This window comes from Nicotiana sylvestris, chromosome 6, assembly GCF_000393655.2.
Source record: "Nicotiana sylvestris chromosome 6, ASM39365v2, whole genome shotgun sequence".
Lineage (NCBI taxonomy): Eukaryota > Viridiplantae > Streptophyta > Magnoliopsida > Solanales > Solanaceae > Nicotiana > Nicotiana sylvestris.
The window spans coordinates 198,125,898-198,197,986 of record NC_091062.1 but is presented as its reverse complement, the minus strand read 5'-3'; the positions used below and the strand labels follow the sequence as shown (position 1 = coordinate 198,197,986).

At 38.1% G+C, this 72,089-nt stretch overlaps 3 protein-coding genes across 3 annotated transcripts; 2 read left to right on the top strand and 1 right to left on the bottom strand.

Moving 5' to 3' along the window:
- The first annotated feature begins 30,495 nt into the window (after positions 1-30,495).
- LOC138871908 (uncharacterized) lies at positions 30,496-30,951 on the top strand. Its single transcript, XM_070149831.1, has 2 exons — positions 30,496-30,640; positions 30,695-30,951. The coding sequence occupies exons 1-2, from the start codon at positions 30,496-30,498 to the stop codon at positions 30,949-30,951; spliced, it is 402 nt and encodes a 133-aa protein (XP_070005932.1).
- A 7,511-nt stretch (positions 30,952-38,462) lies between these two features.
- Positions 38,463-45,784, top strand: LOC104214812 (protein NPG1). Its single transcript, XM_009764533.2, has 6 exons — positions 38,463-38,642; positions 39,026-39,226; positions 39,960-40,215; positions 40,313-41,523; positions 42,138-42,285; positions 45,225-45,784. The coding sequence occupies exons 2-6, from the start codon at positions 39,053-39,055 to the stop codon at positions 45,542-45,544; spliced, it is 2,109 nt and encodes a 702-aa protein (XP_009762835.1). The 5' UTR covers positions 38,463-38,642; positions 39,026-39,052; the 3' UTR covers positions 45,545-45,784.
- Positions 45,785-46,629: 845 nt separating this feature from the next.
- LOC104214816 (protein DOG1-like 3) lies at positions 46,630-47,397 on the bottom strand. The gene has a single exon (XM_009764537.1). The coding sequence runs from the start codon at positions 47,395-47,397 to the stop codon at positions 46,630-46,632; it is 768 nt and encodes a 255-aa protein (XP_009762839.1).
- Between the last annotated feature and the right edge of the window lie 24,692 nt (positions 47,398-72,089).

The following is a 72,089-nucleotide window of genomic DNA, read 5'->3' as shown; positions in this document are numbered from 1 at the left end:
ATACTAATGCACAAAATAAATCATAAATTTAACAGAACACTTAATGAAACCAAAATTGTAACTAGAACTTCAACCATGCGAGTAAAAGAAACAGGAAAAACTCATAGGAGCACGAGGAACTCTGGCCAGTCGCCAACATCTGAATCCTTTCAGATTTTTGACGCGTAACATCCCTAACCATGTGTTCTTACAAGAGAACACATGGTTAAGGATACTACGGTTCGAAATCACAAAGATTTTGGTTTAGGGTTTTGGCCAGAAATTCTTAGATCTAAGATTCGAGCCGTTTCACAGTGATTTGAAGGAAAATAAACATGGATTAGTGTTGAGGGAAGGCCAGGGATTGTATGGTGTGATTTTGGGCTGGTTTGGATAAACCATCGATTTGACCGGAAACTTCAAACAAAGATTCGACGAGCTCCGGCAACATTCGAGAAAAACTAATAACGGGAATGGAAAGAGGGATTCATGGGGGATCTGTGGTGTTAATCTGGGTTTGAACGGGGTAGGTGGCGTTCACCGCCGGTGAGGGGTTTGATGGCGGCGCGTATTAGGGTTTGTTGAGGATGGGTAGGGTGAGGACGATGAGGCAAATGGGGTAGGGGGAGATTTCGGACATTTATATACAAACAACCTAGTTAGATCCGGACCGTTGGATTGATGAGATCCAACGGTCGTGGCTGAATGCTGGGGAAACGACGCCATTTCAACACCTGGGAGGAGGACTGGGTTGGGGACTTGGGTTGGGCTGATTTGGAACGAATTTAAGGCATTTGGGCCTGAAAATTTCTTTTAATTTGGCCCAAAATTGGCCAGCCCTTTGCCTCTCACTCGATTTCCTTCCTTGTTTTTTTTATTATTTCATTTTATCTAATTATTTTCCACTTTGTAATTTTGTAATTATTTTTTCTGATTTTATAGAATTGCAACAATTAAAATAAAATCCTAATATACTTCAAAAACTAAAACTGACTAATGCCTAAAATTGTTTTAAAACTATTTCATGACAAATTCATAATAAAAATCATTAAAATGCGAAAGTGAACTAATTTTTGTGATTTTCATGTTTTGTTTTAAAACAAATTAACCCTTAATTGATACTAAAACCTAAACGCAACATTGCATATTTTTTGTACTTTATAGAATTAACATGCGCAAATAGAATGCAACAATTATCAGAAAATGACACCAAAATGCACAAAAATTGTAAAAAAATAAAAGAGAATTATTTTGTTTGGGATTTTGGGAATAATCATATTTAGAGCAAAAATCACGTGCTCACAGCTGCCCCTCTTTGCTCGGAAACACGAAAGGTTTTCGGGCAAAGATAAGTGAGCAAATACGAGCGATTTTTGCCCGTTTGAAAAATTCTGTGTGAAGCATTTTTGAAAAGTTTGACCGCCTCCTGCTTCAGAGGTTGCCTACATATCCTGGGCTAAATAGGAATCAGGTCAGTGTAGTTCGAGAATGTCTGGTAGCTGGGACTACCAGGAACTGTGATTGTACTGCGCTTGCTGTTGTTACTGTTGTTGTTACTGCTTGCTGACCTCCCTTATTACACTACGTCAAAGGTAAAAGAAACTAAACTAACTATGCTCTATGAGCTACAAAAATCCTATGTAAATTCTTCAAACTTGCTCTTGTACTTCCTTGCTGCCTTGTTGTCTTGTGTCTCCTTGTTGCCTCATTGTCTTGTTCTTTCGCGATAAAATTCCCTGTTGCTATTTCCCTAGGCGGACTCCCAACTTCTGAAGCTTGAACTGTATGTATTCCTCTGTTATCCAGGCGGGCTCCTGACTTCACAACACAAATACAACAACGAAAACTTTCTGCCCCAGTTTGAAAACTGAGCACATGTTACTGGCTGAGATTTTAAAAACTAAAACTTGAATTATAATACCTCTATTCTCCAGGCGGATTCCTGACCTCCGAAACTTGAATTGCATGCCTCTATTCTTCAGGCGGGCTCCTGACTTCAAAATAGACAAAGAGATTGATTGAAAACTAAAATTGAATTATATCACCTCTGTTCTCCAGGCGGGCTCCTGATTTCGACTGCTTAAAATATTTAACACCTTCATTTTCCAGGCGGGCTCCTGATTGTTGAACTTAAAATTGAAGCTACTTCTCTATTATCCAGGCGGGCTCCTGATTGCTAAAATTAAATTGTATGTCTCTATTCTCCAGGCGGACTCCTGATTGCTAAAATTAAATTGTATGTCTCTATTCTCCAGGCGGACTCCTGATTGCTAAAATTAAATTGTATGTCTCTATTCTCCAGGCGGACTCCTGATTGCTAAAATTAAATTGTATGTCTCTATTCTCCAGGCGGACTCCTGATTTCAAAATAAACAAAGAGATTGATGGGAAGCTAAAAACTTGAACTGTATCACCTCCGTTCTTCAGGCGGGCTCCTGATTGCTTAAAATCTGAATGGTATGTCTCTATTTTCCAAGTGGACTCCTGATTTCTGAATTTGAAATTGAATGTATTCCTCTGTTATCCAGGCGGGCTCCTGATTGCTCCAAACAATTATGAACCTAAGGTGTTACTTCTCACTGTACCAAGGTATCTTACCTGGGTATATGAACTACGTCCTATTATCCAGGAAGGTCCTGACAACTTGCACTTATTCTAATCATGCAAACTTTGCAACCAAATTCCATTCCCCTTATGTATTTCAAAATTATCTTTGTATTTAATCAAACTGCACTTTGCGATCGAACCTGATTACTGCTTGTTTTTCCTTCTTGGAGAATTCCTTCTCAACGGCTAACTTTCTGCCCCTGTTACAATCAAAGAAAATTTCATCAGTTTAAAATGGTGGTTAGTTGATGGCCTTCTTGCTGAAAAATCCTTCCACTGCCTTGCTTTGTGTTGACTACCTTCCACGTACTGTCCCTGAACCGCTTTGACTTTCTGACCAACTTTTAAATTTCCCAACATCCGGCGACCTAAATGTTTTACACCCTCGCTGTTATTTCATTTTTCTGACCCTTTTGTTTAAGCTTTTGCCTTTCCCACGCCATTCCCCAATCATTTCACTGATGAAACTTCCGTTAATTCCCTGTATTCCACTTGACATCAAGTTGTTTTTGACATGCTCTGACCACGTTGAGATTTACAATTCTAGAAGCCGGTAGTGAGCTTTGAAGTACTTTCTACTTGCATTGACCAAGACTAGTACTGAAACATCTCCACTCGATAAAACCCTCAAAAGAAAATGCGATGATTTTTGAGTCAAGGATAAGAAGAATCCAAAACCAGATGGCTATTTTGTAAAAGAGAAGGAAAAGAAACTTATCTGAGCGAAATAGCTGGTACCAATGGTTATGACATGCATTTTGGATTGATCGGCCCAATCTATCCAAATAACCGGCTTTCAATCGCCATACTTTGTTGCCCAGAACATCCATCAATGGTTTGAATTACCCAGACATTAACCTTGTTTTCCTGCAGTACCACGCAACGGTTTCCATCAACAGACCTTTCTCAGTTTTCCATCCCTCAACTCACTTTCGCCTTGAGGTGCCCGTGAAGGTTTTCACCACTAAGACTCTCTCATCTTATTTTCTCTCAGCTCTTGTCGCCTTACGGTGCCCGTGAAGGTTTTCACCAATAAGACTCACTCATTTTTACTATTGTTCTTTCTTGCGTGAACCAGAGTGTTGCCACTGATACGAATTACCGCTACCTGTTCGACCTGGCATTTCTTAGAAGTTGATCAAAAGGTCTTTCTTTGGACCGTAATGTAGGCTTTTGGATTGGGTTAGAAAGAAAGGTATATAAAAGCCTCAAAACAATTCGAATAGGTTTAAATTACAACTTTCGGAATCCAATTTTTCACAAAAATCACAACTTCTGCCCCAGTTTCTTGCTTGGGGATTTTTGGATTTCTATTTTGGTATGACTGAACCTCGGAGTAAGGCTGCCTACGTATTCTTTCGAGATCAAGTCAAACATAGTTCATTGTATCGTATTTAACTTTTGTTGTTGTGTTTTTCTTTCTTTCCTTTTCTTTCCCTTTCTTTTTATTTTCCTTTTCTTTCTTTTCCTTTTCCTTTGTTTTTCTCTTTTTTCTTTTCTTTTGCTTTCCTTTCTCTTTCTTTTCCTTTGTTTTTCTCTTATTTCTTTTCCTTTTTTTTCTTTCTTTCTCTTTTCTTTTGTTTTTCTCTTCTTTCTTTTATGTTCGGCACCTGTGTTCTCTGATAGTACCGTTGTTTCCGAAAGAGGGATATGAAAAATAAGTAAGGGGATAACAAGGGATAAGAGTGTTTGGATAGCAGGACAAAATGCCTTCATCATTTCAATCTTTAAGATATGCCAAATACAAACAGACACATTCAGAAATAAAGAAATCATACATAATATCTCTTGACCGCATCGGAATTGATGGCCATTTCTATACATTTTCCTACCACATCTGTCAAATACAATGCTCCGTTAGACAACACTCTGGTTATTACAAATGGTCCCTGCCAGTTTGGGGCAAACTTTCCTTTTGCTTCAGCCCAATGAGGCAAAATCCGCCTCAGTACTAATTGTCCGACTTCGAATTTCCTGGGACGCACTTTCTTGTTGTATGCTCTTGCCATTCTTCGTTGGCACAATTGGCCATGACACACTTATGCCAATCTCTTTTCGTCAATCAAACTCAACTGCTCAAGACGGCTTTTCACCCATTCATCATCATCGATCTCAGCCTCTGCAACGATTCGCAGAGACGGGATTTCCACCTCTGCGGGTATTACTGCCTCGGTGCCATATACCAATGAATAAGGAGTTGCCCCCACCGAGGTACGAACGGTGGTGCAATATCCTAACAATGCAAAAGGTAATTTCTCATGCCATTGTCTAGATCCTTCAACCATCTTCTGGAGTATTTTCTTTATATTCTTATTGGCTGCTTCAACCGCACCATTTGCCTTGGGACGGTATGGAGTAGAATGCCTATCAGTAATCTTAAACTGCTCACATGTCTCCTTCATCAAATGACTATTAAGATTAGCCCCATTATCTGTGATGATTACCTTTGGAATCCCAAACTGACAGATGACATTTGAGTGTACGAAGTTGACTACAGCTTTCTTAGTCACGGACTAGAACGTCTTAGCTTCCACCCATTTGGTAAAATAATCTATAGCTACCAAAATAAACCTGTGCCCATTTGATGCTGCTGGATCAATTGGCCCAATAACATCCATGCCCCACGCAACAAAAGGCCATGGTGCGGACATCGTATGTAATTTTGATGGTGGAGCATGAATCAAATCTCCATGCACTTCGCATTGATGGCACTTACGCACAAAACTGATACAATCCCGCTCCATCGTGAGCCAATAATAACCTGTTCGGAGAATCTTTTTTGCTAGAATGTACCCATTCATATGCGGTCTGCAAACTCCGGAATGTACCTCAGTCATGATAGTTGTGGCCTGTCTTGCATCTATACATCTCAACAACCCGAGATCTGGAGTTCCTTTGTACAGCACTCCTCCACTAAAGAAAAACCATCTTGCCAATCTCTGAATCATTCTTTTCTGATCACCGGTGGCCTGTATCGGATATACTCCCACTCTAATGTACTCTTTGATATCATGGAACCACGGTTCTCCATCAATTTCCTCTTCTATCACATTACAGTAAGCATGCTGATCACGGACCTGAATCTGCAATGGATCAACATAAACCTTATCTGGATGATGCAACATCGACGCCAAAGTAGCCAAAGCGTCAGCAACCTCATTATGAATCCTTGGAATGTGCCTGAATTCTATGGCCTGAAAATGCTGACAAAGCTCATGCAGACACTGCCGATACGGTATAAGCTTCAAATCCCGTGTTTCCCATTCTCCTTGAATCTGGTGTACCAGTAAGTCCGAGTCACCCATGACCAAGACTTCCCGTACACCCATATCCACAGCTAATCTCAATCCCAATATACATGCCTTATATTCTGCCATGTTGTTTGTACAGTAGAAACGAAGCCGAGCTGTAACAGGGTAATGCTGACCTATTTCCGAAATAAGTACCGCTCTTATTCCCACGCCTTTCATATTTGCAGCCCCATCAAAGAAAAGTTTCCATCCCGACTTCTCAGCTTGTTCCAATTCATCAATGTGCATCACCTCTTCATCAGGGAAATAGGTTTTCAAAGGCTCATAATCTTCATCGACGGGGTTCTCAGCCAAATGATCAGCTAGTGCCTGTGCTTTCATGGCAGTCCATGTCACATAGATGATGTCGAACTCTGTAAGCAAGATCTGCCACTTTGCAAGTCTCCCTGTGGGCATGGGTTTCTGAAAAATATACTTCAACAGGTCCAAGCGAGATATAAGGTAAGTAGTGTAAGATGACAAATAATGTTTCAACTTCTGTGCCACCCAAGTCAGGGCGCAACATGTCCTTTCCATATGAGTATACTTAACCTCATAAGATGTGAACTTCTTGCTGAGATAGTAGATAGCCTGCTCCTTTCTGCCCGTAACATCGTGCTGCCCCAGTACACAGCCGAATGAACTGTCCACAACTGTCAGATATAGAATCAAAGGCCTCCCTGGTTCTGGCGGGACCAACACGGGTGGGTTTGACAAATACCCCTTTATCTTATCAAAAGCCTCCTGACATTCATCAATCCATTTGACCGCGGCATCTTTCTTTAACAACTTGAAAATTGGTTCACAAGTTGCCGTGAGCTGAGCAATGAACCTGCTGATATAGTTCAATCTTCCCAACAAACTCATCACCTCGGTTTTGTTTCTTGGAGGTGGAAACTCCTGAATGGCTTTGATCTTTGACGGGTCTAATTCAATACCCCGTCGGCTGATTATAAACCCCAACAACTTCCCAGATGGCACCCCGAAAGCACATTTTGCAGGATTGAGCTTAAGATTGTACCTGCGAAGCCTTTGAAAGAATTTTCTTAAATCTTTGACATGGTCGAATTGCTGTCTAAACTTCACGACCACATCATCCACGTACACCTCGATTTCCCTATGTATCATATCATGGAATATGGTTGTCATGGCCCTCATATAAGTTGCCCTGGCATTTTTCAAACCAAACAGCATGACCCGATAACAATACGCTCCCCACGGCGTGATGAATGCCATCTTTTCTGCATCTTCCTTGTCCATTAGAATCTGATGATAACCCGCATAACAATCCACAAAAGGGCCAATATCATGTTTGGCACAATTATCAATCAGTATATGGATGTTGGGCAATGGAAAATTATCTTTTGGACTTGCCTTGTTAAGGTCTCGATAATCGACGCACACCCTGGTCTTGCAATCTTTCTTCAGCACAGGCACGACATTAGCTAACTAAGTGGGGTATCGTGTAACCTGAATGACCTTTGCCTCAAACTGCTTGGTAATCTCTTCTTTGATCTTCACACTTATGTTCGTTTTGAACTTTCTCAACTTTTGCTTGACAGAGAGGAGTGCCGGATCAGTGGGTAATTTATGAACCACCAAATCGGTGCTTAGACCTGGCATATCATCATATGACCATGAAAAAACATCTTTGTACTCCTGCAATACTTTAATTATCTCCTCCTTGAGTTGTGGTTCCAGATGAACACTTACTTTAGTTTCCCGCACATTGTCTTGGTTCCCTAGATTAACTGCTTCTGTGTCATTTAGGTTATGTTTGGGTTTTTCTTCAAAATGACTTAATTCTTTACTAATTTCCTCATAAGCTTCATCGTTGTTACAATCCACCCCATCATCACACTCGATTTCTTGTATTATTACTTCCGAGCTAGATTGGCTTTTAAAACTGGGCCGAAGATTCCTCATGCATGTCATATCATTGATATCAGCATAAAAAGAATTGTACAAAAGAAAGAAAAGAAAATGGAAAGAGAATTAGGGACGAAGAAAATTACATTTCATTAAATATAGAGATAACAAGGTTTTAACTCATCCAAACGGACGGAACATAGCAACTGGATTACAAACCCTGGAATAATCCAGGTGACAAAAGGAAAACAAAACCTACTACCACGACTCCCTCCGAATTGGAAGAGGAGTAGCTTCCCAATTGTTGATGTTAGCATGTGGTTCGATGTACTGTATGTCTGCTCCGCTTGACCCTTCCCCGACCTCAACCATGTTTACTTTAGCAAATACTCTCTCGAACACCTTATCCAAACTCCCCTCTGCCCCAATCAATGAACCTGATATCTTTGCCAATGACTGTTTCTTGATACCCGGCCTGACGAAGGACCTGGACAAACGTGGAATAGGTTTAGGAAGAACCCAAGCTTTCTTTTTCAATTTACGGGCCCTTCTAACATCTGCCGCTGTTGGTTTGAAACCTAATCCAAAGGTGTCCAGATTTTTGGGAAGGGACACAGGTTGAATAATGCCCTGCAGTTCAGCCCCCAGACCTTTCCCTGGCACGAACCCGTTACTCAGCATTTCTGATACTACCATGACGGTCGCAGCTGCCACCCTGGGACATGGCATGCTTTTACCTTCGGGCACTCTGCTTACCGGGACCGTGTCAAAGACCTGATAAACCCATGGTCCCTTATTATCTTCAGTTTCTATAAAGGGCACAATGGCATCATTCATGGCGCATGTGGGATCTTCCTCATGTAACATAATTTCTTGTCTGTCCCACTCGAATTTGACCATTTGGTGCAGCGTGGAAGGCACGACTTTGGCCGCGTGAATCCATGGTCGACCCAACAAAAGATTATAGGATACTGCAGCATCCAACACCTGAAATTCCATGGTGAACTCGACTGGGACAATAGTCAATTCGAGTACAATATCCCCTACTGTGTTTGTTCCCCCTCCGTCGAACCCTCAAACACAAATGCTATTTTTTCGGACTCTATCCTCATCGATCTTCAACTTGTTCAATGTGGACAACGTGCAAATATTAGCACTCAACCCGTTATCGATCAGTGCCCGAGTAACCATTGAACCTTCACACTTGACCGTCAAATAGAAAGCTTTGTTGTGTTCTATGCCTTCCACAGGCAATTCATCATCAGAAAATGCTACCCTGTTTACTTCAAAGATTTTGTTGGCAACTGTCTCCAAATGGTTCACTGAAATTTTGTCGGGCACATGAGCCTCATTCAATATCTTCATCAAATCTCGGCAATGCTCGTCAGAGTGAATCAATAATGACAACAACGAGATTTGAGCCGGTGTTTTTCTCAATTGTTCAATAATGGAATAATCTTGCACTTTCATCTTTTTCAGAAACTCTTCTGCCTCTTCTTTCGTCACAGCCTTTTTGACTGGCACTGGATTGTCTTTAGCACCCTTAGCCTTTCTCAACTCTTCGGGGGCAAAACAATGTCCCGACCGAGTTAGTCCTTGTGCTTCACAACTTTCTTCCTCAATTTCCTTTCCTTTGTATGTCACCACTAACTTGTCATATCTCCACGGTATGGCTTTGCTATCAACCATGGGTAACTGGACTACCGGTTTTATGACAACCGGTTCTACGTAAGCCCCTTTCACAACCACCACGGGTGCAGATGATGACCCTGGTACCACTAACTTGACTGGCTCCGGCTTTTTTGCAGCCACGAATGGTCCCTTTCCCATTACCAACATTGGCTTGTCTTTTATTGCTTTTAACTGAACCACTGGCCTTGCGCTCACTGTCTTTTCTTTGGCTTCCGTAGAACGAATCACCATAACCACCTGCGAAGGTTTCTTAGGTTCTGCCCCCTTATGTATCAGTTCGATCATGTTGGTCTCATAATGCGCTGGTAACGGATTTTGATTGATGTCCGGGGCCTCTGGAGCCTGTACTTCAATACGGCGATTATCAATGAGCTCTTGTATCGCGTTTTTTAACTTCCAACATTTTTCAGTATCATGCCCCGGCATCCCTGAGCAATACTCGCAGCTAACAGAATGGTCCAGGTTTCTGGGAAGGGGGTTTGGTGCTTTGGATTCAATCGGGGTCAACATTCCCAACTGTTTCAATCTATGGAAGAGAGTAGTGTAAGATTCTCCCAACGGAGTAAATGTTTTTCTGTTTGGGGCCTTCTCACTTCTAAAGGCTTGGTTTGGGCGGAAGCTGGTTCCTAGTCTGTTTGCCCTGGGAGGTGGATAGGTGTTTTGTGGGGGTGGATGTGTGTTTTGGGGATTCGGTGTACGCCATTGCGAGTGCACCGAGGGCTGAGTGTAGGTCTGGGTGTGGTGGATAGAAAAGTGTGGTTCTGGTGGTGGATAATAGTGTTGCAGTGGGACATATGGGGTATATTGGTAGTTTGGGTGGTGGGGTCTGAGTTGGTTGTAATAGAGTGGAGGGTTATTCGGCCTGGACCAAGCACTAGCTTCAACTGTAGCAATTTCTTCTTTCTTCTTCTTTCCAAGCACACCACCAGTACCGCTTTGGATGGCCTGGGTGGTTGCTTTCAACGCCGAGTAGCTCAAGATCTTGTTAGATTTCAATCATTCTTCAATCATGGCTCCCATCTTTACCACCTCATTAAACGATTTTCCGACGGACGTCACCAGATGACCAAAATAGGTAGGTTCCAATGTTTGCAAGAAGTAATCTACCATCTCGCTCTCCCTCATCGGAGGATCAACCCTCGCTGCGTGTTCCCTCCAGCGGAAACCAAACTCTCTAAAACTTTCCCCAGGCTTCTTTTCCAGCTTTAACAATGACAGACGGTCGGGGACTATCTCAAGGTTATATTGAAAATGGCCAATGAATGCTTGTGCCAAATCATCCCATGTATACCATAGGTCGGGGTCCTGTCTCGTGTACCATTCTAGCGCTGACCCGCTCAAGATTTGACCGAAATATGCTATCAACAATTCATCATTTCCCCCAGCACCTCTCATTTTGCTACAAAAACCACGCAGATGGGCTACTGGGTCACTGTGCCCCTCATACAAGTCGAACTTCGGCATTTTAAACCCCGTAGGCAATTGAACACCAGGGAAAGGGCACAAATCTTTGTATGCGATGCTGACTTGGTTACCTAAACCATGCATGTTCCTGAAGGATTGCTCCAGGCTTTTGACTTTACAAATCACTTCCTCATGTTCTGTATTCTTAACCGGTTTCTCAACCTCTCCAGGGATTTCAAAATGGGGAGAATAGGTATATGGCTCAGGCGCTTTGAAAGTGGGTTCAGGAGGGTAATATTGGGTGTCATGAGCTTGGAATAGCGGCTCACTGGACGATCTATGTAGTGGGGCTGGGGGAGGTGCCACAAAGACGGGAACCTTGGGTGGTGGAGGGTTTTGTTTAGGAGGTGGAGCTGGGGGAGCGTATGAAGTGGTACCATAACCCTGGGCATGATAAGGGAAAGCTGAAGATGTGTGGGGAGTGGTAGGCTCCTGAGCTTGAGCCAGGGGTGGGATGTAAGATGGATTAGCAGGATATAGTGGTGTCGGATGTCCCTAAGACCATGCCCGATGCATTTCAGCCATTTGTGCTTTTAACTTCCTCATTTCTTCTTTCATAGCACCCACATCTGTTACCTCAACCTCATTTGAAGGGTCTACGATGCTAATTTCCGAATCCTGCCCTGACATTTTTACTTGATCTTTCGACCGGGTGTTGTATGGGTGAGTTGCCAGAATTGCCAATCAACTAACCACCTGCCTGGACTCACACATTTAGACAACCACTTTGTTAGCGATTAAGTCTTAACAGATTTAACAACCGCACATTGGCATGAATGCACTTATACAGTTAATCATTTCTATTATGCGTTTGCTCGATTGCATGCATCATCCCGGCACTTCGTTCCTCGTTTCTTTTTACCCTTCTTTCAAATTTCTTCACCTCATCCCTCTCTTGTGCTTTTTCTTTCTCTTTCTGTTTTTCCGCTCTTTTCTTTCTTTCTCTCTTTCTCGGTTTTCCTCCTATTTTCTTCTTTTTTTATTTCTATTCTTCTTACGATTATGGTCGAATCTTATGGAGATTGCCTACGTATCGTGACCCCGCACAAATCAGACGAAGCGTAGTTCGTGAAAATAGATGCAAAAATAAAGGGTGGAAATAAAATTTCCAATTTTCATTACTAAAACAAACTCTTACAAACTCAACACTTTTTTTTTGGAAAGAAACTAACAGACGCCTTTTAAAAGCAAACCAAAGACTCTAAGACTGCAAACATACTTGACCCGGAAAGATAACGGACATACAAAAGACTAACTCAAAATGGTAGAAAATTACAGACACGGACTATGCATATTCTAGCGCTTCGAACTTAGGTGTCCGCGGGGCGTCGTTCGGCCTCGTCGCGGGCCTAGAATCCAAATCCCTTTCAAGCTGCTCAAACTCATTCATGGTTCGCTTCACATAGATCATCACTGCTGAGACAAAAGTAGTATGGGTCATGTCTTTACAAACCCGGCATCTCCTGAAAATGGCATGAGCAATGGCTCTAATCCTGTCTTTTGTTTGCTTCTTTTCTATGAGCAAACGTCTTATCTGATCGTTGCACGTCTTTAAAGCTCGAGAGTCCTGCAGGTGTTGGTCTTGCAGCCGCTGCACTTCTACCTCCATTTGGGCCAACAAGTCGTAACAATGTCCACTTTCAATTTCAAAATCTCTAGCCTGCCTAACCGCTTTACCCTCAAGGGCAACCACTTTTCTTTTTAAATTGGCAACAATTTTCTCATGATCCCTTTTCAACTAATTCAAGTATTGGCGATGCTCCTCTGTTCTTGTATCCCACTGTGCTTTAAGTTCTGCCATGACATTCTCAAATTTTTCTAATTCATCCCGCCATTCTCTGACTTCGTTTTCCAATCCTTTTATCAATTGCTCATCGGATCGACTCCTCAGTTGCTTATCGATGGTTATCTTCAACTGCCGGATTTGGGCCCTAAGTGCTTCATTTTCTCGAGCCAGTCTATTCTTTTCACCTTGATCCGCGACAACCTGTAACTGTTCTCGAATTTCAGACTCTCAACTTGCTGCTTTAGTTTACCAATCTCAACTCGATAACCTTTTTCCTTTGCTAACCAGTCCCACTGCTCTTGGGACGACTTGGCGAAATTTTCGAGATGAGGTCTTTTAGCCGGTCTCCCACATGCCACGTCACCTCTGAACCAATTGTGATACCCTGGGGCAACTTCCCCTTTGACCCTATCTGACACACAAGTGTTTACCAACAGATGTTGACACTCACTCCAGATTTGGCGAACCTCTTCCTCGGGGAACCGACCGTCAGGACTAATTTCGACCACCTGGGTACTCAAATCTTCATCTTTCGGTACTACTTGATACCTCCCGAGTTGCCTCAGAACCCGATATGGTGCATAGGGCTGGATGCTTTTGAGTCCCATCAGAAAAAAATGCGGCCGGGCTGCGGGCATATATATGACTTCTTCGACAGGCAACCATCCAAGCACCCACTGTATCTGGCTGGCATTGAGGTTCCGAAATAATAATGCCCAGGCCGTGACTCCTTCAGGTAGACTAGCCCCTTTGATTCTTGTGTAAAATTCACCTATACAAGTTTTCTCAACCGAACCATAACTCAATAACTGAGAGCGAGGGCACAAATGCTCAGTCATCCACATTTGTAACAACAAGTTACATCCCTCAAAAAATTTTCCCCCAGCTTTACACACAGTGAGAGCCCGGAAGATGTCAGCCACGATCATAGGTGCTAAAGTGCTTTTCCCCATGGTTTGCAAGGTACTGACGACTCCCGCTACTTTCAAATCAATATTACCAACTTTCCTTGGGAATATTATGAGGCCCAAAAAGGCTATCATAAATGCCACCCGTTTGTGTTCCTCCCATTTTTGTCGGCTATTTCTACTGCATAGCTTAAAAGCTGGATTGTTGAACCCACCCACATGGTCATATCTATCATACATGAAGCGGAAACTGTAGAAGCCCTTTGCGAAATCCGGATGGTGAACTGTTCGGGGTATTTTCAAGGAATCCAAGAACCGGTGTACGGTAATGGCCCTGGGAGCAATCAAGTATTTAAAACGCAACGGAGCTTGATCACTTCCAATGTACCCCGCTATTTCTTCCAATGTTGGGTCTCAAAGTCTGAGAAATGAAATACATTATGTGTCGAATCCCAATGGGCGACCAATGCCCTGATAATATCCCCCCGAGGCTGAATGTTTAATAAATCCGGAAGGTCTTTCAAATATTTTCTCACTTTGTCTTGCCCCTCTTTGCCTAACTCACTCCACCATAATTGCAGCTCAAAAGGGATTTTGGTCATTATCGAAAAGGGCTCATTCACCATCGTGCTCATCCTGCACATTTATTAAAGCGTTTAAGCAAAAGAAAACTCTTGTTCGACTCAACAAAAAAACTGTCTATATTTGCGACTCAAAATTACCTATATATTTTCAAGCGAAGAACTTGACTTTCAAACATGGCCTTTCAGTGCTTTGGGAAAAAGATTTTAAGGCTATTTATGACAAGACGGATCTACTTAGCTTCTTTTTATTTTAAGATAAAAATAAATAAAATAAAAAAATGAAAACACATGACCAAAGGTGGCTATCTATGCAAGGTCAGCCTTCCGGCATTTCTTTTGGGAACATTTGGCTAATTTTGACAAAAACGGCATCACCTGGTTTATTTATGACAAAATTAAAATTTTGATATGTTCTGGTTATTTTTGCAAAAGGGAAAGTTGGACCCGATGAGGGTTGCCTACGTATCTCACGCCCTGTGAGAATCAAACCATGCGTAGTTCGGGCAAATTAACCGAACTATTTTAAGCGAATAAAAACTATTTTTAGAAACGAGACTCTCTTCTTTTTTTTCTTTTCAACAAATAAAACAGCCTATTTTTCCAAGCTAAAAATAACAGATTTTTTTTTTCATTTTTCACAGACAATAAAACAACCTATTTTTCCAAACTAACAATAAAAGACTCTTTTTTCTTTCTTTTTTTCAACAAATAATGAAACAACTTATGTTTTTCAAACAAAAACAAAGACTCTTTTTATCCTTTTCTTTTTCAACAACCGACTTTCCAAAAATAAAAGACTCTTTTTCTATTTTTCTTTGCTTTTTTTAGTAAAACAAAATAAAACATTTTTTTTTATTTTCTCAGAACTTCGGCAGAGTTTCGCCAGTAATTGGTCATTGATTTTTATTTCTAAAATAATCAATTAACTCCCTAACTGATATTTCTTTTCTCTTTCTCTTTTCTCTTTTTTTTTCTCAATTTTCCAACATTCCCGAGATTCAAAAACCGGTCAACAAGCAGGTTCGAAACAAATATATGCACAGAGCAAGTAGGATGCATCAGGACGGTCTTTTCATTTCAGGTTGCTAGTCCTAGACGGACCCAACCCCTGTGTTGAGTCCCCCTAAGTCAAATGCAACGTGATGCAAATAATCGTTCCTACTAGGGATCCGGCATGAAGTCATGTTATTCTATGTTCAAAACCTGGGTCGGTGTTCTAGACTGTGTACCCGAGCGGACAACTTGGGTCGAGGAGGGGCAACTTACCGGGAACCAAAAGGCCATCCGGCTTCGTAACTTGTCCGGCCTCTTTCTTATTTCAGGGTATGACACTAATAGAATAGGGAGTCTCAACTAGTAAGCACATCCCCGGAGGTGAAGAGTGAGGGGTGTCGGCACAGTTTATATTCAGTTCAGATAATATTAAAGCGGTAACATGTAGCACATTCAGCACAAAACATGTAGGAAAATCAGATACAACCAAATACAACAATTTATCTAAGCTTGAATTCTGACCCTGAACCAGAGATTCTGGGTTCTCATCCCCAGCAGAGTCGCCAGAGCTGTCACACCTCCTTTTTCATGCGTACACTCCGCAAAGGGCGTAAAGAAGTTTTTCCAATTAAAGGACAATCGGAACGGAATTTAATTATTAATTATTCAGAGTCACCACTTGAGAGATTAATGGTGTCCCAAGTCACCGGTTGAATCCCAAACCGAGGAAATTTATGACTCTGTTAACAGTCCGCATACCAGAAATCCGAGTAAGGAATTCTATTAACCCGGGAGAAGGTGTTAGGCATTCCCGGGTTCCGTGGTTCTAGCACGGTCGCTTAACTGTTGTATTTGATTTTATCTGATTTTAATACATGCTAACTTATGTGCCTTTTATTAATTTTACACTGCCTTATCATTATTTATTTTAAAAGACTTGCGACGTCGTGAAATTGCGTTTCGAACCGCGTCGCAATTAATGTACTCGTGGTTATCGACACATTTCGACTTTGTCGAGATTTGGATTTGGGTCGCATCAATGCGCACCCGTGTTTAAGAAAGTAATTTAATTAAATCGCGTCTAAAGATTCTAACGCAATATTATTTTGGGGAAGGCCGTGAAATTCGCTAAACGGCCCTCCCAAATTCTAAGTAATTTTTAATGTACTTATTTAACGAGGGCCCCGCAATTTATGTGCTTTATTTTAGCGAGGCTCATCTCATTTTGCTTTAAAAGGGCAACCTAAAGCACTCTATAATTTTCTACTGTCTCTATGAATAAAGGTAAAAGTCCTAATTAACTAGCATTGTTTAAGAATTACTATTTTAAATCCGGGGTTGTCCATGATTCGACTCTTCAGTAATCTTGGGCTTTTGCAATTAACCCAAGTAACAAGCAGGTAAGGCATGCTTCTCTTTTGGTTCTGTCCAGCCTTGGGCTTCTAGCATTACCTTTTGGCCCAAGTCAAATGATATCCTCCAAGCCTCAAACCGATTAAGTTAAAAGGGAGTAGGCCTGGCTGGCCAATATTGAGCCCAAGCTTTCAAACTAAAATCCAATCGTACAACGATGAAATGAGATTATAGCAATTGGCCAAAACTGGACATGATAACAAATTTGACACAACTATACCAATTAACGATACTCACGAACCGATTCCGAGTGATTGGAATATTTTGAAGCAATTACACTTTAACTACTTCTAATTCCTGTTTTTGAATTAACACAGGGCAATATGAACATTTATTCTAAGTTGACCCAAACTGCATACTGATTTCCTGCTCAATCTCCAGTTATTAACATGAATAGAAGTCATGGATCTCAAATCATCTTTTTTTAGTTTCTCCTGATTTCCAAGTTACACTACACCCACTGAAATTACACTATAACATAGTTAAATGACGAATATCAGTCTAACAGTCCACAGTTTTGATTACATACACGAATCTACATACCCAAGCACCCACTTAATAGTCAAAATGAACAAACTCATGCTTAACAGTTCATCAATCCAACTTATACAATCCAGGCTTAGTCTAGTACACAAATGACATGAAATATCGAGTAAGCTAACTGTTTTATACATTAAAATCAAACAAAAACAGGAGGAGTTCAAAGATCAACTTCAAACAGCATATTTACTTCATTTCCATAGACTTGAGAGCTACAAAACATGTACCTGGAAATTGAAATGTAAATAGAGAAAAAGAAAGGAGTCAGCTACTTTGAATAGCAACAGCAACAAACTCAACAATATACACCACAGAATCTGCCAGGAACTGCTTTTGAAAACCAGAAATACCAACAAACTCCACAGACCAACTCAAGACACACTTGAGATACACTCCTAGCCCTCACAACTGAATCTAAATACTCCTACAATTCTGCTAGACCCAAACCCAACTGAAATCCAAAACTAGTAATGAAACTGTAAAATTGTTCTGGATTTCTCCATTTTTGATGTTTTGTTTTCTGAATAAACTTGGAATTAAAATGCCAGCTGAAATTGAAAGCAGGGAAGAGAGTTTTTTTTTGGTGGGGATTTTTGAGCTCAGAGCTGAAGGCCGAAGAAGAAGAACCCCCTTTCCCAAGGCATTTCATGCCCTTTTATAGGCAACCAAAAGAGAATAAATCAGATTCTGATTTTCTAATTAGTCTCTTCCCTATTTTCAGTTTAGTCCCCCTATTCTTGATTTGCTAAACAAGTAAGCACCCCTTTTGTGCTGAAATGTGCACTAAAATCCCATTCTAGAAGGCCCTAGGGTATTCCCCTACCCATACAATACCTATACTGCCCTTCCAAATACTTTAATATTACTATTCCTATCAGAACTACCCTTTTCCATACCCAGACTACCCCTGAAGGCTCCTCAAAGTTACTGAACCTACCCCCATCCTTAACAGCTATAACCAATCCCCTAAGTTAATCTAAAATTAACTGAAATTGATTAATTAGCACTCAGAAATCAACTAATCAAACTGACCAAACCCAATTGTTCAATTATACTAACTCAATCAAACTAAATGAAATCAAACTAAGTTTAAGCTAACATGATCAACATTAAATGAACTTAAACAGATTCTTAACCCATAAACTCACAATCATTTAAACAAATATCAACTCAGAACTAATCAGCAATTGGCAGAATTATACTAATGCACAAAATAAATCATAAATTTTACAGAACACTTAATGAAACCAAAATTGTAACTAGAACTTCAACCATGCGAGTAAAATAAACAGGAAAAAGTCACAGAAGCACGAGGAACTCCGGCCAGTCGCCAACATCTGAATCCTTTCAGATTTTTGACGCGTAACATCCCTAACCATGTGTTCTTACAAGAGAACACATGGTTAAGGATACTACGGTTCGAAATCACAAAGATTTTGGTTTAGGGTTTTGGCCAGAAATTCTTAGATCTAAGATTCGAGCCGTTTCACAGTGATTTGAAGGAAAATAAACATGGATTAGTGTTGAGGGAAGGCCGGGGATTGTATGGTGTGATTTTGGGCTGGTTTGGATAAACCTTCGATTTGACCGGAAACTTCAAACGAAGATTCGACGAGCTCCGGCAACATTCGAGAAAAACTAATAACGGGAATGGAAATAGGGATTCATGGGGGATCTGTGGTGTTAATTTGGGTTTGAACGGGGTAGGTGGCGTTCACCGCCGGCGAGGGGTTTGATGGCGGCGCGGATTAGGGTTTGTTGAGGATGGGTAGGGTGAGGACGATGAGGCAAATGGGGTAGGGGAGATTTCGGACATTTATATACAAACAACCTAGTTAGATCCGGACCGTTGGATTGATGAGATCCAACGGTCGTGGCTAAATGTTGGGGAAACGACACCGTTTCAACACCTGGGAGGAGGACCGGGTTGGGGACTTGGGCTGGGCTGATTTGGAACGAATTTAAGGCATTTGGGCCTGAAAATTTCTTTTAATTTGGTCCAAAACTGGCCATCCCTTTGCCTCTCACTCGATTTCCTTCCTTGTTTTTTATTATTATTTCATTTTATCTAATTATTTTCCACTTTGTAATTTTGTAATTATTTTTTCTGATTTTATAGAATTGCAACAATTAAAATAAAATCCTAATATACTTCAAAAACTAAAACTGACTAATGCCTAAAATTGTTTAAAAACTATTCATGACAAATTCATAATAAAAATCATTAAAATGCGAAAGTGAACTAATTTTTGTGATTTTCATGTTTTGTTTTAAAACAAATTAATCCTTAATTGATACTAAAACTTAAACGCAACAATGCATATTTTTTGTACTTTATAGAATTAACATGCGCAAATAGAATGCAACAATTATCAGAAAATGACACCAAAATGCACAAAAATTGTAAAAAAATAAAAGAGAATTATTTTGTTTGGGATTTTGGGAATAATCATATTTAGGGCAAAAATCACGTGCTCACACCTATTATCTGTAAAGTTTGACATGTTCATATGTTGTTGTTTGCTTTACTTTCTTGCGAATGCTTGATACCTATACCTTTACCCTCTATGTGTTTGTAAATGGGGATTCAGGGCATGGTAACATGAGTTGTTATCCATGAACGGAATTTTAACCCCAAGTAAAGGGTGTCAGTATGTTTTATTGCTGATCATGTCCTTTGCCCACTTTTCCTTTGTCTACTGTTTCTGTTATGAATCCCCTACCCTTACCCCCTATGTATGCTGAGTTAAGGCTCATGATCTGGTAGCCTCTTAAATGGCTGCCCAGGCCTGAGCCTGGCTTTCAATAAGCCCTAACTCCTCAACTTGAAATGACAAGTTGGTCAGGGGTGTGCCAGTAATTCAAGTTATTTGGCATGACCACCAGTTTATCACTCCCCCTCTCTTGCACTTGCACCTACTCTTAGATTTTAAGTTATGCCCCCCTCCTATGAGCCTTGCTTTGGGACCCTGAGTTCCCTCTGAACTTGGACATTTGAGGGCTGGCTCTTCCACACTACACTATGTCCTCGATTCTGAAATATATTTGGGGTGTAACCATTGCCCGGAGCCCCTTTGAGACTCTTGGGAACTTTGACACATCCCAAATAAGAGAAAGGCTTTGGAACTTGATCTTTGGAGTTGGTTTACTTCATGCTTCAGACAGAAGTACGAATCAGGCTCTCCTTGGTTGGGACTTTTAGTTTTCTGATGTAATTTTTATTTTATTTTTCTTTTATCAATTCTGGTTTGTAATAATCTTGTAATAAACATTTGGGGTCGGCTAGTGGAAAAGGGTGGGGAACTATGCATGCAAGGGGTAGATATCATGCCTATAGGGGTTATCATTTATAAAATTCTGCATCTCATCTAGAGATCATGCCTATAGGAATTACTATGTTTTAAAGTTCTGCATTTTATAAATCATTGAAACTCTGCATTCTCACATAGATACCATGTCCATAAGATTTTCTGCATTCTCATATAGACACCGTGCCTATAGGACTTTCTGTATTCTGCATATGCATCTATCATTAGGCAAACGTGTATATAAGTTTAAATAACAATCAGTATTTTAGACACCACGCCTATAGGACTTCTGCACTTCTATAAACGTTTAAAATCAGTAACGCCTAGATATCATGTCTATAGGATTCTTGCAACTGTTTAAGATCAATGACACTTAGAAACCATGCCTATAGGATCAGTTAATTGAATCGGCCTCATTTCGAATCTAAAACCCGTCTTAAAATCTGCAGGTCCCTTTTTTCTAAAATCAATAAAGTTTTTCCTTAAAATCAGTATACTTTGCATTATTAGATATCATGCTTATAAGTTTCACCTAGGCAAGCTTTAGGGTAAAAGCCATAAGTGCATCAGTCTTTGACAATTCCAACCAGCAGGCAGGTCTGATTCGGATTTCTTATCTGAAGTATGTAATAAATCAATCTGCCTCACGCATTTTTTTAAGTTTAATTCAGACCTAATCAGTACATGTAAGACATGCTAAACTCTATGCTTTTCTGACTTGAGGAGGTTTATTTGAGCCTTTCAACTGTTATGTGTTTTCCCATATCTGCTTTATGTGTTTTGTTTGTCGCCCTAGAATTTTATCCTTTTAAAACCATAAAAGCCCCAACTCCCTCCCCTTCAGGATTAGTAGTCTCAATGCCTCCTAGATTTATAGGATTGGGACAGGTAATAACATGCAATAAGTAATGATACCATTTCGCGCTTTAATACCTTAACGGGGTGGGAAGGGTAGAATATGGATATGATGACTGGTGCGCTAATATCACGTGCAACCCCTCTTCTGAGGAGTGATTGCTGGATATTGCATTTAAGTGATCCATATTAATCACAAACCTAGGACCCCCTTTTCTTTATTCGCTTCCTTTAGAGTTGTTTAAACTTTTAAAATCCTTGCTCCATTTCTACTTACTTTCATAAGTTTCAACCTAATTGCAATGTTGTATGTAAGTCCTTATTTGAGCCTTGATTGTTTACTTGTAAAGTCACAATTGTAGCATGGCCGGGAACCACACTTGTGGATCCTGAGGGGTGCCTAACACCTTCCCCTCGGGATAATTTCTAGCCCTTACCCTAATCTCTGGTCTCTTCATCTCAAACTCTTCTAAAAAGTGTCCTAATGCACTATAATCATTAGGTGACGACTCTTCAACTTCTAAACCCAATTCTCGAAAGGGAATAGAGTTGTCCTCCCAATGTCGTATACCCGATTTCTGACCCCACGGTTAGAGAAAAAGGGGGCTTCGATAGGACCTTGAATAACCGGGTAAAAGTACTAAAGAGTATTGAAATCCAAAGGATACGAGGGTAGAAGATTTGTTGTAAAGTGGAAATGAACAAAGAAGGTAGTATTTATAGGAACTCAGCGACGTTTTGCATCCAGGCATAGTCGATCGGCGGCTGACATGCATTTAATGCTATTATGACGTGACTAACAAGATGTTTCTGATGTTTTGTCATTTATCACAACGTATCAAAGTAGGAATCAGGAGCTCATGTCGTTTCTCGGAGAATGAATTGAGACACTTAGTCTCAAAGTTGGAAGCTTAAGTTGAAAAGGTTGAACAGATGTTAACTTATGTATAAATGACTTCGAAATGGAGTTTTGATGGTTCCGTTAGCTCCGTTGGATGATTTTGAACTTAGAAGTGTGTCCTGATTTTGATTTGGAGGTCCGTAGTTGAATTAGACTTGAAATGACGAAAGTTGGAGTTTTAAAAAGTTTGATTGGGAGTGGACTTTTTGATATCTGGATCGGATTGGGATTCTGGGAGTTGGAGTAGGTCTCTGGCCTTATTTGTGACTTGTGTGCAAAATTTAGGGTCAATCTGATGTGATTTGATAGGTTTCAACATCATTGGTAAAAATTGGAAGTTCAAAGTTCATTAGGCTTGAATCTATATGTGATTTATTTTAGATGTTATTTGAAGTGATTTGAGGGCTCGACTAAGTTATTATCGTGTTTTAAGACTTGTTAGTATGTTTGGTTGAGGTATCGGGGGCCTCGAGTTGGTTTCGGATGGTTAACGGATCGAATTTGGAGTTTGGGAGATTGCTGAAGCACCAGGTCTAGTGCAATCACACTTGCGAAGGTTTTGATTGTAGGTGTGAAGCCTCATGTGCGCACTAGACAGCGCAGAAGCGGCCAGGAGTGGATCTGCACAATGCTTGCAGGTACGAAGAGTTTGCCTGCACCTGCAAGGTCATAGGTGCGAAGTGATGAACGTAGAAGCGGAAATTTGAAAGGAGGTTGGCTCTGCAGAAGCGGCAGTATACTCGCAGAAGCGAGTCTGCATGAGCGGATGTTTTGGTTGCACCCGCGAAACAGCATGTGCGGGTAAGTTATTGCAGGTGCAAGAAAGCCTGGACAAAATATAAACGTTGGGTTCCGAGGATTTTATCATTTCTTGACTTTGCAAACTCGGATTTGGGTAATTTTTGAGAGGTATTTCGAAGGGATTCTTGAAGTAAGCCACTTGTGGTTAAATTTATTCAATAATTATGTTTCCCCACCTAGTTTATGTGTTTTTGAGGTGTAATTTGGGGATTTGGGGCTAGGGATTTGGAGAGTTTGATTTGGAGTTTTGGGTGACGATTTGGTGTAGGATTTTGGTAAAATTAGTATGATTGGACTCGTGATTGAATGGGCTTTTAGTTTTTCTGACTTTTGTTGGATTTAGAAACATGGGCCCGGGAGCCGGCTTTGTGTCGATTTTTGACTTTTGATTTATAACTTTGTATTTTCTTGTGGAATTGATTCCTCTAGCTCGTGTTGATTGTATCGAACTATTTGTGGCTAGGTTCGGGACATTTGGAGGCCGATTTGCACCACAAAGGTGCGATGAAGTAGAGATTGGCTCGGATTGAGGTAAGTAACAGTTCTAAATCTGATTCTGAGGGTATGGAACCCCGTATTATGTGTCTTGTGATTGGTTTGAAAGTGACACACATGCTACGTGACGGGCGTATAGGTGTGCACCGTAGGAATTGTGATTTGGTACATTCCATGAAACTTTGAAGTTGAATAACCTGTTATTAGTTGTATGCTCTCCGTGTGTTATAGAAATTTAACTGCAAATCATGTTAAAAATCATGTTTAGGCTATCTGTTGGTACTGTATGGACCCACAGAGGTTGTGTTACCTGTTGAATTATTTGCTAATTGCTTCCTGTACTCAGTCACAATTTTACTTGCATATCATATCTCTATCTCTATTGTTCCCTGTTGATACATTATGTCATTTTTGTTTCTTGCTGATTTTCATGATTTTTGAGAGCCCGAGAGACTGGAGAGGTTGATGACTGAGTGAGGCCGAGGGTCAGATTGTGAGGTTATTGATACTATAGCACGTGAGTTATCCGTGCAGCACGTGAGTTATCCGTATGGATCCAGATATTGATACTATAGCACGTAAGTTGTCCGTGCAGATCCAGATATTAATACTATAGCATATGAGTTGCCCGTGTAGCACGTGAGTTGCCCGTGTGGATTATAGCGCTTAGGCTGAAGAAGCCCTTCCGGAATCTGTACACACCCCCAATGAGCATGTACCTATTGAGTACGAATGTTGAGTGTCGAGTACCGAGTGATGAGCTATTGATAAAGACTAAGTGACTATTGCTCTGAGAGGATGCTCTTGATTTCATTATTGTTTCACATTGTCTTGAAGTTTTCTGAAAGATATTATATTTTGTTTTACTTGAACTTGACATGGGATAACCGATTTGACCTAAATTGTCGAACTTGAAAGCATGTCTATTGTCCTATGTTGAAATTACTGGAATTATATTATAATTGCAGAGCTCGTTACTACTTTCAGTTCTTTATTTAGTCTTATTACTTACTGAGTTGGTTGTACTCACGCTATACCCTGGACTTCGTATGCAGATCCAGGTGTTTTTGGTCACGATAGGTGTTGAGTTCATCGCACGGTTGATCTTCTAGGAGATTCCAAGATAGCTGTCGGGCGTTTCGCAGACCTTGTTTCTACTTCCCTATCCTTTCCGCTTATTGTATTTTGTTTCGGACTATGTTAGACAGTATTTTCCAGACTTGTGATATTTAGATGCTCATGTACTCAGTGATACCCCGATGTTGGGATTTTCCGCGTTGTGTTTTGGATTATCTATCCTGTTCATGAGAAGTTTTACTATTTAAACTGCTTTGAATCCATTTTCTGTTAAGTGTTGATGTTAAATTCGTAAATGTCGGCTTGCCTAGTGCCACGTTAGGCGTCATCACGACAGGTTAGGATTTGGGGTCGTGACATCATGGTTCTGGATTGTCCTAGGCTTGAATAACTTCGAAGAACGTTGTTAGGTAATCAAGCACGGCCAACAGAGGGCCGTGATATCCGTGACCGGCCGGATATCACAGCAGGGATCTCGACACGTATCGATAGGGAACCGGCAATTAGTTAATTAGAAGATTTTTTTACCTTTTATAAGAACTGTACCTAGAGTGAGGCTCTCCTACTGTTTAAAGGGGGTAAAATAATTCATGACACACATTGTATCGCGCATTCCAATGCAATATATTATTATTTTTCTCTATTGTTAGCTCTCTTTTTTTTCATCATTGCTAACCATTGCGAGCTCGGATCGAGGTTGAACGTCTCACTAAGGCTAAAATTATCCTATATGTGTAGTTTGAATTTATTTTATCTTTTTTTGTCCAATCTTAATCTAATTTATTGCTTTGTGTCAAACTAATTCGCATATTCTTAAAATTACTACAAATTCAATTGTTATCTGATTTCGAGGGTAAACAAGTTTACTTATAAGAGGATTTGGAGATCTTAAAGATGAAGAAGGTCAGAGATTTGGAAAGTAGATATAAAATATATTACTAATAAATAATTTAGATCCATGCAAAATACCTATAGATATAAAGCCGCATATAGTTGCATCTGTTTTTTTATATCAAATTAATAAATGGAAGACAAATGTCTTGTTAAATGATAAGTATGTATTTTTACATCTATTTTTAGTTATTAAAATTAAATTACTTGATTTAGTGGGGTAATTCAACAGACAAATTAACTGTTGACTAAAAGAATTCTGGTAACGAAATGTTGAACTAAATATTAAAAATCAAACTGCATTATAGATTATGACAATCTAGGTGAGAGGCCAATAATATCGAATCCTCCTCCTTTTCTTTGGCAAATGTATCTCTTGCAATGTTACAACATGAGATATCTTTTGATAATTGTCAACCCCTGTTATATGAAGAAAAATTAAATTTACCAATATATCATTTTTCATGGAATGTATAATATGTGCAATTCTGGCTATATATCTGGTCCCTTTCACTAACACATGTACTAGGAGTTTGGACATAAGAATTGTAAAATTCGAAAAAATAGTGAAAAATAATTCAAGTGAAAATGGTATTTGAAATTTAGAGTTGTGTTTGGACATAAATTTCAGTTTGGATTGTTTTTGAAGTTTTGTGAGTGAAAATTTTGAAAAATAGCTTTTTGCAGTTTTTCAAATTTTCGAAAAATCCAAAATGCATCTTCAAGTGAAAATTGAAAATTTTATGAACAAACACTGATTTCGAAAAAAAGTAGTAAAATAATTTTGGAAAAATCTTCAATCAAATTTTATAAACGGGCATGTATTTATAATTTTGCCAACTAAAACTTAAATAGATAGGAAGAAATCACCCATACACGTTCAGCTTTGCTGACAATACACATGACAACCCCTTATTTTACTCATGATCGTTAATTATCTTATTTGTTCAACAACTTGGACGATCAGTCATCTTTAATTCTCGAACATATTGGACAAATTTAAAGCAAACGCATGTGCTAGTTAACTACCCAATTGTTCTTTTCTATCCATACTAGGTGGTGGTTGACCGTGCCAGCACGGTCTCAATATTGGATGAACTGCTTCAGAAAGGCCATACGTAGTCCAATATTAAAAGCCATAAATACAAACAATATAAAGAAGATAAAATAGAAGAGGTGCAAATCGGAATAAATTTATTATACATCAAAAAGCTATACGTACAAACAATTTATAGAAGCTGCACTAAAAAAGATTTTACAGTTGATAAGTTGCAAAAACGCAAACTCCATAATTGGCATGAGTTGTTGGCCTCGCCTCGCATACATTTTCCTGCAAAACATTCAAAACAACACATAAATTGTGCATTTCTAAATAATTAATTTTCATTAAGAGTTACTACTATATTTACTTGATATATTTTGCCGTTCTTTTTTATTTGGTTTCTCACCCGGTGTTCGGTATTTTGTCATTTTATTATATGGTCTATCTTCATTTAATGTATAAAAGTTCAAAAGCTAATATATATCATTTCAGTTTTTTTGTCACGTCTCATCGCAAATATAAGTACCATTTGCAATTAACATACGTGTCCCTTACATGCTAGGTAAATATCTCAAATTCAACAGAGGGTCTCCTACTTGGCGATGGCGGGTGTTTGTGAGAGTGAGGCTAAAAAGAATTACTTCGTAGAAATGAGAATTACTAATTACTATAAGGTTCAACGAACAAGAAAAATAGGGCTAGAAGAAAATACTTCACATGAAAGAAAATCTCTGAACACTGTAAGACCCAACTGAGAAGAAAATCAAGGCTAGAAAATACAGCTAGAAGACAGGATACATGGAACTGAAAAAATCCTACAGGAAAGGAAGTGTGAAGTGTGCAGGATTTTTAAGGTAGAGGATAAGATAAGTGATGAGATGCAATTCATTCTCTCAATATAATTCTCATACTTCTTAAAGATAAAGCCTAGAAATAACTCAGCAATCGAGGTGGATTAGACAAGTGATGAGCTGCATTTGATTCTCCCAGTATAATTCTCATACTTCTTAAAGATAAACCCTGCAAAAAACTCAACAATCGAGGTGGACGAAGTTGAGCATATATGATATATGCCTTTTAGATCCATAAAAATAAATAATAGCGTAAAAAAGTCAGATTGCCATATAAGCCAAGAAAGTTCGCAAGCAATCCATTTATTTTGTGATGTGCTATGGTTGGAACTTATATCATTCAATCTAAATCTGATCAAATTACAAAAGTCCAAGAATACAGAGCAAGAAAAGTTGATGAAACTTAAAAGTGCTAGAGTCCAAGCAAATCACATAATGGACTAATGAACAACTTTTATTCCAAAGTAAATTTCAAAGTTAGAATTACCATAAAACTTTACTGTTATATCCATCTCTTGAGTATTTATAAACTTCATTATATTCTCTTGATTCGTATATCATAATAAATAACTTCTTTTAGAATTTGAACTCTAAGGTTGTTGTAACCCTTCTCAAATTTATAAAAGTTTCGAGACACGCTATAATGAAAATATGTGTGTTTGTATATATATATACACATGCTTAAATAATTGGATATATAATTAGAGGAATATTACTAATATATTAATAATTTTAGTGTTATTAATTATTGATAGTGAGTATCATTAATTATTAGTTAAGTTTTTTAAAAAAAAACAAACAAAATAAAGGGAAAAAAAAAAGGATAGTGCACGTGACCTACCCATAAAGTGGGTACAAAAAAAGGAATACAAAGGGCTTAATGCCCTCAACAAAATAGAGTCATTCTGTTTTCAAACGCAGGCCTGCGAAACGGAGGCAGCCACGCACGAAAAATTCTAGGTTCTTTACCAGTCACGAATTTTTGAACTCAGGTATATAAAATTCCCTATTGTTAATTACCGTACACTAGTAATAGGTAAGAATTGAATAGTCAATTTCATTCTTTCTCTATATCAACAATAAATTTCATATTTAGGTGTGAAACTTTAAAATTGATTAAAATGCACTGGTTGATGTATAATCGATTGTTTGACTGGTGTCAATTAGACTGGGGTCTATGTATTGGCTCGAGAAGTTTTGAGGTGAGTTGATATAACACTTTACTAAAGTGGTTTAACTCACAAAAGCACGTGCACAAGGTGTTTGATGAATTGCATAAAAGAGTTAATATATATCTAATTGGAGTAGTAAGTACCTATTAGCTTAGAATTATTTTCTAGCTAAAGATTAGATGATTATATCGATATATGTGCATAAATTTTAGATTTTTATGTTATTCTTATATGCCATCTTTATGTTGAAAATTCATGAAGGATCAAGAACCTTTATAAATACTTTTGAATGTTTGTTCCATTCTTATGTCATGCCTTACATTTAAGGATACCAATATGAGTATGTATAAAAGATTTAGACTTGCAAAGTCACAAGAAGAAGTTTTAGAAAGAAAAGATTTTTGGGGGTATCCTTTATTTTGAGAAGGGGTCATCGTCCAGGCCTAGGGTCCTGACCAAGGCGTTGGCTTCCTGAAATTACTTGTGCCAAAGTAGGGAGCACATGAGTCGAGGATCTCGTTGTTGAGAATTTACTTAGTCATGCTAAGATATGAGACATGAGCGCTGAGAACCATGAAGTGAGTGGCACCTCGTGGATTGGGCTTATTCGATCAGGTTGGGATCGAACACGTGTCGATCATACGGTGACTGAGACTGAATTAAGTCAGGATAGTTGGAACTCCCCAAGTATAAAGTGAAGTATATTTTTTTTAAGAAAGAAAAAGAAAAAAATTTCTTTTGGAATATTCAAAAACTGCTATTATGCAATTATTTAGAATTATTCTTATAAGCTTTATATTTTACATGCATTTAGAACCTTTGCTCATAATGTATTTGTTATTAAAGTTTCGCCCCTGTTGTTGAGACTCACTGAGTATATTGGATGGTACTGAAGTTCTCTTTTGGGAACCTACGTTGGTCTGCGGTACAACGTAGGAACCGGATTTGCAGGCGAGCAGGCTACGAGTTAGGACTTCCTTCTCTTCCAGTGCTATTGGTGAGCTCCGCTTTTGTTCGTGGAGTATTCCTTAGAGTCATCTTTATTTAGTTATTTCTTTGTTACTTAGAGAACTGGCTAGGAAATCTCAGTTTAGGCTTCATAGACATAGTCAATGGGTTAAGATTCAGATGTTTTTTTATAATAACTTAGCATAAATTTAGTAGTTATTACGAATAAATTTTTGGAGTGGATTTATTTAAATATTTAAATTAATCAAAAGTATTTGGTTGGAGTATTGCCTTGTTGCATATAAAGTTTGGAGTTATAATATATTTGATAAGCAGAGATGGTTCGCTCGGTCATGTTTAGTGATCGAGTGTCGGTCCCGGCTTGTTCAGAAAATGGGTCGTGACAAACTTGGTATCAGAGCCTCATGTTTATGGAGTCCTAGGGATCTATGAAGCCGTGTTAGTAGGGTCTTGTTTATAGGTATGAAGCGCGCCATACTTATAAATAGGAGGCTACAGGCATTTAGGAAAAATCTCATTTTTTCATACTTTAGATCGTGCAGTAGATCCTACCTCTAAAAGATTATCTAATATATTCGTTTTTCCAAAACTCGCAGAAATGGCTCGTACTCGCAACTCTGACACCGACGCTCAGGATGCTGCTCAAGAAACTATTGCTATCATTGTGGCTCAAGGTAGAACTAAGAAGGTTTTAACTCAGAAAATGAAGGGTAGATCCACAAAAGTGGTCCAAGTACCCTGAGTTGAACGTGAAGAAGGGGTGGATAATGATGAGCAAGTACCTCAGGATCCAGTACCGCCCCCAACAGTAGCTCCGGCTCAGGCAACTATATCTCCCATGGTGGGTCAGATGTTTAATGTTGTCAACAGTGCTATGGAGATGTTTAAAGCCTTTATGGCCAACCAGAACGAGAGAAGAGATGAGATTCCACCTCAATCAAATAGACAGAACAATTCTGAGTCCTCAAAAGTGAATGAAAGCATGGTTCTATAGTTGATGAAGATCCGATGTTGTGGTTGGAGGGTGCCAAGAAAGCCCTCCGAGTGATGAAAGCATTTGATGATGAAGCTGTGGAGCTAGCTGCTTACCAGCTTAGAGATATGGTCGGTGCTTGGTTTGAGATGTGGGAAAAGAAAAGAGATGAAGATGATGGTCCGCCTACTTGGGAAGAATTTGAAGAGGCCTTCATAACTAACTTTATCCCAGAAGAGGATAGGGAAGCTGAGGCTACAGAGTTCGAACAGCTCAAGCAAGGGAATAAAAGTGTGCAAGAGTACTACATGGAATTCATAAGGTTAGCTAAGCATGCTCCTCACATGGTTAAGATAGAAAAGGCAAAGATTCGCAGGTTTGTTGGCGGTTTAGCTTACCATATTAAGGATACAACATCAGCTGCAGCAGTAGGGATGACATCCTTCTCCTCTGTTGTGGGATTTGCCAAGCACTTAGAAAAAGACACATAACTAAGGAGAGAAGAAAAAGAGCATAACAAGAAAGCCCAGACAACGGGCAGGTTTAACGGTACATCCAGTGGAGGTGGAAGGGATTCCTCTAATAAGGAGTCATTAGCACCAGCTTAGTCCAGTCATCAGTCAGGTGGTGGGTCTTCCTTCAAACGTACTCAGAGTTATGGAAATTAGTCTCGCCAAAATCAGAATTTTAGGACATCATCCTCACATAGACAGAGTCATGCCGAGCAACATTCACACCAACAAGGTCTTTGTGGAACATGTAAGGGGAAACATTCAGGTCAGTGCAAGCTCGGGTTTCATGGTTGCTACCATTGTGGAGACATTGGTCATATAAAGGCCAACTACCCAAAGTTGCGATGTAATTTCAGTGGTGGATCAACTCGTCCTTCCAGTTCCTCAGCTACTGCACACCACCTCAGGCTCATGGTTTTCATAATCAGACCGGGCATAGAGCAGGCAGATGTGCAGACCGAGTTACTCAGGGAGGGGGACAACCACGTTTGTTTGCTACACTTGATCGTCAGAGTGTAGAAGCATCTGCAGAAGTTATTACAGGTACACTTTTAGTCTGCTCACATAATGCTTATGCCATAATGGATCCAGGTTCAACGTTTTCATATGTGACTCCATACTTTGCAACTAACCTCGGACTAGAACCTGAACAACTTAGTGAGTCATTCCTAGTATCTACTCCAGTTGGCGAGTCAGTAAAAGTCACCAGAGTCTATAGAGGTTGTATAGTTTCAGTCCAAAGTTGCAACACCAAAGCCGATCTCATAGAGTTAGAAATGGTGGATTTTGATGTGATCATGGGTATGGACTGGTTGTCTTCCTGCTATGCCATCTTAGATTGTCATGCCAAGATAGTCAGGTTCCAATTTCCAAATGAAGAAGTCTTAGAGTGGAAGGGTAGTTCAACATCGCTTGTAGGTAAGTTTATTTCTTATCTTAAGGCGCAACGAATGATCGGTAAGGGGTGTCTCGCCTATTTGGCTCACATTATTAATCTAGAATCAGAACCACCAGCTCTTCAGTCAGTGCCAGTTGTTCGAGAATTTCTAGAAGTTTTCCCAGATGATATTCCCGGACTTCCTCCTGAAAGAATCATAGACTTCGACATTGATCTCATGCCAGACACTTGGCCCATATCTATACCTCCTTATAGGATGGCTCCAGCAGAACTTAATGAGTTGAGAGAACAATTGAAAGACCTTCTTGACAAGGGTTTCATCAGATCGAGTGTTTCACCGTGGGGTGTCCCAGTCCTGTTTATCAAGAAGAAAAATGGGTCTCTCAGAATGTGTGTCAACTATCGGCAGCTGAATAAAGTTGCCATTAAGAACAAGTACCCACTGTCAAGAATTGATGATTTATTTGATCAATTCCAGGGTACCAAGTACTTTTCAAAAATAGACTTGAGGTCGGGGTACCATCAGTTGAGAATCAGAAAAGAGGATATATCTAAAACAATCTTTAGAACTCGCTACGGGCACTATGAATTTCTAGTAATGTCCTTCGGGTTGACAAATGCTCCAGCTGCATTCATAGACCTCATGAACAGAGTTTTCAAGACATTCCTGGATACCTTTATTATTGTGTTTATAGACGATATTTTGGTGTACTCTAAGAGCAAGGAAGATCATGCAGAACACCTCAAAATAGCCTTACAAACCTTGAAGGAGAATGAGCTTTATGTTAAGTTTTCAAAATGTGAGTTCTGGTTGCAGTCAATGGCATTATTAGGCCACGTGGTATCTAGTAAAGGAATAAAAGTAGATCCTCAGAAGACAGAAGCAGTCAAGAACTAGCCTAGGCCGACAACGCCAACCGAAATCAGGAGTTTCTTGGGGTTAGCCGGCTACTATAGAAGGTTTGTAGAGGGGTTTTCCTCACTTGCAGCTCCATTAACTAAGTTAACTCAGAAAGCAGTTAAGTTCCAATGGTCAGACGCTTGTGAGCAGAGTTTTCAAGAGTTAAAGAAGAGGCTGACCACTACACCTGTGTTAACCTTGCCGACAGGTTCGGGTGGGTTCACAGTGTATTGTGATGCCTCCAGAGTGGGCCTTGGTTGTGTTCTTATGCAAAATGGAAAAGTTATTGCTTATGCTTCCAGGCAGTTAAATAATCATGAAAAGAACTACCACACACACGACTTGGAGCTTGCAGCAGTAGTGTTTGCATTAAAGATATGGTGCCACTACCTTTATGGCGAGCATTCTGAAGTGTTTACAGATCACAAAAGCCTCCAGTACATTTTCAAGCAAAAAGAATTAAATTTGAGACAGAGAAGGCGGCTCGAGCTATTGAAAGATTATGACATCAATATCCTTTATCACCCGGGTAAAGCTAATGTGGTAGCAAATGCACTTAGTAGGAAGTCAATGGGTGTCTTGGCCCATCTTGCAGTACAAAGGCGATCTTTGGGTCGAGAAATTCAAAAACTAGCAAATGATGGAATTAGATTGGATGAGACCGAAGAAAGAGATATAATTGTTTATGCCTTAGAGCAATCCTCCCTTGTTGCACATGTTAAGGCTAAGCAAGATGAAGATCTGTACTTAGTGAAATTAAAAGAAGGAGTCAGAAGCAAAGAAATCACTACTTTCACTCTAGGAAGTGACGAAGTTTTGAAGTTGAATGATCGATTATGTGTGCCTGATGTAGATGGTCTTAGGAAGGCCATAATAGAGGAAGCTAACAGTTTGAGGTACTTTATCCACCCAGGGGCTACCAAAATGTATCTAGATTTGAAAGAGTTGTATTGGTGGAAAGGCATGAAGAAACAAGTAGCAGACATGTGGCTAAATGTTTGAATTTCCAGCAAGTCAAAGCCGAGCATCAGAGGCCTAGCTTAAGATATAGAGATACCACAGTAGAAGTGGGAGATGATTAATATGGATTTTGTAGTAGGTCTACCTCGCACGTACCGTAAACATGATTCAATTTGGGTTATTGTAGACTGACTGACAAAGTCCGCGCATTTCCTACCAGTAAAGACGACAGATTCCGCAGAGCAGTATGCGCAGTTGTACATCAAAGAAATAGTCTGATTGCATGGTACTCCAGTTTCAATCATATCTGATAGAGGCCCTCAGTTCACAACGCATTTTTGGTAGACATTTCAGAAGAGATTAGGTACCAAGGTCAATTTAAGCACCGCTTTCCATCCACAGACCGATGGCCAGGTAGAAAGGACCATTCAGACTCTCGAAGATATGTTGCGTGCGTGTGTTATAGATTTTGTAGGTAATTGGGATGATCACTTGCCACTTATAGAATTTGCTTACAATAACAGCTATCAGGCCAGCATTGGTATGTCTCCTTATGAAGCGTTGTATGGGCGGAGATGTAGGTCTCCAGTGGGTTGGTTTGAACCAGCAGAGGTGCTGTTGATTGGTCCAGAGTTTGTTTGTGAGGCCTTGGAGAATGTTCAGCTAATTGGAGAAAAACTTAAAGCGGCTCAGAGTCGTCAAAAGTCTTATTCTGACAAGAGGCATCGTGAGTTAGAGTTCATGGTTGGTGATAAGGTGTTTTTGAAAGTTTCACCAATGAAAGGAGTTATGAGGTTTGGTAAACTTAGCCCTAGATTTATCGTACCTTATGAAATTCTAAAAAAGAAAGGAAACATGGCTTATAAGCTAGCGCTACCCGTTGAGTTGTCCTCTGTTCATCCTGTCTTTCATGTGTCTATGCTTAGAAAGTACATTCATGATGAGTCGCATATAATACCTGGTGATACCATAGAAATTAAAGAAGGCTTGAATTATGAAGAGGTACCTATAGAAATTCTCGATAGGCAAGTAAGAAAGTTGAGAACAAAAAATTTAGCATCGGTAAAAGTTTTGTGGAATAATCATGATTCAAAAGAGGTTACGTGGGAGGTCGAGGAAGATATGAGAAAGAAATATTCATATTTATTTGAGGAAAAAGGTATATGAACCTAAGTTTGGTTTGACATTTATATTTCATTTATTATATACAAGTTAGCAAGTGTTTCTGCCATTCCTAGATTATACTTAGTTGTTGTAATAATTTAGTGTCATGCCAGAGTATATTTAATTCATTAAAATTATTTAGTTTTTGTAAAGTGTTGTGCTTTAGAATTTGGTTGGTTATTATGGTACCTCCTTGCCGGAGTGTGTGTAACTAGTTTATGAGTTGTGTATAGTGCCTATGAATGGCCTGTTATGATGTATTGGGTTGTTGTTGGGATATTTGTGGTATTTGTGACAGGGATATTTTTGGATAGTCCAATTTACAAGGGAAACTCTGCTGAAATTTTTGAAAATTTAGGGAGTTAGCCAAAATTTTGAGTCCCTTGGAAGAGTGAATAGTGTTAAGAAAACTTAAGAGGTTCAAGTACTTAATGAATGATTGTTAGCTTAATAATAAGGTCTTAGCAACATTCGGGGACGGATGTTTTTAAGGAGGGAAGATTGTAACACTCCACAAATTTATAAAAGTTTCAAGATACGCTATAGTGAAAATATATATATATATATATATATATATATATATATATATATATATATATATATATATATATATATATATATATATATATATATGACACACACACACACACTTAAATAATTGGATATACAATCAGAGGAATATTAATAATTTTAGTATTATTACTTATTGATAGTGGGTATCATTAATTATTAGTTAAGTTTTTTTTATGAAAAAAAACAAACAAAATAAAGGAAAAAAAAGGATAGTGCACATGACCTACCCATAAAGTGTGTACAAAAAAAAGGAATACAAAGGGCTTAATGCCCTGAACAAAATAGAGTCAATTTGTTTTCAAACGCAGGCCTGCGGAACGAAGGCAGCCACTCACGGAAAATTCTAGGTTCTTTACAAGTCACGAATTCTTGAACTCAGGTATATAAATTCTCTATTGTTAATTACCGTACAGTAGTAATAGGTAAGAATTGAATAGTCAATTTCATTCTTTCTCTATATCAACAATAAATTTCATGTTTAGGTGTGAAACTTTAAAATTGATTAAAATGCACTGGTTGTTGTAAAATCGATTGTTTGACTGGTGTCAATTAGACTGAGGTCTACGTATTGGCTCGAGAAGTTTTGAGGTGAGTTGATATAACACTTTACTGAAGTGGTTTAACTCACAAAAGCACGCGCACAAGGTGTTTGAAGAATTGCATAAAAGAGTTAATATATATTTAATTGGAGTAGTAAGTACCTATTAGCTTAGAATTATTTTCTAGCTAAAGTTTAGATGATTATTTGGATATATGTGCATAAATTTCAGATTTTTATGTTATTCTTATATGCCATCTTCTTGTTGAAAATTCATGAATGATCAAGAACCTTTATAAATACTTTTGAATGTTTATTCATTCTTATGTCATGCCTTATATTTAAGGATAGCAGTATGAGTATGTATAAAAGATTTAGACTTGCAAAGTCACAAGAAGAAGTTTTAGAAAGAAAAGATTTTTGGGAGTATCCTTTATTCTGAGAAGGGGGCATCGTCCAGGCCTAGGGTCCTTACCAAGGCGTTGACTTCCTGAAACTACTTGTGCCAAAGTAGGAGCACACGAGCCGAGGGTCTCGTTGCTGAGAATTTACTTAGCCATGCTAAGGTATGAGACATGAGCGCTGAGAACCATGAAGCGAGTGGCACATCGTGGATTGGGCCTATTCGATCAGGTTGGGATCGAACCTGTGCCGATCACACGGTGACTGCGACAGAATTAAGTCAGAATAGTTGGAACTCCCAAAGTATAAAGTGAAGTATATTTTTTTTAAGAAAGAAAAAGAAAAAAATTCTTTTAGAATATTCAAAAACTGCTATTATGCAATTATTTAGAATTATTCTTATAAGCTTTATGTTTTACATGCATTTAGAACCTTTGCTCATAATGTATTTGTTATTAAAGTTTCGCCCCCTGTTATTGACACTCACTAAGTACAATGGATGGTACTGACGTTCTCTTTTGGGAACCTACGTTGGTTTGCGGTACAACATAGGAACCGGATTTGCAGGCGAGCAGGCTACGAGTTAGGACTTCCTTCTCTTCCAGTGCTATTGGTGAGCTCCGCTTTTATTCGTGGAGTATTCCTTAGAGTCATCTTTATTTAGTTATTTCTTTGTTACTTAGAGAACTGACCAGGAAATCTCATGTCTTGAGCAGTGCGTCAGTTTATCAGTAGAGACTTCATAGACATAGTCAATGGGTTAAGATTCTGATATTTTTTTATAATAACTTAGCATAAATTTAGTAGTTATTACGAATAAAATTTTGGAGTTGATTTATTTAAATATTTAAATTAATCAAAAGTATTTGGTTGGAGTATTGCCTTGTTGCATATAAAGTTTGGAGTTATAATAGATTTGATAAGCAGAGATAGTTCGTTCGATCATGTTTAGTGATCGAGTGTCGGTCCCAACTTGTTTAGAAAATGGGTCGTGACAGTTGCGAGGGAATATCTCCTCTAACTTCAAAAAAGCTAAACTCCACAAGAGCTGGGAGAAGTTTAGCAGACAATAATTGATCTGATCCATTGTTAACAAAAGATAAAAAAGAAGTTCAGAATCTTAGAGTGGAGACTCTACGTGGTAAATATAGGCTCGCAAGGAATGCAGCCAGGCTAAGGCACTGTATCCATCATTTGTGTTTTCTTTGCAGGTTCATTACTTTATATTTGCTGAATCAAGCACTTTAATAATGGTTCCGATATTAATATTCTCCTATTCCGCTATACACTTTTGGTCATACATCTACAAATTTAATGGGAGCTTCTATGGTGTCATGCCGAGAACTACTTTGATATTCTAATTTAAGTGGTTTGACCAGGTAGAACTAAAGTTAGTAGTTGAAAAGTCCAATATATCCTTAGTTTTATATATATTGACCTAAAGCACACATGTGGAAACTCATTCTCTTCTAATATATAGAAATATATGAAGGGGTAATTCTGTTTTGAATCTACAATTAATTAATATTGGATATACAATTTTCAGTTGCTACAATTTAAAGTGTTTGCGCCAGCCAGATAATGGTAAGCAATCCAAAAATAGAAAACTGAAAGAAGAAGAAATTACATGAAGTAATATAAGAATAATTAACTGGGCAAGGTATAATAAATTACAAAAAATGCATATTGCTTAAGATTTATCACTTAATTATGATAAATTAATATATATGCTTGGCTCAATTTATTATTTGAAGGGGAGCATTGGCGTAACCGGTAAAGTTGCTACTATATGACTAAGAGGTTACAGACTCGAGCCGTGGAAACAATATAATAAACTCTTGTTGTCCGACCCTTTCCCAAATCTTGCGGGAGCTTAGTGCATTGAACTACTTTTTAGTACAGTTTATCATTTAATAATATAAAAAAATTGTGCATAAAATTAGTGGGATAAGTTTTTTCGAAATCTTGCCGGCGGTAAGTACAAAACTCCCAAATGTAGAGGAATATAAAACCTGGACCGTTTGTACTTATATTTGTTTTTAGGATATTCCGAATCATAAGTCAAAACTCAACAACGCTGTCACCATTCTACTTCTTCTTCTTTCTTCTTCTTGTCCTCCTCTTTCTCTTTCCCTCTCCCTTTCTGATCCAGAAAATATTTTGACCCATTTTGGCTCTACAAATAATAAACCTATAATACCATTCATCTGCCACCGAAATCCACAACATTTGAGGTAATAGCCCTTCCCTTTTAATCTTATTTTGAAATTCTCTATTGCTTTGATTTTTCAAGATTCAATTTTCATACCTCTCACAGTTTTGGTTATTTCAATGCATAGAATTGTGATTGAAAAATGATATTTTGAGGAGAATGGTCGCCAAAGTTTATGTTTTTTCTTTCTTTCTTTGCATTCTGTTGCATCCTCTTTTATGTGTGTGTGTGTGTGTTTTATAAAAATGATGGATCTTTTCACCAATTGGGTAGTTAATATGTAGCTTGTTGTATATATTAATATCAAGAACGAAACTGGGCAAAGGCTTTGCACATTTTCTTGAAGCTATAGAAGCTAAGGGATCAAAGTTCATTGTTAATCATGTTTTTTTTTTCCAAATGTAGTGAGCATAGAAAGTGAGGGGGTTAGAGATGTCTGGAAACGAATCAGCAGAATTAGGGCAGGTTGATGTTGATCCATCAGTCAGGCAAGTTTGTGCAAATGGGATTTGCATGCAAACAACCGTTGTTGAAGCAAAACTTGATGAAGGAAATATTCAAGAGGCTGAATCTGCATTGCGTGATGGTTTATCCCTCAATTTTGAGGTCAGTGTTTCCCAAAGTTTATGTCTTTTTTTCCTTTGCATGCCTACTGCATCTTATTTTTCGTGTAACAAACTCATAGTGATAAGTTAGGAGAGAATGTTTCCTTCAATTAGATTCATGATCGCCCGCGGAATTCTTTTGTGGTGGCTTAAATGTTTGTAGGAATTCATCGATTGTGAGTTTGAGAGTCAAGTCACATTAATTTTTTAGACTTCAAGTGATAATTCTTGAAAATACCCAGTCTCGAGTTGTGAGTTTATATTATTATGTTGTATGCTTTCCATCAATTATAGGCTGCCTTACTTAAAGTCTCTGCGAGTTGTGAGTTTTCTCATCTGTTATCATTTGGTGATGCTTTAGGTTTCAGGTGAAAGTCTATGTTCAATTACCTTGCATTAAAGGAATTACAGACTTCGATTGAATAAGCAAAATACATAGTGGCTTCTTGTCTAGAAAAAAGAAATTAAGGACTTTAAACCTTTTTTTGTTTTGACAGGATTAGTATTGGTCGGATTGTATTTAAAATTAGGATTCAGGTCCAATTTGCATGTAAATTTGAAATGCTTGTTGACGTCAATGTATTTTATCTTATTTTCCTGAAAGCACTTTAAGTTGTGTTAATTTATAAATGTTTTTTTTCTACTTCCTTTATCTCTCCCTTCTGATTGTCATCAGCATGAACTTAAAGGTTTGAAGGCATGCGTTTGTTGATGATTCATTATTTTGATTGCAGGAAGCACGAGCTCTACTTGGAAGATTGGAATATCAAAGAGGAAATGTGGAAGGTGCTCTTAGGGTGTTTGATGGTATTGATCTCCAATCAGCCATACAGAGAATGCAGCCTTCTGTTACTGAGAAACAGCCTTCTAAAAAGGGCCGCACTCGCAGCGTTGAGTCTGTGCCGGGCGTCTCACAGCATGCTGCTGGTCTGGTCCTCGAGGCCATATATTTGAAAGCAAAGTCCCTTCAGAAGCTTGGGAGACTGACTGGTACAAGGCAATTTCAATAGTTTATCCAAGATAATGAATAATTGCTATTTCTTTGATTTGATTATTTACTGACCTTTCTTTGGTTGGGAATTTGCAGAGGCTGCTCGGGAGTGTCAAAGTGTGCTTGATGCTGTAGAGAAGATATTCGATAATGGAATACCTGATGTACTTGTAGAGAATAAGCTGCAAGAAACCGTCAGCCATGCTGTTGAGCTCCTTCCAGAACTATGGAAGCAAACTGGTTGCTATTCTGAAGCAATGACTGCCTACCGCCGTGCCCTCTTAAGCCAATGGAATCTCGATAATGACTGCTGTGCAAGGATTCAAAAAGCTTTTGCTGTGTTTTTGCTTTATAGTGGGGTTGAGGTATGCCCACCAAGCTTAGCTGTGCAAATTGACGGTTCTTATGTACCTAGGAACAATCTGGAAGAAGCAATCTTGCTGCTTATGATTCTAATGAGAAAAGTTTACCTTGGTAAGATCAAATGGGACCCTTCAGTTTTAGAGCACCTTACATTTGCTCTGTCTGTATGCAGTCAAACCTCTGTTTTAGCTAAGCAACTTGAAGAGGTAATGCCAGGGGTACTTAACAGGATTGACCGATGGCGAGCTTTGGCTCTTTGTTATAGTGCGGCCGGACAGAACAAAACGTCCTTAAGTCTGCTGAGGAAGTCTCTGCATAAGGATGAAGAACCTGATGACATTCTCTCATTGTTGCTGGCCGCTAAAATTTGCTCTGAGGAGGTCTTTCTTGCTGCTGAGGGAGTGAAGTATGCACAGAGGGCAATAACTAATGCACAGGGTTCAAATGAACACTTGAAAGGTGTTGGTCTCCGCATGTTAGGTCTTTGTTTGGGGAAGCAGGCTAAAGTTGCAACCTCTGACTTTGAGAGATCACGTCTTCAATCTGAGGCTTTGAAATCTTTAGATGGTGCAATGGCTTTAGAGAACGAAAATTCAGATTTGATGTTTGAGTTAGGTGTTCAATATGCAGAGCACCGTAATCTGGATGCAGCTTTGGGCTATGCAAAAAAGTATCTTGATACAACAGGAGGATCTGCTCTAAGAGGTTGGAGACTGCTTGCTTTAGTTCTGTCTGCTCAACAACGCTATACAGAGGCTGAAGTAGTTACTGATGCGGCCTTAGAGGAGACTGTAAAGTGGGATCAAGGACCTCTGCTAAGAATGAAAGCTAAGCTAAAAATATCCCAGTCGCGGCACATGGATGCAGTTGAAACTTATCGTTATCTCCTTGCACTGGTTCAAGCTCAAAGGAAATCTTATGGACCATTCAGAAATGCACCTCAGGTTAGATTTTATTTTCTAGTAACTGTATCAGAAACATAGATGTATATCTCAGATTTTCCTTTTCGCTTCCCACCACCAGATGCCCCATAGTAGTCTGCATTTAGAACTCAGAACTGGGATAGAAGTAACCACAGTTCAATGAGATTCTGATTCTGAAATTCAATAGTTACAATTTCAAAACCAGTTTTGACTCACCCTTCTCCCCTCTGCCCGCCCCCGCTCTCCCCAGAATTAAGAAACAAATTAAATCATTTTACTTGGCTCCTGACTCTCTTGTTAATAGTTGTAATTGCATTCTCAAACAAAAGGATAGTTGTATTTGGGTCTATTGAGGTGCACGAGCGGTTTGGGTGAGTTATCAAACAGTGAGATTGGATGTGTGCATATTTCTTTCTATTGTTTATTCTAATGATCTTACAAATGAAGAGAAGAATACATATTAAGAAAGCCCATTTTACATTTGCCTGTAGTTGTTGTGTGACTTGCTTTGGTGCCGCACCGCTGAAAACTTTTTAACTTCTATTATGAAAGAATAGAAGATGCTTGCCATATATGCTATGTTTCTGGTTCTGTCTTCATTAAATTCATTTTCTTTTTGTACGTATCTATTGCAGGCGGAGGAAGATAACGTAAATGAATATGAAGTTTGGCATGGCCTGGCAAACTTGTACTCTAGCCTTTCACATTGGAAGGATGCAGAGACATGTTTGGAGAAAGCTAGAGCTCTTATCGAGTATTCAGCAGACACTTTGCATACAGAAGGCAAGATTATGAACTTGATTTATAATGACAGATCCAGCTATTTTTTAGTTTATTAATTGACTTTCTTTCTTCGTTTTCTTTACTTGATATCAAATTCATTAAAAGTAAAAAAGGTGATTGCAACTAAGACTAAGGTGTTGGCCTAACATGGTTGTGAGTAACCCAAATAGGACTTGGAAAATTACCTCATTCATGCAATCTTGACTCATGTAGGTAATCTTAATATAGAAATGGCAAAATATTGCATGTTGAAGTGTTGGATCTGCTTATCGTTGGCGGGTTCAAATAAAGTAGCATTTGTTACATTCGAATTAGAATTTAGCTTTTCCCTTTTTTTGCACCTTTCGCCTGACCTGGGAGAAACCCTCCTAACAGTTTTAAGACAATGCTTCTTGTGTGATCTACATTGCATTAGATTTTTTATGTATCATTTACATTAGTATACATTTTATATGTTATTTTAAATAATTGTAGTTTAGTTGTAGGAGTAGTAATAACAGGAGAATTGAGAAAGAGCATGGTGATTGTTTATTTTGTACCTTGTGAAGTTCAAGCATGTTTCTCTTCCTCCTTTAGCATTATGCGCCCCTTCAATGTTTTTACAGCTGTTATCTGAGAATTTTCTGAAATACTAATTTTGATGTTGCATATTTGATCTTAACAACAACCCAGTATAATCTCACTTAGTGGGGTCTGGGAAGGGTAGTATGTACGCAGACCTTACCCCTACCATGGGGTAAAGAGGCTGTTTCCAAATAGACCCCCGGCATCCTTCCCTCCAAGAGCTTCCCACCTTGCTCTTGGGGAGACTCGAACTCACAACCTCTTGGTTGGAAGTGAAGGTTGCTTACCATCAGAGCAACCCCTCTTGTCTATATTTGATCTTAATACAAGCCTTCCAAAGAGATGTAAAATTTTAGAGTTTGAAACATGGGATAGATTCCAGGTACTTTTACATTTAGATCTTGTGCTTCTTCTTTTTTTCGATTTTTTTGTTTTTTTTGTTTTTAAGGAAGCAAAAGATTCACATAGGTAAAACCAACTAGTTAGGATTAAGGCTTAGTCGTGTTGGTATACCTACACTAGGTCTGGTATTCACTTGAAGTCTTTTTAATTTGTTTAAATATTTTATATGTCCATAAAAATGTAGAGAATCTAGTTAAACCCCTAGTAGTATTGGATGGAGACGAGTCTAAATAGAGCGAGTGTATGGCATCCATTGTGCCATCAAATTTTTGTAAAGAGTAATTAAGAGTTTAATCAGTCACTTCATTTTATGGTATTACAAAATCAACATGAAGCTCTACCATTCTAAGCTTTTCTGATTCATTTGCTTTCTGGTTATGAGAAGTTCTTAATAGACACAGTTCAAAACTACTTAATTTGTTTCTATAAATGATTGGTATAGGAACAAAAATGACACCTACTGAGTACAATCCTTCCTATTACTTATTTTGTCACATACGCATCTGAAGCATTTTGAGGATCTTGTAAACTAGCTTCATGATGTCCCTTGCCCTACAAAGACGTCTCTGTGTTTGGATAGGAGGGGAACAATGATATAGTTTGAAAACGCTACCAGCTCTTTTGCTATTTGATGTAGGGGGTAGAGAATGTTCAAAGAAGTAAAATTCCTCAACTGCAGAGACCAAATTTTTTGTTCTGTCTTGAACATCTAAAAGTATAGGCCCATCTTCTTTGACAAATTCTCTCCAAGATGAAGAAAGAAAACTAAATAATTCTCTTACATTTACCCTTCTTTTATTTCTTTTCCTTTCCCTTCTCTCTGATCATCAGGAGCCGATGTACCACTATAGTTACGGATTCAGTTGAACGTATAACTTTCGAAGCGGAGCATAAATTAATGTGTAAAACTTCTCTAAGATTGCAATAGATAGTAGACATGAATCCATAACTTTAAAACTATAATAGGTTTAATGTTAAAAACTTTAAAGGTTGAACCCATAGATTTTAAATCCTGGATCCGCCTTTGTTGATCATTGCATTCTCCCCCTCTACGAACAGAGAGGTGCTAGTCTTTTGAGTGTGAAGTTGTAGAAAAATTGTTAGATACTTCAAGCCCCAGGGGCCTTCTTTTTTCTCTGGGAATACAGTTTACATGGGAGTAACAAGATGTCTGTATTGCTTGAATATTGTTCTAATTTAACATTCAACTCATCATAGTGTAATAGGCGGTGAAAGTAGAATGTGTTGGAACACTAGTTGAGATGCGTACAAGCTGCTCTAGACACCACTGGTACCAAGAAAAGTAGAAATGGGCTGGAACTAAAGTTGGAAAACAAGAAGAGTGGAGAAACTTTTGAACACTATGTTGTCTATGGATTTGTTTTTGTCTATATTAGTGCGCTTGTAGTTGTATTTATCATTTCTAAGAAAACGATGACAAGTTTGGTGATTGTTTGGCATCATTGACAGCAATAAGTTGACATTGAAAAGAGGCAATTTCACCAACAAAAAAAAAGGACAGCCCGGTGTACTAAGCTCCCGCTGTACGCGGAATCTGGGGAAGGGCTGGACCACAAGGGTCTGTCATACGCAACCTTATCTTACATTTCTGTAAGAGGTTGTTTCTACGGCTCGAAGCCGTGACCTCTTGGTCACATGGCAGCAACTTTACCAGTTACGCAAAGGCTCCCCTTCTACCAACAAAAAAAAAATAGTACTTATTATTAATAAAAGACAATTTCACCAATAAAATTCTTCTGTATTGTGGTTATGGAGATTTAGATTGTAATTATTAGAGCTGTAGTCTAATACAGAGTAACCTTACCAAGTTATGAGGTATGATAAGGCTGCTTGCATACATATCAGCTGCAGTTTTGTCTTCGATACCTAAAAGCTTCCTTCTTAACGAAAGGGAAAAAGATAAGCAGAGTAGATTAAACTTCTACTGATTCATCTATTTCAATTTGTTTCAGGTGTGATGCTTGAAAAACGGGGAGAAAATGACAAAGCGTTGGCTGCTTATGTAAATGCACTATTAGTAGAGCCTAATCATGTGCAATGCAAGATCTTGCTTGGTGCTTTATTGTCTAAAATGGGGTCGAAGATGTTGCCGTTGGCAAGAGCATTATTCTCCGATGCATTGAAGATCGAACCTACCAATCGCGTAGCTTGGTACCACTTGGGATTGGTTCACAGAGACGATGGACGGGTAGCTGATGCTGCTGATTGTTTCCAGGCAGCTTCCATGCTTGAAGAGTCTGATCCCATTGAAAGTTTCAGTTCCATCATTTGAACATTTCCAACCATATAAAGGTCAAATGCTTATTCTTTGATTCTTTTATTTATACTGGTTTTGGTTACAATGTCCAAAATCATCCTTAGATAACATACAATTGGTAGGATTTTTTTTGGAATAACTTCTCCCTCAATGTTTAAAGAAGTTTAGATTAATTGTACTATACTATCATTTTAGATTAATGTTGGAATTCTTTGATCATCCCTCAAAGTAGAGTTGCTTCTAGCTTTGCTCAACTACTAAACGGTTTGAAGACAATATCAATTATGCTGCATTTCATTCCATCTCAGTCCATCAATGTAGCCCTTCGGACACGGGTTCGACTGACCTAGAGGGTGTTTGGCTAAACTTATAAGCTAGTCAAACTGGCTTATAAGCACTTTTTGGCTTATCTGCGCGTTTGATAAAATTAAAAGTGCTTATAAGTTAAGTACTTATAAGCCAAAAGCCATAAGTTGGTCTCCCCCAACTTATCAAATTTTAGCTTATAAGCACTTTAAGTTTGACCAAAATATTTACTATTATATCCCTAAAATACTTCTTTTTAAAACAAAACTCTTCGTATACCCAGTTCTTCAGCTGCATATTATTAATTTCAGTACTTTTATCCAAACACGTAACTGCTTATTTTTTAAATCAGCTTTAGCACTTAAAAGTGCTTTCAGCACATAATGCTTATCAGCTACTCTAAATCAGCTAAGCCAAACGAGCTCCTAATAACTTTTGTCCAAATCCTGTATTTATTTTTAAAAATTATTAAATTATGTGCAAATTATTAATTTAGAACCTAGTAATTAAAAAAAATAGAGTATTAATCCCATAAATTTTAAATTTTGGCTCCGTCTCTGTACCAATGGCCTTCCAACTAGTTGGTGCACAAGTTTTAGAAGTCTTTTTTTCTTTTCTTTTTTAACTCACTGCTCAGTCAACAGGAGAAGGGAGGAATACATATTTGGAGTACTGGTAGGTGCGAAACTATAATTAAAACATCAAACAAAAAGTATCCTAAACTAGTACAAAACAAATTAAACAAGCCCATCAAACTACACCATACCTCATACATATTTTTCTGTTTAATTAAATTAGTTGGTACTATCATGCTCTCTCTTCTTGCCCCATTGTTGGAGACAAAGCCTAATCTTCTTAGCTGCTGCCAAGTATTCCACAGCTTGATCAGGTTCAAGTATAACCACAATCTCTTTCAATGTCTTCATCCTCAATTCATCAGCTTCCTCCATTATAGCCGCCATGTATTTGTTATGTTTATCCAACGGTTCATCTGCATTCTCACACACTACATCATCATCTCCATCGTCTTTCTTCTTCTTCGACTTGCTAATAAGCGGCTGGTCTATTATCGCTTCTTGTAAACTAGCCAATCTTGATGAAAGCTTCCCTTCTTCTCGAATCGTCTTGCTCTGCAACTCGTCCACCATATTCATTTGCTCTGCTGTAAACTTAGGGAGTTCACCATTTGCTGTAATACCCTGAAGGAACTGAGTGATATGAGACTCGATTTCCATACCGCAGAAGAGAGCGTAAATCAAACGTATGAATGAAGATGGTCTGCACCCGCCGATCCATAGGACTGAGTTCTCTAATGGGGTGCACGAGGTGGGTGCAAAGAATGGTGATACGTCCTTTTGTGCTAAGCGACTACGGTTATTACTGTAGTCTTGGAAATGGTTTATAATCTTTTCAATGAGTTGAGTTTGTTTATGTTCATCTTTTGGGCTGTTTGCTGCAGCTGCTTGTTCAAGTTCCCTTAGTTCTTCATGTTGAAGATTCATCCAAGATTCGTATAAGCTTTCTTGCTCGTTGTTTCTATCGTTCTTGTTTGAACTTTCCATTTTCTAACGAGTTTATTTCACGGATATGTTTGTATATTCATGCCGTAATATATAAGGCTCGAATTAATTACCAGAAAAGGGACAAAAAAACCTGAAGAATAATGACAAGAAGCAACTAGACTATCATTTTTTGTCACGCAATTGGGATATTTTGCTGAATTGGTGCAAACTTCAACAGTCGTGTTTTGTCGTCATGCAAGAGAAGATAAATCTTGATTTATTTCTTTTCCCGTCTTTATCTAAACTTGTTTCTTTTCTTGCAAATCCAATCTCGCACCATCACTCGGCCATCACCGTATTTTTCGTGTCGAATCCAGATTGTGATATTAGTTGTAAGGCTCAATTAGTCTAAAGTTACTATTAATATAATATAATATTATCCGCTTTAGATCAAGCCCGCACGATTTTTTTTCATAAAATCACATATTATAAAGAGATGTCTATCTTATACAGCAACTTTTAATTTTTCAGTTTGAGTAAATACAATTTTTTTATATTGTATCTTAAAATATTGAATCTGTTTAATATATATATATATATATATATATCAAGGATGGTATATATGAATTTTACTCTGATCGTTTTATCAGAATTTCTTGCTCCAACGAACCCATTAATGTCGTGGCCTTATAATGACCAAACAAAAAGGAAACTGTTGCAAAATAAAGACTATAAAGTAAATTAACCAAAGACAAGTATAAAGAGACTAATATATTATTCAACTTCAAACATACACACACACACACACACACACACACACACACATATATATATATATATATATATATATATATATATATATATATATAGAAAAGAAGTATTTGCGAGACTTTTCAGGAAACAACTGCAAGGCTTTGCAAAAAGTAGCTGGAGGCTTTTCTTGAGTTGTTTGTAAGTTGTCTGCATGAGCTACTCGCAACTAGTGTTTAATAAGAAGTTGTTGCAAGTCATTTCATAGAGTTACTTGCAACCTGTCTGCATCAACTGCTTATAGATAGATTTCAGTGGAGTACTAAATGGACAATCTTCTTCGTAAAGATTATTTATAGCGGAGTATTAAATAAACATTCACAATATAATATATTCATCACACTCCTCCGTTGGATGTTCATTATTAAGTGCCTCGTTAAAACCATACTAGGAAAAACCCTACGGAAAAAAATTCTAGTGAAAGAAAAAAAGTACACATATTTAGTAATACGCATTGTTAGTTGCCTCATTAAAAACCTTAAAAGAAAGATCTCGTGGAAACAATCTTAGTAAAGAAAAAAGATTACATCGCGTATTTTACTCCCGTTGATGAAAATCTTGTTTCAAATATTTGAGTCTCCGCATTCCAATCTTGTATACCATCTTCTCAAAAGTTGAAGTTGGTAAAAGTTTAGTGAATAAATTTGTCGGATTGTCACTTGGACGAATTTGTGGCACATCGAGATTATCATTCTTCTGTAGATCATATGTGAAAAATAACTTTGGTGAAATGTGTTTCGTTCTATCTCCTTTTATGAATCTTCCATTTAATTGGCTTATACATGCAACACTGTTTTCGTATAAAATTGTGGGTCTTTTATCACATTTCAAGCCACATTTTTCACAAATAAAATGAATCACTGATCTCAACTAAACGCATTGTTTACTTGCTTCATGAATATCTATTATCTCGGTGTAATGACCCGACCGATCCTTTTGAGCTCTAGCGTGTCATTAAACAGTTTGAGACCTTGAGTAGCTTCACTTCATGTATTATAACTTGTACGTGTGGTCGGAATTGAATTTAGGAGAAGTTCGTAGTTGATTCAGGTGGAAAATTCTCATTTCGGAAACTTTAAGTTGGAAGAGTTGACCAAGGTTTGACTTTCGGGTAAACGACCTCGGAATTGGGATTTGAAGGTTCCAATAGGTTCGTATGATGATTTCAAACTTGGGTGTATGTTCGGGTTAAGTATCGGGTCACCGGGGAGCATTTCGGCGCCTATTATGGAAAGTTAGCATTTTGGAAGAAATTTGGGTTGAAGTGTATTTTTATCTTATCAATGATCGCTTGGGATTCGGAGCTTGAAAATAGCTCTGTATGATGATTCTGGTCTTAGGAGCGCATCCGGGTGTGAATTTGGAGGTTTGTAGGTCATTTCGGTGTCATTTGGCGAAAGTTGGAAATTGAATATTTTTGGGAAGTTTGATCGGGAGTGGACTTTTTGATATCGGGTTCGTATTCCGTTTCCAAAAGTTGGAATAGGTTCGTAATGTCAAATGTGACTTGTGTGCAAAAATTGAAGTCAATCGGATGTGATTTGATAGGTTTGGGCATCAGATGTGAAAGTTAGAAGTTCAATAGTTCATTAGGCTTGAATCGGTGCGCAATTTGCAGTTTTGATATTGTTTCGTATGATTTGACGCCTCGAGCAGGTCCGTATTATATTTTGAAACTGGTTGGTGTGATTGGATGGGGTCCGAAGGGCCTCGGGTGTGTTTCGAGATGGTTTCAGACCAAGTTTGGATGAATGACTGTTGCTGGTTTGCTGGTGTTGGTTTTGTTATTCGCGAACGCGGAGGGAGAGACGCCGCGAAGAAGGAATTTGGACTGGGGCCTTTTGTTCTTCGCGCTCGTGATATGGAGGTCGCGTTCGCGAAGCGTTGGGCAGTGGTGCTTCGTGTTCGCGAGCCCTATCTCGCGTTCACATAGAGGAACTGAAGGGCATGAGCTGGTTGTGCTTCACGAACGCGAGGGACTTGCCACATTCGCGAAGGAGGTCGGCCTGGACAGTGCGATTTTATAAACGGGAGTTTGGCCATTTTCATTTCATTTCCTCCATGGGAGTCCACCTTGGAGCGATTTTGGAGCATCATTTTCAGCGCCAATCACAAGATAAGTGATTCTCACTTATTTCAAGTTAAATACAGGGTTTATATATTGATTTAAAAATAGAAATTAGTAAAAATTTGAGACTTTGAAGAAAAATCTAGAAATTGATATTTTTGAATTTTGACTACGAAATTGGGCATAGAATTGAGAATAAATCATATATTTGAGGTTGTAGAGTTATGAGTAAAGGTTATCTTCAAAAAAATTCGGAATCCGGGCACGTAGGTCCGAGGGTTTTTATTGACTTTTCGAGTGGAGTTAGGAATCATTATAAGTTGTTAAATTGTAAGCATTGGAGTATATTTTGATTAATTTGCACATTATTTGACTAGTTTTGGAACGACGGGCATCGTTTTGAGTTGTTAGAGAGGCTTTAGAGTCGGTTATAGAAATTAGGAGCGAGGTAAGTCTCCTGTCTAACTTTGTGAGGGGGAAACTACCCCTAGGTGATGTAATTGTTATGTTCTACTAATTGTAGGTGCTACTTACGCACGAGGTGACGAGAGTCCGTAAGTAGCTAAAGCATGTTATGTCCGGGTAGACTTAGGATTTTGTCATGCAATATTTGAATTACTTGAACTTATTCTGCTGGCTTAGTTAATTGAAATTATAATTGAACTTGATTTAGAAATTACATATATCTTAGACCAAGCCTTATCACTTTGAGTTGTTAGAAAAATATTTGAGAAATGGAAAAAGTTATGCTCATGTACTGAATTGTAAGCGCGTGTCTAGTAATTCGGGAATGCCTTCCCTTCTTGTGGAGCGGGTCGAACGCATCAGCAGTATATAGATGCATTTATGGTTCGTGCCGCACAACCCTCAGCAATATACACATTATTTTGGATCGGGCCGAATGACCTCGACAGAACCGTGCGTTATATCACTAGCAGTTCGAATATTCACAAGATAAACCTTTCACTGATGCCTAGCATTTTATGGTGTTTCTTATTTATTTGTTACTGACACTTGGCATTTTTGTTTTTGAGATATTAAGGTAGAATACAAAATCGAGAAATTTATGCTCTAAAAGGATTAATTGGAACATTATGTTACAGATTTATTCCACTATTGTTGTGCGCTTCATACCTGTTATGAATTATTATTTATTTATTTGGACCTCTAGTAAGTGTTGATGTCGACCCCTTGTTACTACTTCTCCGCGTTTAGGCTAGATACTTACTGAGTACGCATTGATTTATGTATTAATATTGTACTTCTGCACTAAATGTGCAGGATTTGACAGGTCACTTGTTGATCATTTTGGTGCATAGGCGCATCTGTTGAGGAGACTTTATGTGAGCTGCAATTCAGGTTACGCATCGCAGCCTGCCGAATTTCCCATTGTACCATTTATTTTACCCTATCTTATTTACATTTTGGATAGATGTTGTATTATTATTGTACTTCTTAAAAAATGTGCATGCATTTATGACACCGGGTTTTGGGGGTTTTAACTAGATGTTTGGTATGGTTGTTCACATAATTATTATCATTTCACCATTTAAATTTTATTTCATACTATTTAATTAACCGAAATTATGATTTCAAAAGTAATAGAATGAGTAAATAAATTTATAAATCAACGTTGGCTTGTCTGACGATGGCGTTAGGCACTATCACGACCTATTGTGGATTTTGGGTTGTGACAACGTGGTATCAGAGCATTAGGTTCACTTGGGTCTCACGAGTCATGATCAAGTCTAGTAGAGTCCTGCGGAGACGGAGATGTCTGTACTTATCTTCAAGCGGCTGCAAGGCTGTTAGGAGCACTTCCCTTCTTTATTCCTGATCGTGCGATATGATTCCTTGGAGGCTTATGCCATTATTTCCTTTCCACTCATTCTTATACGATGTTGAGTGCTCGTATTGATTGGGCATCGAGGATTTGCTGTGGTACTACAGATGTGGGGCAGGATGTGTCTCCCTGCACATTCGAGCAAGTTATTATCGTCTTCTTGCGGAAGGATGTTCCATCATTTCAGCTCAATAGCTGTATTTCTGATGGTTTTGACGCTATGCACATGATTGCTATGATGTTCATGAGTTGTTATCGCACCGTGTTGGTGTAATGATAGAGTGCTTATTTATGGATCGCGACAGTGAATGACTCGAACGGAGGAGTTCTCGTGCATGATTTAGAGTTTCAGCATTTAATTCCAGCAAAGGAAAGGCAAATCAGACTATAGATGTTCAGGTTTTGGTTGATAGTGTAATGAGGCTTGGTACTTTGAGCATGGTGGAATTTTTATTGTGATGCAGTGTCGTCGTCCTTATTTGAATGCATTATGGTTTTCCAGTGTTATGGTCTTCTTCGATTCGCCTTTGGGGCAGGGTATTATGAAATGGTGCTGGGAAAGTGGTTGTCAAATATAGTGGTGTGCAGCGGTTCAGAATCGAATCGGTATTTCTAATGTTGATGGCTCGAGAAAGATGATCTTCTAGGAGGTTTAGAGTTGGTAGCAATTCATTAGTTCCGGTGCTACAAGTATGGAGTTGATATGAGGCAACATTTGGATTTGATTTCATGAAAAGCTTAACAAAAGACTTCAGGAAATTTGTTGGGTTAACGGTGCGAGATCATGGTAATTGGGAAGGAGTAATCTTGGTGGGTTACATGATTATGTAATTGTAGCTTCAAGCTAAGTGGGGGAGCCCCACCATCTATGATTGGATCGCATGGTTGTCTGTTTGTGTGATTTCTGGTTATTGGTGTATTGGTGGATTATTATGACTAAGGAAAGAAAATATCAGTGGTAATTCGAGCAAAGGATTTGAGGAATGTGTGCTATATTTGGCCTTATCGATTCATGTTCAGGTTTTGGGAAGACTCAGAGTTTATGCTTCTTATAGGTGTAATGTACAAGGAAAGGAATTCAGTCAGGTGCTTCTTTGATAGGGTGTTCACATGCTAGCAACGTTTTAGAGTTTGGCTTATATTCGGGACCAAGCCAGAGGAGGTGACTCTCAACAGTGATCCTAGTGGGTTCAAGAATTTAAGTGCAGTGCCTAAGGACTTAGAATGTTCTATATTATTGTCACGACCCAAACCGATGGGCCGCGATGGGCATCCGGTACCTTACTCAACTGAGTACCAACATAACGTATCTTTCTTATTACATTATCATATACACATGACATACGGGCCTAATAGGCCAACATGATTATTTATAAACTCAAAACATCGGCCGACAAGGCCGTACAATCTTTCACGTACACGATATATGTCTACAAGCCTCTAAGAGTACATAAATGTCATAAAGGTCAGGATAGGTCCCTCCATACCAAACAATACACGTCTAAATCATATCAGCCAAACAAGCAACTCTGAAGCAAATGGAGCGCACCAACATCTTCCGCTGAGCTGATAGCCTACTTGGAGGGGTCTCGACCTGTCTATGGAGACCTGCGGGCATGAAATGCAGCGTCCCCAGACAAAAGGGAAGTCAGTACAAAAAAATGTATCAAGTATGTAAGGTACATAAATAAGTACAGAACAGACATGGAAGAAATATAGAGTACTTGACTCAACCTATAAGTCTGAATAACTCTGTAAATCGTGAAATATTTTTAGCGTCATGCATATGCGTATGAATGTCATGTCGTGCATAGGTACATGTCTCATAACATCATCAGCCTCTAAGGGCATCCCATCATATCATATGGCCACTGTGGGCAAAATCATCAACGTATACCAGCTGATCAGGGGGTGGTGCGTATATAACGCCATAACCTCTTCCCATATTTCATATACATCTACATACATATACACGCATATATAACGCCGTTTGAATCATATTTCAGTCACTGTGGGCAACATTATCATCATATACCAGGTGATCAGATGGTGGTGCGTATATAACGTTGTAACCTTTTCACATATCTCATATATATGTACACGTATATAACGCCATCTGGTCATGGGTCAATACACATGTATAAATGAGTGAAATGCATGAAAAATACATAATAATCTTGATGTTCCTTCCGGATAAACTTTTTCAACTGCGTATTATTCTGAGACCCATGAACAGAAGATAATAACAATTCTCATGGGGAATCAAGAATATTGACACCCCTACTATTTCTGTGAATAGAATAAATTATAGAAAACTATGTATTTGATCGTTTCTTCAGTATAATTTGGATCATGCCAAAAGAAATAAGGGAGGGCCTTAACATACCTGGAATAGGAAAAAATTCGTGTGATATTCTTGAGAAGGATTATACCGCACTCCCTTAGACTCGAAAAATCCCGTTGCTATTATAATACGGAGTCTCGTATGAATTTCCAAATCCTCTCACTTTCGTTCTTGGCTTTGCCTTTCTGTATAACTCCCTTACCAAATGGATTTTGGTTTACATCAAGATAAGCGTAGGGATGAGCATCGTTCTTGGCTTTGCATTGTGTGTAACGCTCTTACCAAATGAAGTTTGGGGTTAATTTAAGATAAGTGTAGGGAGGAATATCTTTCTTGGCTTTGCATTCTGTCACGTCTTCAACATTTATCCAAGATATGTCATTAACAAGGAAACCAACCAAAAGTAAATAAGGACTTATTATACACATTGGTGTTATTGTCCAAAACAAAGGTGTATCAAAGATTGTCACGTGTAAAGTAGGCACCATATGTGTTATGATTCATCATACATATTGGTGCCACTTTGGCTTATCTTTAATGCCATGTGGAAGCCCAAAGGAGATCTTTATCCACTTATTAGTTAATTCTGTATTGTCCAGTTGTCCAGTAATTAATTAATTACCCACATAATTTAAAAATTACCACAAATTACTTAAAATTCTATTTATTTTTAAAATACTTCATATATGCTTTATATATTATACTACCGTGGTCATATGGTACCTTGCATGGTACTAGTTCATAATTATCGGGTATTATCGCTTGGGCCGTATTTTACCCCAATATGCCAAACTTGGACGAAAAATGCATTTTCTTTGACTTGCTTCCCATTTCACCTTTACGAATTTATTCATCACTTGTGAAATAGCATAATCCTTATAATCTCCAAATAATCTTTTACTTGGACTGATTTCAATTACCTTACGACAAATCCAACGTACAATACTACATGGTATAACAATTATCATTGGGTATGCAGTACAGTATTGGAGGAAAGGAAGGAACAACTTCGGATTTGCGGAAGGTCTTGCGAAATGGGTATACCAGTTGGAGATGCTATTGTGTGCATAAGAAGAATATGAGATAATTCATGAGTAATGAGACGATGTGTCCTCGTGATACGGGCCACTCGGGACGAGTGCGGATTTGATTTGTTACGTTTTTGAATGAAGCTATTATTATTTCTAAGGCAAGTCGAGAATAAATTGAAAGAAGTTGGGTCAGTTAGTAATGGTTGAATAATCATGATTGTGGCAGTGATCAGTTCCTTCAGCATGAAGTTATATATGTGGTTTGTGGTTGTACGTGTGGGCTTGAGCGCCACCACAACTTGATTGATTTGGGAGGTATTTGATTCAAATGACCTTGTGGTGTAAATGGATTCTGGAAGATTCATGGTGGTTTAGATCGCGACTTGAGGTTTGTATTTTTCCGCGGTTTGGGAATTCAGTTGCGTGTTGCATTGGTTTTTTTGAAATGAGCTAAGCGAAAGGTTTCTAGCCAATGAAGTGTTTACTCCACTAGTAGTTCAAGGGTTATGGTGAATATGTGTATTATTGTGTAGCGGCATAATAGGTGCAGTGAGCGGCATGTGAACTGGAAGTTAAAGGTTCGGTGCTGATAGAATGTCATGAGCTCGGATAAGCAGGGTGAATTCAGATATTTAGAGTAAGCTGGCATTTTCTTTAGTGTCACCTAAGAATGGTGTTCTGTGAAAGAGGCTTTGTGTATTGGCTTGCGGGATTTTGATTCGCTTTACAGAATTAGAACGGTTAGTGGTATGGATGTGCAGATTTTGCTACCTGAGCAGAAGGTCGTGGGAGTGTACCCCGCGGGGAGATTTGTATAAGTGTGACATGTTAGTCACTTGATTGTTAAAGATTGTAACCAAGTATGGATGTTATGGTAATATCACAAATGCGAGAGTTTATGCCTGAGAGGCGTTCTATTCCTTGGGATGTGGACCATAGGAGTTTGTTCCGAATTTGACGGTTGTTCTTATGTGTCACGAATAGGTCATGATGGATCCTTGAAAGGTTATTGGCCTAGTATGGTATGATCAGAATCGTCTTGAGGTCCGTTGATGGGTCTAAATGTGGATGTGTGCTCTAAACCAGGTCGGGTATGTTCATTCAGCATAGTATTTGTTATGGAGGAGTCTTCAGGAATTGGATGTTATTTTCGTCGTCAGCTATTTCATGTAATACTCTATTGTGCCATGCGGGTTGTGAGGCATCTTGATTATTCGCACATGTGTTGAGGTCCCGCATAGCTATGGTGTTATGTGAGCAGGATGTCTCTCGAGATGCAGATCACATATCGCACCTTAATTGTGCTTGGGTTTCGTACCGTATGGAACTATCTGTCTCCCCAGGATTTGTATTATGCACTTGGCATGCTTGTGGTCGATATTCGGGAATTTCGTAAGTATAAGCATTGCGGCTTGATGTGTGTTTTCTTCTTGATTGTTATGTGCGGATCGGCTGACACGCCGCCACAGGTATGTTGTGTGGATCGGGTTGCACGCCGTAACAGTGTCACATTGGATTGGGTTGCACGCTGCAACTGTGAGATGTTGCATAGTTCCTTACACTCATTTTGTATGCCTTGTTTTCATCCCTAATGTAGGTTCATAGCACCTATTCGGCTGATTTATTTGTTATGCGATCGGGTAGTTCCCTGTCAGAGTTTGTTCTTCCTTGTGAGTTATATTCGAGTGTGTAGCTTGTTGGCCCATTGTTGGTGTTATATGAGATTTTGGTAGTGTTTGAGATTGCTTATCGCCTGCGCATCTTGTACTAGGTAAGACGAGGTTATTGGACCTAGGATCAGTGCGATCAGAGTTATGGAGGGTATATTAAAGAGCAAATATTACTATTTAGTTCAGAATGAGATAGTGGTTCTTGTCAGGAGGAGAGACTCCATGATTTGTCGATTTGGCATGTGGTTATTAGTTTCTACGCATCTCTTTCGTTGTGGCGGTATTGCGAGAGTTGGATTAGGGCTTATATGTGTTATGAGGTGTATTACGAGCATCAGATTCATGAAATTGTAGTTATTATTGTCAGAGGATGTTATTATGTCATGTGAATTATGCGGTGAATAGTGTGAATCCACCAAAGGTATATGATCACATTTTGGTACAGTATGCAGTGATTGATACTGTGTTCGTATGTTCGAATCAGGTCTTGTAGAGAAATTCGGAGGTTGGAATTTGGTTATAAGGATTATTGACTAAATAAAAAGTGAGAATCTTCAGTCTAGCACAAGTTAATGTGCTCAATTGGGTTGTGGTAGCATGGGTATGTGCACGAGATATTAAACAGTTATTTTGGACCACCCTGGAGTAGTCCTTAACACATTCGAGGACGAACATATGTTTAAGTGTGGACGAATGTAACAACCCGACTGTTTGTTTTGAGCTCTAGCGCGTCGTTCGATAGTTTGAGACCTTGAGTAGCTTCACTTCATGTATTATGACTTGTACGTATGGTCAGAATTGAATTTCGAGAAGTTCGGAGTTGATTCGGATGAAAAATCCTCATTTCAGAAGCTTTAAGTTGGAAGTGTTGACCAAGGTTTGAATTTTGAGTAAACGACCTCAGAATCGAAATTTGAAGGTTCTAATAGATTTGTATGATGATTTCAGATTTGGGCCCATGTTTGAGTTGAGTCTCGGGTCGCTTGGGAGCATATCGGCGCCTATTATGGAAAGTTGGCACTTTGGAAGAATTTCATAAATTTGGTTTTGAAGGTATATAATGTTATCAATGTCTGTTCGGGATTTTGAACCTGGAAATAGCTCAGTATGGTGATTCTAATCTTAGGAGCACGTTCGGATGTGGATTTAGAGGTCCTTAGGTCATTTCGGGGTCATTTGGCGAAGTTGGAAATTTGAAGGTTTTTAGGAAGTTTGACTGGGAGTAGGCTTTTTGATATCGGGTTCGAATTCCGATTCCGGAAGTTGGAGTAGGTCCTTCATGTCAAATGTTACTTTTGTGCAAAATTTGAGGTCAATCGGATGTGATTTGATAGGTTTCGGTATCGGCTGTGGAAGCTAGAAGTTCAATAGTTCATTAGGTTTAAATCGATGCGCAATTTGTAGTTTTGATGATTTTTTGTATGATTTGAGGCCTTAATCGGGTCCATGTTATGTTATGGAACTAGTTGGTGTGATTGGACGGGATCCCGAGGGCCTTAGGTGTGTTTCGGGACGGTTACGGACCAAGTTTGGATGAATGAATATTGGTGGTTTGCTGGTGCTGGTTTTGTTCTTCGCGAATGCGGAGGGAAAGACGTGTTCGCGAAGAAGGAATTTGGACTGCAACCTTTTGTTCTTCGCATTTGTGATATGGAGGTCGCGTTCGAGGAAGCACTGGGCAGTGGTGATTTGCGTTCGCGAGCCCTATCTCATGTTCGCATTCAGGAACTGGAGGGAAGGAACTGGTTGTGCTTCGCAAACGTGAGGGACTTGGCGCGTTCGCGAAGGAGGTCGGACTGGGCAGTGCAATTTTATAAACAGGAATTTGGCCATTTTTATTTCATTTCCTCCATGGGAGCAACCTTGGAGCAATTTTGGAGCATAATTTTCAACGTCAATCACAAGGTAAGTGATTCCCACCTATTTCAAGTTAAATACAAAGCTTATATATGGATTTAAACTTGGACATTAATAGAAATTTTGGATTTTGAAGCAAAACCTAGAAATTAGTATTTTTCAATTTTGACCACGAAATTGGGCATGGAATTTGGAATAAATCATATATTTGAGTTCGTAGTGTTATGGGTAAAGGTTATCATCAAACAATTTTGGAATCTGGGCACATGGGCCCGAGGGTTGACTTTATTGACTTTTGAGTAGAATTGGGAATCATTATAAAATATTAAATTGTAAACAGCTTCAACATCTCTTGGCCAACGGAATTTAAAAAAAGAATAGCATATTCCTCTGTCTCTCATATGGGTTTCATAATTATAGGATCCCATGATCCTAAACCGATCTTACCTGGGATCGTATTTTGATTAGTTTGCACGTTGTTTGACTAGTTTTAGAGCGACGGGCATCGGTTTGAGTTGTTAGAGAGATTTTGGAGCCGGTTATAGAACTTTAAAGCGAGGTAAGTCTCATGTCTAACTCTGTGAGGGGGAAACTACCCCTAGGTGATGTAATTGTTATATGCTACTAGTTGTGGGTGTTATGTACACACGAGGTGACGAGAGTCTGTATGTAACTAAAGCATGTTATGTCCGGGTTGACTTAGGATTTTATCATGCAATATTTGAATTACTTAAACTTATTCTGTTTGCTTAGTTAATTGAAATTATAATTGAACTTGATTTGGAAATTACATATATCTTATGTCAAGCCTTATTACTTTGAGTTGTTAGCAAAATATTTGAGAAATGATAAATGTTATACTCACTTGTACTCATGTGCTGAATTGTAAGCGTCTGTATCGTAATTTGAGAATTTCCTTCCCTTCTTGTGGAGTGGGCCGAACACCTCAGCAGTATATAGATACATCTATGGTTCGTACCACACGACCTTGGGTAGTGTACACATTATTCTGGATCGGGCCAAATGATATCGACAGAAATGTGCGTTATATCGCTAGTAGTTTGAATATTCACAAGATAAACCTTTTGGTGATGCCCATCATTTTATGGTGTTTTTTATTTATTTGGTATTGAAACTTGACATTTTTTTGAGATATTAAGGTAGAATACAAGATCGAGAAATTTATACTCTAAAAAGATTAATTAGAACATTATGATATTACAAATTTACTCCACTATAGTTGTGCACTTCATGCCTGTTATGAATTATCATTTATTTATTTGGACCTTTAGTAAGTGTCGATGTTGACCCCTCGTTACTACTTCTCCGGGTTTAGGCTAGGTACTTACTAAGTACGCGTTGATTTACGTACTCATGCTGCACTTCTGCACTAAATGTGCAGGATTTGACCAGTCACTTGGTGATCATTTTGGCGCGTAGGTGCATCTGTTGAGTAGACTTTATGTGAGCTGCAATTCAGCTTGTGCATCGTAGCCTGCGGAGTTTCCCATTATACCATTTTATTTTACCCTGTCTTATTTACATTCTGGACAAATGTTGTATTATTATTGTACTCCTTAGAAAAATACTCATGCACTTGTGATATCGGGTTTTGGGGATTTCTATTAGATGTTTGGTATGGTAGTTTACATAATTACTATCATTTCACCCTTTAAATTTTATTTCATACAATTTAATTAATGAAAATTATGATTTCGATAGTAATAGAATGAGTAAATAAATTGATAAATCAACGTTGGCATGCTTGACGGCGGCGTTAAGAGCCATCACGACCTATTGTGGATTTTGGGTCGTGACACTCGGATGATTTGAAAAAGTAACAATAATAGATTGTGTTGTGGAGCGCCATGATATGACAATACCTCCACATGTAAATGCGTATCCATTTTGGAGATCAGATAAATAACATGAACCTGCATAACCAACAAGATATGCACTATCTTTATTAGCATAAAACAAACACATATTAAGAATTCCCTTTAAATATCACAATATATCTTAATCCCGTTCCAATATCTCCGTGTAGGAGAAGAGCTATATCTTGCTAGTAAATTAACAGAAAATGTTATGTCATGTCTTGTAGCATTAGTAAGATACATAAGTGCACCAATTGCACTGAAATAGGGTATTTCAGGACCAAGGAGTTCATCATCCTCTTCTAGAGGTCGAAACGGATCCTTATTCACTTCAACTGATCGAACAACTATTGATGTACTGAATGGATGCGCTTTGTCTATGTAAAAGCATTTTAAGACTATTTTTGTATAGGCGGATTGATAGATAAAGATCTCGTCTACTAAATGTTCAATCTGCAGAGCAAGACAAAGTTTTATTTTTTCAAGATCTTTCATCTCAGATTCTTTGTTAAGATATTCAATTGCCTTTTGCAGCTCTTCTGGAGTTCCAGCAAGATTTATATCATCAACATAAACAGCAAATACAGTATGATGACCCGAAAGGTCATCTTATGTTTTAGAACTCAATTGGAGCTTTTAATCCTTAAAATCTCATTTTTTTTATCCTCCTTGATTTGCGTGCACATTCCAGGCGTATTTTCGGAAAGCTTTTATGTTAAAAGCTGATAAAAATAAGAATTTTTGCCTAAAACTTCATTTGAGTTGACTTGGTCAATATTTTTGGTAAACGGCCTCAGATTTTTACTTTGACAGTCCTAGTGGGTCCGTATCGTAATTTGGGACCTGGACATATGCTCGGAATCGAATTCCGAGGTCTCTAGCTCGAGATATGAATTTTTGTTGAAAATTGAAAGATCAAAAATTTAATGGTTTTAAGAATTTGGTTAATGTTTGATCTCATTATTATCGGGTCTGTATTTTGGTTCCAGAGCCCGGTACAAGTTCATTATAACATTTAAGTCTTGTCTGTGAAATTTGGTGAGAAACGGAGTTAGTTTAACGTGATTCGGATGTCCGGTCGTGAAAATAGAAGTTTTAAAGCTTTCTTGAAAATTTCATTTGATTTGATGCTAAATTCGTAGTTCTAGGTGTTATTGTGGCTATTTGATTGTGCAAGCAAGTTCATATGATGTTTTAGGACTTGTGTACATATTTGGTTTGGAGCCCTGAGGGCTTGGGTGAGTTTCGGATAGGCTACAGAGTGAATTGAACTTAGAAATCATAACTGGTGTGCATCAGACATGCAGATTTCACATTTGCGAGATCTCCTCGCATTTGCAAAGAGAGCATCGTATTTGCAAGTTGTGGGATGAGGGGTGGACCTTCGCATTTGCGAAGTCTGGTCGTATTTGCAAATACTTGTTCGCATTTGCGATGACTGCAGGCCTATGGCATTTTTTGCATTTGCGAAGAAAATGTCACATTTGCGAACCTCAGGTCGCAAATGTGATACCTGCAGCAGAACAAAAGATGACTTAGACGGGATTTTTTATTCATTTTTCAAATTTTCAAACCTAGAAACACAAGAGGCGATTTTTCAAAGGGCTTTTCTTCCCGAAATCATTGGTAAGTGATTTTAAACTAATTTCTTTCAATCTTCCACTACTTCTTCCTAAGATTCAACCTAAAATCCAAAGTTTTCATGATGGAATTAGGGGTTTTTGGGTAGAAACTAGGAATTTGATAAATTGGGGGTTTAAACCTCAAATTAATGTTGGATTCCAAAATCAATTTTATATCCAGGCTCGGGGGTAAATGGGTAATCGAATTTTGGTCCGAATTTTGGGTTTGGACCAAGCGAGCTCGGGTGTTGACTTTTGTTGACTTTTTCAATAATGACCTAAATTGAATTCTTTACAATCATGGGTAGTTTTAAGGCTTTATTTGAATCATTTGATTGGTAATTTGCTAGATTCTACTGGTTCGGAGGCTCATTTGAGAGGAAAATTTGTGGTTGAGCTTTGAGTTTGGTCGTTGGAGCGAGGTAAGTGTCATGGTTAGCCTTGGCTTGAGGGATTAGGTCTTATTTCCCTATTTTCTACGTATTTGAATGTTGGGTACAATGTATAGGTGAGGTGATGAGTACTTATGCGTTGTTGTCGGGTCATAGCATGCGAGTGAGTCTTGTTCTTGTAATTGTTGCTTTCCTTTATCATATTACTCATGCTTAGACTAGTTAATCGTTATGTTGATCATTATTATCATGTATACAGACTTTGGTACTGATTGAGTATTAACTCAAAGTTGAGATTGGTATTGTGGAACCAAAGGTTGAAGTAAGACTTGTTCTTATTATTTCCATCTCCCTGTTGCTATTGTTCATTGTTTTGGTAAGTGGGAGTGTTAATGCATGAAGGGTGGTGCCATGCCATATTTTGTGAGTGTTAATATATGAAGGGTGATAACATACCATATTGTGAGTGTTAATGCACGAAGAGTGATGTCGTGCCATGTTACGAGAGAGTTAATGCACGAAGGGTGATGTCGTACATTTTCCTTTACTGTGTTTACTTGTTCCTATCTGTTCAAGGTATATTGGTTGATTAAATTCTTATTACTGCTATGATTCTTTATTTTGTGATCCCCTCAATATGTCCCCCTCCCGATATTTCTTGTCTAGTTTTTACTTGCCGTTATCTTTGTACATATATTGTTATATTGCACAGGCTTATTTGTGGGTGTCTTGTTTTAGCCTCATTACTACTTCGCCAAGGTTAGGCTCAACACTTACTAGTACATAGGGTCGGTTGTACTGATACTGCACTTTGCACTTCCTATGCAGATTTTGGTATTGGTCCTAGTTGATTGAGAGGCATAACAGCTCTGACCAAACCACCGAAAACTCAAGGTAGATCTGTTGGCGTTCCGTCTGTCTCTTCTATTTTACTATTTCCTTCGCTCAAACAGTTGTATTTATTTCAGACTTTTACTTGTAGTAAATCCTAGAATGTTTATGAATTGTGACTCCAGATCCGGGTAGTAGTACATATATTGAGGATGTTATGAAATTTCCGCATCTATTTTAATTCATTATAACTTATTTGTTGTTAATCACTAAAAATGTAAGAATTGGCTTAATAATTCTCTAACGTTGGCATACCTAACAAGTGAAATGTTAGGCATCATCACTGTCCCGACAGTGGGAATTCCGGGTCGTGATATGCAGTCAAACCTCTATATAACAGCCTCATTTGTTCTGAATATTTTTGGATGTTATAGCGAAGTGCTGTTATAGAAAACATATATTATAACATAACATGAAAATTGGTTCCGGAAAAGCGTGGCTTTTATAATGAAGTGTTATTATATAGGGATGTTGTTATAGAGAGGCCTGACTGTATAAAAACTTCTGATGCCATTTTCTTTATTAAAATATATAGACAAATAACATCATTTATGTAACATTCTTTCAGTAAATATTCACTGAGGCGATTATACCACATGAGCCCAGATTGTTTTAAATTGTACAAAGATTTTTATAATTTGATCTAGTACTTTTCTCAAGACTTTGAATTATATGCTTCAAGCATTTTAAATCCTCTAGGGATCTTCATATAAATTTGATCAAATGAGTCATATAGGTTATGAGATACAATTAAATGATATGACATCTTCAGGTGTCTGGACTACAAGTTTGATCCTCACAATCTTTTACAATATTGTGCACTATATTATATCAAATATATCATCGATGATAATTTTGTATTGGTTCGTAAGCGACATAATTTGTTGAGATCTCATCACTTTCTTTATTTTAAGGTACCTGAACTTCTTCTGGAATTTCATGAAATTTTATGTCGTGCACTCTTCTAGAGCTAATTTCCTCCTTATTATAATTATTTTGATTGCTCCTATCATTTATGAAGAATGTTACCTTTGGAACCTATTGGTCTACCATGCTTCATGTGTGTAGTAAACTCTAACCTTCAAGGGATTTAATTTTAATAGGAGCATCTGCAGCTAAAATATGATATTTAATTTTGGATCAACAAATGCTTCTGGCATTCACTACTAGAAATCCGGAAAATACCGACCAAAAAAATCGATCAACTTTGATCGGTTATGGATAATTACCGACCAAAATGCGACCAAATACGCTTGAACGGTATTTTGATGGTCGTTTTAATATACCGACCAAAGTTGGTCAAAAATTACCGACCAACGCTAGCCGGTCAATTAAATTCAAAAACAATATTGCAAAAAAAATGACCAAAGTTGGTCGGTATTTTAATTATGTAGTCAAAAGATTCACTATCTGGGAATCGAACCGGGGTGCGTACTGTGGCAGGATACTATTCTACCACTAGACCATTGGTGCATTTTATTTTAAGATTGTTTTATTTTTTACTTATACTCTTTAATTGTTTTAAAAATGAAATTTTGCCTTTTGAGGCTTTAAAAACCTCTTTTAGCATCACCTCAATTTGCGTGCGCAGTCTAGGCGCGTAGCCGGAAAGCTTATATGTGAAAATCTGTGAAAAATGATAAATTCTGACTATAAAATGAATTAATTTGATTGCGGTCAACATTTTGGGTAAACGGATCTGGACCCGTGATTTGACGGTCCCGGAAGGTCCGCAGAAAAATATGGGACTTGGGCATATGCTCGGAATCGAATTTCGAGGTCCCAAGCCCGAAAAATAAATTTTTTAAAGAAAATTATTTTCTGAAATTGTTTAAAAGATTTGGAAATGAATTTTGATTAGAGCATGTTGGTATCGGGCTTGTATTTTGGTTCCGGCGCCCGGTATATGTCTTATATGTGATTTAAGATAATTCTGTGAAGTTTGGTGAGAAACAAAATTCGTTTGACGTGATTCGGACCTTAAATGCAAATTTGATGTTTAAAGAAGTTTTGAGAAAATTTCATTGATCTTGAGGTTTAATTCGATGTTCATGATGTTATTTTGGTGATTTAAGTACATGAATAAGTCCGTAAGATATTTTTGAGGTTGTGTGTATATTTGGTTTGGAGCCCCGAGGGCTCGGGTGAGTTGGATAGGCCACGAGATGCATTTTGAACTTAGAAAAATTGCAGGATTTTTGCTCGTGTGATCAGGCCTGGCTTGCAAATGCGATATCGCAAGTGCGAGGGCTTGGTCACAAATGCGAACCAGCCCAAGCCTACCTTATCTCGCAAATACGAGTTGTGCTCCGCTATTTCGACCTCGCAAATGCGAAAAATTCAGATTTCCAAAGGGTTCGTAAATGCGAGCTTCCCTTTTCCAAGCCAGCAGAGGTCGAGGTTCGCAATTGTGAACCCCTGTTCGCAATTCCCACATCTGAGACCTGCAACTTTTATACTTAGACGATTTTAAACCCATTTTTTATATCCTCTCAAAACATAAACACACTAGAGCGATTTTTCAAAGGCTTCTTCTTCTCCAAATCAATTGTAAGTCATTTTTAACTCATTTTCTTCAATCATTAACATCTTTAAACATGATTTTAATTTAAAATCAATGATTTGCATGGGGGAAATTGTGTATTTTGGGTAGAACCTAGGTTTTTCAAAAAATTGGGATTTGGACCTTGATTTGAGGTCCGATTTTAAAATAAATTATATATTTGGGTTCGTGGGGGAATGAGTAATCAGAGTTTGGTTCGAACCTCAGGTTTTGACCATGTGGGCCGGGGGCGATTTTTGACTTTTCGGGCAAAACTTTGGAAAACTCATTTTCATGCATTCAAATTGATTCATTTAGCTTTTATTGATGTAATTAAGTAACTTGTGACTAGATACGAGCGAATTGGTGGTGGAATCGCGAGGTAAAGATATAGTTGGGGCTTGAATTGTGTTCGTGGCATCGAGGTAAGTGTTTGGTCTAACCTTAGCTTGAGGGATTAGGAGTTGTATCCTATTTGTTATTTGTTTCTTGTTGAGTACGACGTATAGGCATAGTGACGAGTATCTATACGTTGGTGTCGAGCACGACCGTGATTCTTATATTGTGATTTTCATGACTTCGTTGTGTTATTCATGCCTTGGTGAAGGTTTCTATTGTTGTGTAAAGTTTGTGGAAAGAATTGTGACCTATGAACATTGAGGAGTGTTGACTCAAGTTGTATAACGAATTGTGAAAGTATAAGTGATAATTGAATCTCTAGAGCATTGGCTCGAGTTGTGAAGTAAAAGTGAGAAAGAGAAGAGATCATTATGTTGCCCCCTTGTCGGGCTATTGTTGAGTTATGGTTCCCTTGCATTGTGTTCTTAGTTGATATTACGGATGCTTAGGTTGATGATTCTTTATGTTGGGTAAGGATTATGGTTATTCTCGGGGAACAAGTTTGGTTATAGATGAGGTAGTTAGATGTTGTAACAAGTTTGATTATAGCTGAGAGAGTTAGATGTTGTAACAAGTTTGGTTATAGTTGTTTCTCCATTGCCGGGACGTAATTACTTATGTTGTCGGATCCCTTGTCGGGATAGTGTAGACCTTATTGATCCCTTGTTGGGACTCTCGTTATAATTGTAAATATTATATGTGGATCGGGTTGCATGCTGCAACAATATTATATGTGGATCAGGTTGCACGCCGCAACAATGATATATGTGGATGGGGTTGCGCGCCGCAACAATGATAAATGTTATGGATCGGGTTGCACGCCGCAACAAAGATATATGTGGATCGGGTTGCACGCCACAATAATGATAAATGATATGGATCGGTTTGCACGCCACAACAGTGTTGTTATATATTGGGATCGGGTTACGCGCCGCAACAATTATTGATACAAGTGTGTTTAGCTTGGATATCAGGTTCTTTTGTTTTCCTGTGAATTCTAATCTGCCCTTAGACTATTACTCTTGATTTACTATTAATACTGGTATAACCCCGTAGCATGTATCCCCTCTCATCCTTACTTGTTCATTTCTGTTTTATTTTCTGATGTACATTATATACTGCACATGTTTATTTGGTACTCTGGTCCTAGCCTCGTCATTACTTCGCCGAGGTTAGGGTAGGCACAAACCAGCACATGGGGTCGGTTGTGCTGATAAACACTCTGCACTCTTTTGTGCAGACCCCAGTGTTGTAGACTTCAGACCGCGGTGGGATTGTTGATTCTTGTTCATCAGGCGACCCGAGGTAGCCCTGCAAGCGTCCGTAGGCCTTGGCGTCTTCTTCCATCTACTTTTCCTGTTTCTTTCATGCATTTTCAGAGACAATATTGTATTTATTTCTTTTAAACCTTTATTTGTAGTGTTCTTAGTCCGTCTGTGACACCTGTTCTGGGTAGTCGAGATTCAAATAGTTGTATTGGATTCATGTTCTGATAGCTTATTGCTTTGTTTTCTTCCGCTTATGTTAAATTCCACTGTTTAAATGTTATTACTTCGAAATTATTAATGAATATAAAATGGTTAAAAAGGTAAATTGTGCAAATAATTGGCTTGCCTAGCTCGTATTAGTAGGCGCCATCACGACTCCCGATGGTGGAAAATTCGGGTCATGACAATAACCGACCAAAGTTGGTCGGTTTTATTAAAAAATAAAATTACCGACCAAAGTTGGTTGGTTTTTTAAAATTACCGGCCGAATTTAGCGATCAAAGTTGGTCGGTTTTTTAAATATTAATTTTTATTTATTTTAATTGCAAAAACCGACCAAAGTTGGTCGGTTTCTTGAAAAATAAATTTTGCAGGATTCAAAAATAGTTTCCCGCATTTTTGCACCAAAGAAAACCGATCAAAATTGGTCGGTTTCGTAAAAAAAAATTAAAAATTAAAATATTTTGAAAAATCGATCAAAGTGGCCGGTTTTTTGACCGACCAAAGTTGGTCGGTTTTTCTTGATCGATTTTTGCCGAATTTCTCGTAGTGATTTGACTTGAATTATTTTCTGAATAAGGACCATACTAATGATAGTTCGATTTATATTACATATTTTCTAGTTGTTTATTCTATCCCTCTAATATTAGAAAAACTAACATATATCCTTAATCTTCCATGGGGAACTTATCTTTGTGTGATGCGGCAGATAGTAAAAATATTTAATTTTTGATCTGGAATTAATTGTGAGGAATAATTTATTATATCTTGTTGGTCTGATGCATACAAGTGTTGTTGTTTGCAATATAAAAAAAATCTTAGACCAACACACTCAACTTTATTCTCATAAGTAATAGTTTAGCCATTAATAGAAGGTATTCAATGTTAAATCAATTTGGATATAAATCAGTATTATCAAGATGAACTGTCTTGATTATATCATTCAAATATTATGCTCTTAATTGAGAAAAGCTATTTTGAATGCCAACTATAGGTTGACAATAAACACACATGTAATCATCTCATATGCATCTATAAGTGGTTCACATGATAGGTGAATAGGCCCATATTCACCTTTTATATATTCAGAGGTCTTAGTCTCAACTTTGGCTGGTATAATAAATTTATTATAAGAACAAGTAACACAAGAGAATTTTTGAAGAATCTTCTAGTTCTTCGGTATATCCTTATCATAGTTCTCAATTAGTTCATCATATTTAAATCGGATGGCAATATTGGTTATACCGATTGATAACTTATTTGCACTTGAAAACTTCAAGTTTATCATGGCATGTGCTATCTTTCAGTAAACTTCTCGTTTACTATAGCGTAAACTTTTGCATCAGTAAACTTCTAGTTTACTGTAGCTACTTTTGTATCAATAAATTTTTGATTTATTGTAGCTACTTTTGTCTCAGTAAAACTTATGGTTTACTGTGGCTGTTTTTTTCATTAGTAAACTTCTGGTTTACTATGACATGTGATGTAGTAAAAATTGAAGAATAAGATGTGTAACTTCTCACATATATTATTTTACCCCCTATGATTGTGGAACAGGAAGATTTTCAATCTTCCAATCATATGTAGTCTCTGTATGATCACCATTTGTATTAGTAAACTTCGAATTTACTACAACATATATTTTGACTGCAAGCATATAATATGAATGGTATATTTGTATATAAGCTCTTCGAGAGCCTTTATTTGTTATCCACAATCTAATAGTATTCGGATACTATTTGTGTCATGTGTCTTCTAGACAAACAATTAGCTTTTTCGGATATTTTTTTATACATTTTGTACTATCAATATTGCTCAGATACTTCTGGTGTCATGAGAGAAAATCATAATCAAATAAAAAATATAAAGATAATATTAAATTCATAAATGACGAAATTTAAGAATTTTAATATTTCTACTACTAACTTTGTGGTAAAATATCCTTCAGGAAGAAAAGCCATTAGCATCTGAATATTTGTATCAAATATGCAGCCACATAGTTATTACATCCTTCAAGAAAAGATACAAAAATTATTATTTCATTCGGGGAAAACAATAAAAATTAACCATAATATATCAATATGATTATAGTTAATATCCTATAAGATATGCATCTTTTTGCCTTACATGATAACTAACAAATTATTCAAGATGTTTCGACGTACGATGGGTATGTGCAACAATGATCTTCATAATACAAAATAATATGTATATCCTTTGTTATTCTACCTCTTCAGGAGGTAGTTTATAGTATTTCTTCATTCACTTCGGAGAATGAAACTTAATCATTTGAATGTACTTTATACATAGCTTTGAATAGCTCATTATTTTGTTTAAGCACAAAAAAAACACCTTCAAAATATTTTCCTACTTCAGAAGGAAATTTCAATTGTTTTATTACTACATTAGCAAATTTAAAATACGAAATATTGAATATATATTCTCCCACATATTACCTCTTCTGGAAGTGAATTGTAATATATTTACATCAAGAGCGCATTCATATTTACGAGCTTAAATAATATTGTCACATTCACTTCAGGGAATAGATTAATATTTATTAAAAGTTCTCATCCTTCAGGAAATGGAACATAATTATCTGAACGTGCATTAAGCATATCAAACTGTGATGGTTTAGAACCACTTTTCAGATAATGCTGCTTTAGGAGCAAATCGAGGCATGCATGTGATATAGAGAATTTTTTTTCTCTAAATTATTTTATTGTAACCATAGCAAGCCTAAATTACTACTTTTGGTAGTCATAGACATATATCACTTCTGGTGATTAACAAATTTAGTTATGAAACATAGTCACTTCTGATGATCGTACTTTGATAGAGTTCCAATGAACCATGAAATTAAATCATAACGAGATTTAAGAAATATTGTCATTGTCGGTGGTTAAATATTTTTGCAAACTCTGCTGGAGTTAGAAATCAAAGAAAAAATTGAGTTAAATAATGCATATATGAGTAATTGCAAATTAATCAAAGACAAGCAGGGGCATATCTAGGCCTTAGGGTATGGGTTCACGTGGACACATACTTTACTCTCTAAATCATGTATAATAATGTTTTATTTTTTTAAAATTACTTAAATATATGTGTGTGTACCCATGCTCAAAGATTCCTATGGTACAATAATTATTTGGTGCACTTCTACGAGTAAAAATTGGCCGTTCAAATTCCACTATGAATGATCTTGTTTTCGGTATGGAGCATAGATATAAACAAGAAAATCACTAATAATCTAAAAATTATATAATTTTGAACCTGTAATTTTGAAAGTGTAGTGAGTTCATGGTAAGAGACTAAAGTTAAACACGTGATTCTAGATCCATCTCTTCACAATAGTGCACCCTTCTTCTTGAAATTCGGGATCCGCCTCTTAAAATAAGTATAGAGAGAGACTGATATATTATTGTCACGACGCGGATTTTCCACCCTCGGGAGTCGTGATGGCGCCTACTAGTGAAAGCTAGGCAAGCCAACCATTTGAATTATTTGCCTTTTCCCATCTTTAATCCTTTAGCAATTAAGAACCAACATTATATAAATAGCGGAATTTAATAAGCGGAAGAACAAAGTATAACCATTTAAATATTACCAATACAAATCCTTAAACATAGACTACTCAGAACTGGTGTCACAAATTCACAGACTGTCTAGAAATACTACAAATAAAGGTCTGAAAGATTAATATAATGTTGTCTCCGTAATACATGAAAGAAACAGAATGAAAAGATAGAAGGAGACACCAGGGCCTGCGGACACCAGCAGGACTACCTCGGGTCGCTTATTGGACGGAAGGCAGCAACCTCATAGTGGTCCAAAAGCTGCAGCACCGGGATCTGCACACAGTGCAGAGAGTAGTATCAGCACAACCGACCCCATGTGCTGGTAAGTGCCTAGCCTAACC

Coding starts and splice junctions, on each gene's coding strand:
- LOC104214816 (XM_009764537.1), bottom strand. CDS start 47,397: ATGGAAAGTTCAAACAAGAACGATAGAAACAACGAGCAAGAAAGCTTA.
- LOC104214812 (XM_009764533.2), top strand. CDS start 39,053: ATGTCTGGAAACGAATCAGCAGAATTAGGGCAGGTTGATGTTGATCCA. Junction 40,216..40,312: donor GAAGCTTGGGAGACTGACTG/GTACAAGGCAAT, acceptor GGGAATTTGCAG/AGGCTGCTCGGGAGTGTCAA. Junction 42,286..45,224: donor AGACACTTTGCATACAGAAG/GCAAGATTATGA, acceptor AATTTGTTTCAG/GTGTGATGCTTGAAAAACGG.
- LOC138871908 (XM_070149831.1), top strand. CDS start 30,496: ATGTTGTGGTTGGAGGGTGCCAAGAAAGCCCTCCGAGTGATGAAAGCA. Junction 30,641..30,694: donor GAAAAGAGATGAAGATGATG/GTCCGCCTACTT, acceptor ACTTTATCCCAG/AAGAGGATAGGGAAGCTGAG.